This window comes from Apium graveolens, unplaced genomic scaffold (genome assembly GCF_009905375.1).
Source record: "Apium graveolens cultivar Ventura unplaced genomic scaffold, ASM990537v1 ctg858, whole genome shotgun sequence".
NCBI lineage: Eukaryota > Viridiplantae > Streptophyta > Magnoliopsida > Apiales > Apiaceae > Apium > Apium graveolens.
Window position 1 is genome coordinate 1 of NW_027421297.1, and position 64,144 is coordinate 64,144.

The 64,144-nt window shown below is 34.3% G+C and overlaps 3 protein-coding genes and 3 long non-coding RNA genes across 10 annotated transcripts; 2 read left to right on the forward strand and 4 right to left on the reverse strand.

The window, feature by feature from the left end:
* The first annotated feature begins 8,484 nt into the window (after positions 1–8,484).
* LOC141705132 (putative membrane protein At3g27390) lies at positions 8,485–13,856 on the forward strand. Of its 3 annotated transcripts, none has more exons than XM_074508208.1 (10): positions 8,485–8,685; positions 9,712–9,820; positions 9,951–10,143; positions 10,581–10,717; positions 10,985–11,273; positions 11,390–11,496; positions 11,672–11,855; positions 11,921–12,116; positions 12,200–12,440; positions 12,932–13,856. In XM_074508208.1, exons 1-10 carry the CDS (start codon positions 8,592–8,594, stop codon positions 13,170–13,172), a joined length of 1,791 nt encoding a protein of 596 aa, XP_074364309.1. In that variant the 5' UTR covers positions 8,485–8,591; the 3' UTR covers positions 13,173–13,856. The 3 variants fall into 3 exon arrangements, with proteins under 3 accessions (XP_074364309.1, XP_074364311.1, XP_074364310.1); XM_074508210.1 differs by having other exon boundaries at positions 11,942–12,116; XM_074508209.1 differs by having other exon boundaries at positions 11,687–11,855.
* Positions 13,857–13,858: 2 nt separating this feature from the next.
* LOC141705133 (uncharacterized) lies at positions 13,859–15,523 on the reverse strand. The gene is made up of 3 exons (XR_012568218.1): positions 14,341–15,523; positions 14,093–14,254; positions 13,859–13,963 (listed from the first exon to the last, which is right to left on the reverse strand). It is a non-coding gene; the product is annotated as an uncharacterized LOC141705133 (long non-coding RNA).
* Positions 15,524–16,306: 783 nt separating this feature from the next.
* LOC141705136 (uncharacterized) lies at positions 16,307–20,642 on the reverse strand. Its single transcript, XR_012568220.1, has 7 exons — positions 20,526–20,642; positions 19,350–19,408; positions 19,046–19,104; positions 18,420–18,621; positions 16,937–17,061; positions 16,686–16,850; positions 16,307–16,556 (listed from the first exon to the last, which is right to left on the reverse strand). It is a non-coding gene; the product is annotated as an uncharacterized LOC141705136 (long non-coding RNA).
* Positions 20,643–22,012: 1,370 nt separating this feature from the next.
* On the reverse strand, positions 22,013–24,713 carry LOC141705134 (putative nucleoredoxin 2). The gene is made up of 2 exons (XM_074508211.1): positions 23,988–24,713; positions 22,013–23,273 (listed from the first exon to the last, which is right to left on the reverse strand). The coding sequence occupies exons 1-2, from the start codon at positions 24,672–24,674 to the stop codon at positions 22,266–22,268; spliced, it is 1,695 nt and encodes a 564-aa protein (XP_074364312.1). The 5' UTR covers positions 24,675–24,713; the 3' UTR covers positions 22,013–22,265.
* Positions 24,714–27,103: 2,390 nt separating this feature from the next.
* On the reverse strand, positions 27,104–31,188 carry LOC141705135 (zinc finger BED domain-containing protein RICESLEEPER 1-like). 2 transcript variants are annotated; one of them, XR_012568219.1, is made up of 4 exons: positions 31,032–31,188; positions 28,927–30,646; positions 27,458–27,899; positions 27,104–27,375 (listed from the first exon to the last, which is right to left on the reverse strand). XR_012568219.1 is itself a non-coding variant. In XM_074508212.1 (3 exons), exons 2-3 carry the CDS (start codon positions 29,380–29,382, stop codon positions 27,720–27,722), a joined length of 636 nt encoding a protein of 211 aa, XP_074364313.1. In that variant the 5' UTR covers positions 29,383–30,646; positions 31,032–31,188; the 3' UTR covers positions 27,104–27,719. The 2 variants fall into 2 exon arrangements, 1 of the variants encoding a protein (XP_074364313.1); XM_074508212.1 differs by having other exon boundaries at positions 27,104–27,899.
* Positions 31,189–51,349: 20,161 nt separating this feature from the next.
* On the forward strand, positions 51,350–54,981 carry LOC141705131 (uncharacterized). Of its 2 annotated transcripts, none has more exons than XR_012568217.1 (4): positions 51,350–51,466; positions 52,577–52,939; positions 53,363–53,564; positions 54,923–54,981. It is a non-coding gene; the product is annotated as an uncharacterized LOC141705131 (long non-coding RNA). The 2 variants fall into 2 exon arrangements; XR_012568216.1 differs by lacking the exon at positions 54,923–54,981 and adding an exon at positions 54,169–54,577.
* The last annotated feature ends 9,163 nt before the right edge of the window (positions 54,982–64,144 follow it).

Genomic DNA, 64,144 nt, shown 5'->3' on the forward strand with positions numbered 1-64,144 from the left:
AACGAATGGTAGCGGCTGCGAGTTAGCTGCGATAAAAAAAATCTAACAATAAAAAAAATGGACAAATGTCATTTTATAAAAAAAATGAGATTTTTTTGAATATGTAATATAGCTATAATAAATTGATTATTGTGCCATAAACGAGATATACTACTCATCTATAAATGTGAACATCACAAATTAAAAGAGTGACATTTGATATATTTTCTAGATTTATTTCGGTAATAATTGATTATCCTGTGATGTGCTGCTCCTCATCTATATGTTGAATACCATAAATAAAAATAATTTGCCCCATCTCATTTATACTAGTGCAAAATTTACTAAATTTAACCTCAACTCTTTGACTTATTTAAAATTTCACTTATTTAATATTTGATTTGTATTAATAAAGAAATGTGATCAATTTTTGGACATATACAAAAGAAGTTGTGCCCAATATAAATGGGATGGAGGAGGGATGGAGTATATATTTAAAACCAGTTTTTTGAATTTATTTCAGGTAGCATTGCTTTTATTATTATATAGAGTACTGAATGATCCAAATATTCTAAATAATTCTATCACTATAGTTATATATATATATATGGGTGCCCTTCCACAGTTCCAGGTGATTCTAGCCAATGTTCTAAAAATCGGTCTAGGCGGCCGCCTAGGCGCTAGGCGGTGGTAAAATGCCCCGGCTCGGACCTAGGCGGTGATTTTGGCGTTTTTTTCAAAATATCGTGTCGAAATTAGGATTAGGCGGGCTAGGCGGTCAAAAATCGGTCCTAGACGATCTAGGCGGAAAATAATTAATTTTTTTTTTACATTTTTTATAAATTTAATTCATTAATTTTATAATTTCACTCAATATCATGTCAATTTTTAATATAAAGTATTGGTAAGAACTAACAAGTAATCTAATAATTTATTTTTTAACTTAAAATATAAAAATAATATATTATAATTAATTTAAAAGTGTAAATTAAAATATAGTTAATATTGTAAACTCAGTAATTAGTATATAACGCAGATCAAATGTGTAGATATTGTTTTATACCATTCGAATTTCTTTTTCCAAACATATATAACATATTGATCATTATATAATTATAAAATTAAAAATATATTTATATTCTTCCGATTAATGTTCCGATTAATCAGTCCGATTAATCTCCGACTTGCCGATTAATCCCTCAAAGGTACCCTCGCCGCCTTGGCACGCCTATCGATTTCTGGGACACTGGTTCTAGCAACCACCCGCCGCATTGAGGCATTGCGGCAATCCCCGCAATGTTTCATTGCAGTAGCCGCAATGTGTCAATGCGGCAACTCCAGGATTAATATATTTTTCAAAGTTAAATATTAGTTTTATTTTGAAATAATTGTAAAATATTAGATAAAAAAAGATGTAAATAATTTTAATTCTTGTTTAAATTATTATTTATTTATTTATTGGTTATTATTTTTTATTTTGTATTTTTACTATTTATATTAATAAAAATTTTATCTTAACAAATAAAATTACAAACTGCTGAACACATCTGCGCAATGTTTTTATTGGCGTGACCATTAAAGATGGAGCCATTAAGGAAGAGTCATTGCGGGAGGACGTTGTTTGAAATGTAACGGTTCTTGTCCGCTTTAATTTTTCTAATTTATTTTTTTTGTTAAAATAAATTTTAAATTTTTTTCAACTTATATTTTGATATTTTTGAATTTTATTTTAAATTTAAATATTTAATTAAATATTAAATTTAAAATTTTTGAGTGAATAAGTATTTTTAATTATTTGTTCGAAATAGTATTTTCAAATTTTTATTATAACGGAATATTGTGAGTTTTTACTTTTTTTAATATTAAAATATTAAAAACTAAAAAAAAATGAAATTTTATCGATTTCTTTACCTATAAAAAAAAATATAAAACAACTCACCCCCGGAATGTTAAATATTTTTGGTAACACAATAAAAAAAAAATATACATCTGCCATCTACTACAAGTTTCATTGCAAAACATTGTTGTAGGTGGCTCTTTAACCACCCACCACAATATTTTATATATGTTGGGGCTGGTCGAACACCTCCCGCAATGACGCATTACGGGAGCGATTTTTATTATTATTTGTCCTCATTTGTTTTTTTAAAATTAAAAATTGTTTATAAAAAATATTTAATTCATCATAACTTCATTAAGCAGTACAAATGTGTTATTATACATAATTTTGACAAATTTAAAATTTAAATTAAAATAGTTTGATTAGAATTTACTCAAAAAAGTTTTAGACAAGACGACACTTTTTGATCAATAAACAATCATACTTGCAATACTCCATTCATACATTTCACTTACTATCTTCGGTTTTTTATTTGTTTTCATTAAAACTAATATTTTAATTATTTTTTCGATTATATATCTAATTTATTTTTAAATTTTTAACTCATTATACAATTGATAATAAATGGGAAGTAGTAAATAAAATTAGAAAATATAGAACAATGATTATTAAAATTAATTATATATTTTCTAACTCTGTTATTATGGGGGAAAAAATTAATTCATTAAAATATAATTTTTTATTATTTTAGAAATTAAATAAAAACAGACCTCATCCCGCCATTGTTTCATTGCGGAAAGTTTGTGCATAGAAATAATGCGGGGCACCCGGTGGTTACTACAAACCACCTGGGTTGGACCAAAACATATATATATAAAGTTACCACATATATGTTATAGATTTTAGTACAATTTCTTCAGGTACCTAATATTTTTCTTACAAAATGTAAATTAAGTTATATTTTTAAGTTACGGAAATTGCAAATAGTATTTTTAAAAGTTTCCTTATAGTTAAAGGCTTACAATTTTTTTTTAAACCCAAATACATATATTGTATAAGCAATATTTATATTGGAATTAACAAATCTTCTTTTCTTGATATCATTTTATCAAAATTGTCGATAAATTACTCAAAAATTGGTCAAAATATTTGTCATATTTAATTGATTCTTGACAAATATTTAATCGATTCTTGATAAATTACTAATAAATTATTCAATTTTCTAAAAATCACTTCATAAAATTTAAATAATATCTTAACCAAATAATTTTAATTTTCAAAATGTGCACGAAGAAAAGAAGAGGCATCAAGCATCATATATATATATATAGGGTAGCACTCTATGGAGTACCTTTTTATACAGAGAATCGTGGAGAAATATTATTTAAAAAATATAATATATATAATTTATTTTATTTTTCATCATATATAGTTATAAATTTTAATTATCAAGTTAAAAAACGAAGTTACATAATTTTTTATTTAAAAAATCATTGTAATTATTAAACAAAGTTTAAATTAATTCTATAGCAGAATCATATTAAAATCACACTTATTAAAAATTATTCCACTTTAGAATCAAATTTAAAATCAAGTAATTTATCAAATTTTTATTGTACATTTTTTATTATATTTATTATTCTAGATTAGCATCAAATTTTATACTTTTTAAAATAAAATTTTACAATTTGTGATGAGATTCTATAATAAAAATAATAGTTTTCCACATATCTCCATATAAAATGTGGTTCTACCCGGAATAAAGACACATATATATATAGATATATATATATATACACGTTACAGGCACCCGCACCAGTGCCACTCATTTATTTTGTTGACTACACCTTCTTCACCCACGTCTATGTAGTGTTTACAGATATTTGTGATCAACAATATCCTAAAAGTATTTTCAATCAATTTGAAAATTACAATCACAGTTCCTTCACCCACATGTTTATTTCATTTTAGATATTCCTGACCTGGTACTTTATGTATACCTTTACAAAATTTTCCACACTAGTCCATTAAGGTAAAACGGGTTAAATATTAAGTAGGTCATTTACTGCGTCTAAATGTATCAAGTGAGTCACAGATTACAAAACTGATTCAAATTAATCACTCATTTAAAAATTTGTATAAAAAATATCACCTTTATCGTTAGTCGAAATTTTTAAAAGTATTATATATTGAGTTTCACACATTTTTTAGGAAAGATATTACATCCAAAACGAAGGATTCCGAGTTCTACTATTTTAGATAATATTGTTAGATTTTTAAAATTTTATCAACTATTTATTTTTAATTTTATGATTTTATATTTGATTTAAATAAAATAAATAGTAGATAAATTTTTAAAAATTTAAAAATATCATCTAAAATACTAGAACTCAGAATCTTCCATTTGGATGTAATATCATTTATAAAAAATGTGCAAGCCTTAATATATAATACTTTTATGAATTTCGACTAATAAAGTGATATTTTTGATACAAATTTTCAAATTAGTGACTCATTTGAGTCAGTCATGTAATCAGTAACTCACTTGATATATTTAGATGCAGGAAGTGGCCTACTTGATATTTAACCCGACATAAAACTATTACTAACTTTATTTTGTAATATATGATTTTAATTTTTTTTCACAAATTTCAAAATTTAAAATATTTTAATTGAGTAGTTAAAAAGATAAAATATATATTAAACCAAATATATTAACTAAACTTCCCTTGATGTAGGGTCTCACCAAAAAAAAATGTCTACACCCTTATCCTCGTCACCAAAAAAAATATATGATTTTAATCAAATATAACATATGTACAATATGTGTACAATGCATAATAAGTTCGCAAGGGTAAAACGTGCGTGTTTGGCAAATCTGATAAGTTAGCTTAACAATTTATAAGCCCTTAATAACTTATCAACGAGTGTTTGTCGACTCAACTTATAAGTTGAATTTATAATTTATAAGTTGAATGTTAGTAACGACATATTTTTTCTCAACTTATTTTTTATTTTTCATTTTTTTTTAATTTTAGTTTAGAAAAATATATTTTAAATGTTAATCTAACTTAAAATATAAGAATTAACATAATTATATCTAAAAATTATTTATTTTAGTCCATTTAAGTAAAAAGAATTCTGAATTATAAATAAAATTATTTAAACACTTATATAATTTATAAGCATTTTTCAACTTATCACTAATAAGTCAATTGTTCAGTTTAAGTTATAAGTTAATTATTTTAAAATTTCACAAACGAGCACCAAATACTAATTGATAAGAACAAAATATTTTATATACAAAAATTTGAAAGTGACGGAGATAGTAACTTAGTCGATTATCGTATTCACATGATAGTTACCTTGATTTGATTGCGCTCCATTGATTATTCAAACACATAGTTAAATAATAACTTTTTTATTTTTTTGAATAAAAATATAACTTATACATATAATTATTTTAATTATATGGTCAAATCAGTTTAAATTATATGTATAAAAGCCACATGAAAAATATTAAAAAAAACTGACGATGTATTATCTTTGTTTTCAAATAATTGCCTACCGACTTTCTGGCATATACTTTTAGAAGCTTTTACCGCGCAGTTTATTCCGACGTGAATAATATCATGGGCTCGACGCTTTTCAATTTAAGTGATCAGTTTTTTGTCTGTTTAAAGTTGATATTAAATCTTGCGTATATATGTTAAATTGTTATTTTCACTTATTACGTTTTTTGACACGCGCCGGGGTCTTTCGGGAAACAGCCTCCTCATTTTTTGAAATGAGGGGAAGGCTGCGTACATCTTATTCTTCCCAGACCCTGCGTTAAGCGAGATATACTCGGTACGTTTGGTTTGGTTTAGTTTGGTTTGATTTATTCTTTTAACTGAATAACAATATTCATTCAAATCTAAACATTTGTGTCAGAAAATCAAGCGATAATTATTTAAAAGTGCAAGAAGGGCAAAAGAAGTAATTATATCCTCTTGATCAAAGAAAGAAGAAACTCCTATCCTCCCCATATCCTGTGTTACGCGGAATATACTGGATATGTTTAGTTTATCAATATTCATTCAAATCTAAACATTTGTGTCAGAAAATCAAGCGATAATTATTTAAAAGTGCAAGAAGGGCAAAAGAAGTAATTACATCCTCTTGATCAAAGGAAAAAGAAACTCACATCCTCCATTAATCAACTTATACGAACATGCATGGTTTGACAAAAAGTCCGATGTTCCCAAACTTTAAGTAACCTGTAAGTCTGTAATAATAAACGTATAGTACTAGATAATAGATCTTAATAATGTGATAAAGTAAGAAGGAAGAAAAGTTAAGAAGGAATAGTGGACAATTTGCCACTAGTTTCTAGGTCGGCACAAGAGCGATTAAAACAAAGTTCACGTACTTTGAATGATCGGCATTTGAGATTAATTGACCACTTTGTACATGGGTTGTGTTTGATTTTTAATCTGAGTTTATACGCGTTCGATTCGAAAGAATGGAAATTATTGATTCGTATTCAACTCGTTTTAAATCATTTTGAATTAGGACCGGAACAATATGTAACTTAGATAAGGAGAAACATGTTCGATATATTTGTTATAGCCGTTGCGGACAGCAAAGCAACAGTTACTTTTCAAAATTGTTTGATAAATTTCAAAAATTGCTTATTTTAAAAAGTGCTTTTGATTGAAATCTGCTATAAAAGAAATTAGGTACATCCATACTTAAAAAAAAACTTTTTTGAGCTTTTTCTGAAAACAATTGCTGATTTCACTATCAAAACTCATCAAAAATATTTTTTTTAATCTTTTACATTAAAACAAGTATATATTAAAAATCAAACAATCATCTAATTTTTTCATGAGACATTTTTTCTAACAACAAAACAATTTTTAACAGGATTCTCGAACAGAGTCCTGACTCACATTTCTAATCTTATCTTTAATTGACATAATAAATTACTATATATATAAATTTAAAATAGTTTTATTGTTCATTTTTAGTTTTTGAATAATTTGACTCTATGCCTTTTGATGAGTATTTTGTTCTGATAATAAAATTTGGGATGAGCGAGAATCTGACCGAGAATCAGGAATGAAAATAGATAAACTCGTATCAATTGAAGTATCTTGTTGTCCTTTTTTTTGATAAATATGACTTATAATCTTACAAATGAGTATATATTCTCGTAAATTTGAGGTTAAGCGAGTATCGAGTAACTTTGTTGTCCAATTTTTAAGTTACTTTGAAGAATGCAAATCATCAAACATCCACAAATAAACTATACAAAGAATACACGAAACAATAACTTGTTTCTAGAATTAAGGAACTCCAAAAACCAAACAAATTGTTGCAGCATGCATTGGTTAATGGTTAATGGTTATTTTAGCAGTCCAATTTTAGAAGGGCTTATAATTAATATCCAATTCTAAAATATTTCCCAAACAAATTGGGCCCAAGCCCAAACCTTTTTGCTTTTACTCTCGGGCCTTAAGTAGCGAATTTTAGTAAAACCTAACAGATCCGGTCCAAACACAATTCACCGTAGCACCACCACGTGTCCACATTGATGAGTAAGAAAAAAAATATAATTATAAAATTAAAATCGAGAAACAGAAATAACGTGAGTATGAGTGACACTTTATGCGGGAATATCACATTAAATTTAAGCAATAGTGCACCAACCTTCTAACACGTGTCACGCGGCTCTATACCTTTTCGCCACGTTACTCCCAGCTAACATGTTTCTTTTTTCCTTGTAACATACTTTCGACCCGGTTGAGCTCGGGGTGTAGCCGAGCCGAATACTGTTAGACTCGGTTCAAACTCGATTAAAATAATTTGGACTCAAGCTCGAGCTCGATCGAGTCTTTAATTTCAAGTTCGAAACTCGGCTCGTAAAAGGATCAGTAGGCTCGAGTAGCTCATGAACAGTTTGACTCGTTTACACCTCTAGAGGTTGAGCTCTTGTTCTTTTTGCGAAAAGATAAATATTAGATTTTTGGTTTCTTGTGATTTTACTTGGCAAAAATTTTAAAAATTATTTTAAGTTGTATGAGATACATGTATTTTTTAATATAAAATATTATGATACTTTTATAAATAAATATTTTTTTTGTAATTATAATTAATAACCTCGTATTTTTTTTATGATTTTTTCACTACAAAAAATTTAGATAATGTAAACTCACAAATATTGTTTATATTTTATTATATATTAAAATACTAATATGAAATAAGGCACCTTGAGTTTTAAAATTAAGTGATGACTTAATATGGTATCAACTTTGTTCTAAAAAACTCCGATTTTATCGATTAATCACCCGATTAAAAATTTCAATATAAACCGCCGATTTGATTTTATAATCCGAATAATCACTGCATCATTTTCTTAAATTAATATATTTAACTTAATAAAATTTTAGTAAATAAGGTTCCAATTAATTAATCTGATTAACTACCGACTATCCGATTAATTATCAAAAAATTATTCTACTAAATAATACCGATTTCCAATTTTCATAACAATGGGTATCGGTAATCAAATTCGAATTTCTGCCTACTCGATATTCTAGTATATTTATCGTGGACACGAAAGATAGCTTGTATTTACCGCCTAGCTATAATTTTCCTGTAACATAAACCAGGAATGACAGTGAAAAATTAGCATGTGTTTTATTCTCTCTCTGTCTTGTTCATTTATAACCTAGTAAAAACACAACAGATTTTCTAGTTAGCTAGTTAATAAGCTTGGGAACTAGCAATGGATGTTCCTGCTGGATTTTTCAATACCTTGTGGAGCTTTATCACCTTTCTTCCCTTCTTCTTCCTTCTCTTCCTCCTTGGTCTTCTTAAAGGTATTCTCTTACATTTACATGCATATCATAATACATAGATATGTCTGAGGACGGAACCAGGGGCTAACCTAGACTGAAATCTCGACTTAGTCCAAATTAGCGATAATTCATTTTGCATTTCGGAATCTTGGTTCTGCCAATAGTTTATATGCATATGTGAGCAGGGGCAGATCTAGAAAGGGGCACCGAGGACACGTGTTTCCTCTAAAATCAAATTTTATGTTTTTTCATTATTAAATTTTTTGAAAATATATGAAAATGCCCTCGTAAAATTCAAAATCATAGGAGTGTTTTTTTAAAATTTGCTCGGTGTCCCCTAAAAATATATTTCTGGATCCGCCCCTGCATATGTGTACTTGGATTTAATTGATATTTAGCCCCTACCAAGTTAGTTATGTATGTAACTTTTGGTTTATTCCTACTCTGATCTGTATGGTAGAATAATTGAAATGAAGAATTATGAAAAAATCAGGAATGAGAATTAATTTTCAGATTACAGTAATTAAATTTTAGTTTGTATGTGTATTCATCACAAGATGGCACAATTCATCCCCAAGCACTTAAATTCGATCATTCGAGGAAAACGTTGAAATAATGTGTATTCATCACAAGATGGCACAATTCATCCGCAGGCACTTAAATTCGATCATTCGAGGAAAACAATGAAATAATGTGCATTCATCACAAGATGGCACTATTCATCCCCAAGCACCTAAATTCGTTCATTCGAGGAAAACATTGAAATGGTAGTATAAACCTTTACTATATATAGGAGACTAGGACTATAGAATGGTGATTATGGAACAACTTAAGGAATAAAACTTCAATATGTTTGTAATTGTACTACTTTGTCTCATTTGGTGAAAATTTGCATTATGCTATTGTAATTGTACAGCTTGTTAGTTTTTGCTCTTTAGTTTTACATCTACTAACCCTTACGAGTTTTGTGCATGGTACGGCGTCTGTAAACAAAGTGATGTGCAAAAGCAATCTGAATTCAAATTTTTTTTTGTGTGTTTTGAAAAGGGGCAATTATATGCCCGATTGCAGCAGGAATCATTACTATTGGAGATTCAGCTGTGGTGATTGGTCTTTGGCCTGCACATTGCATATGGACTTACTACTGTGTTATAAAGTAGGACTCTCTTCCAATGCTATGTTCAAGTTTATTGCATACACTCCGAATTTATGAAACATGAATAAATAGGTGCCTGTAAGTACTTGTTCATGTACGTATTTAGCTCTTACATTTTCTCTAAATTCAGAACGAAGAGGCTTGGATGGGTTCTTAAGATTCTCTTAGTGCTTTGTCTACCGCTGCCTTTAGTCCTATGGCCGACTATTGTGATTGTAGCAAGCATCCTCGGAGGAATTGCTTATGGGTTCTTTGCACCCTTAATTGCAACTTTTGAGTTCATAGGACGTAACACTACAGAGAAAACGCTACATTGTTTTATTGTGAGTCTTTACTTTCACTACATTTATGTACACGTTCTCAAATTGTTAGCATATATACCTTGTAATTTCCTGGAAATGTGAAGTAAACTGGTTGAACTCCGGTAATTTGCGGTCAAACTTATGCGTTCAGCTAAAATTCAAATACCACAGTTTGCACCAATATTGTACAATGTTTGGACTGATTATTATCTCAAAGATCTTGCACTCTCATTTAACGCTATATATCTATGGCAAGCCGCGAGGTCTCCATTAGGGTTATTGGAAGATCTCCCGTCTTAATCAAATATCTAGTCTTCATCATGATCAATAAGAGTTGGTTTATAAACTAGTTTCTGAATCCAATACATTATTTAATAAATATTTCTCGGCTCTGAATAATGTAGTAGTATCTTGTTAAATGTCTTGTGCTAATTCCTTTAGCTAATGCTTATTGTCAGGATGGTGTCATTCCCACAATTGGGGGAAGCTGCACTGTCGTACGAGATCTCACAGATTTTTGCTTTCACTCCTACTTTTCTTTTATGGATGAACTGATCGAGGAAATACCTGCCGATGAGAATCCCGTTGACGTAAAGTAAGTGATATCTGCATCAATTAACTTTAGTCTTGTATTTCAATCTACTTTACTGAATTGTAGATCAAACAAAGCATTCACACTCATTCCATAAAAACACTGGTTAATTTTTTAAATAGGTTGATGAGAGTAGATTAGAGTTGAACAGCATAAAATTTGACTGTTTTGCTTTCCTTTAATGCCAACTGTATTTAATATGTCTGATGTGGAATATACTCGGAACAAGAAGTTATAAAAATGCGTAGTTGACACATTCTGCGGATACAGGTTGTTGAAGCTCCCACAGTGCTTGCTTGTTATGGTTCTGGCAGTGCCGGTGGATGTGCCCTTAATTACAGCTATTGCTCTTTGGAAATCCCCATATATGTTGTACAGAGGATGGAAAAGACTATTTGAAGACCTAGTTGGAAGAGAAGGGCCATTTTTAGAGACAGTATGTGTTCCATTTGCAGCGCTTGCAATCATCCTATGGCCTTTAGCTGTAGTGGGAGCGTTAATTGGTGCTTTTTTCTCCAGCTTCTTCCTGGGGCTCTATAGTGGGGTTATTGTTCAGCAGGTCTATTGGATTTAAATTGCAGACCTAGTAGTTTATGATCTTCTACTATAAGATTGTACTTGTGTTTATCATTATTGTGTGAAGATTTAGCTTACACGAGGTTCATGTATTCTCAGGAAGACTCCTTTCAGATGGGGCTGGCATTTCTAATAGCTGTGATTTCATTGTTTGATGAATATACAAATGACATGCTTTATCTCAGGGAAGGATCCTGTTTTCCGAGGTAGCGTACATAATTTTTTTTTCCTGCACAATGACTTTATTTTCTCCACCCTCTCTTCTCAGTAGGATTAGGGATATCTTATATATAAAGTTTCCCATTAACAATGAAAACGATTACTTATTAGACAAAAGATAGTTATAGAAATGTTGTTGATTATATAATTTGATTCTATAAGTCTTATGGCAGCTAGGCCAAAATATCGTAGAAACATGGACCCTCCTAATAGCATTGAAAGAATGAAGTCCATTGAAAACGAAAGTGTTAAGACAAAAGAGAGGGAATGTTTACAAGGTACAAAACTGGCTTCTCAGAGATCAAAAACACTGAAGTGGGCTATTCAACAGTACACAGTTGTGCAGGTTAGTGAAATCCTGTAAATTTAATGTCAAAATCTGTAAAGTAAATTCACAGTAGAATATAACAGGTATGGGATTGGTTGTTCAAGTCCTGTGAAGTGAATGGTAGGATACTACTACGTGATGGTTTGCTAGATGTCAAAGATATTGCGGAGTGCATACTGAAGGGAAATTGTAAAAAATTAGAGATCAAATTACCTGCCTGGACCATTTTGCAGTGTTTGCTTGCGTCTGCAAAGTCAGAGTCGCCTGGTTTGTTGATTTGTATGTCTTCCTAAACTCTTTATCTTTGATATCTCTGTTACGTAATCTTTAGATGTAGTTATAATACTTGTATTAATTTTCAGCTGATGACATTCAGCTGACAGCGACTAATTGGCCTAGGGATAAGATGTTTGAGTGGTTTGTCGGGCCTTTATTGATCATGAAGGAGCAGATCAAGGGAATGAAGTTAGAAGAAAATGAAGAAATCTGCCTTAAAAAGCTTGTCATGGGGTACAAAAATGAGAACACTGAAGACTGGGATGACTCCGACTTTCCATCATCTGATACTGTAAGAAGAGCGCAACTGCAAGCAATAATTAGGAGGTAAAATTTTGTACAAAATTATGTTTCATTATGCCATATATGTTATCCTCCTTATTTCTTTTTGAACAAACCAAACAAATTGAAAGTTACTAATTACGACATCCGACGCTCTTGTAATAGTCAGTGTGGTTGCAGATTATCAGGTCTATTCTTGTGTTTTGTTCTGTTATTTTTAAGATACAAGTAAACATAAAAATTGAAAATACCGTTTTGGGATTTTCTAAACCAATGAAAGATGTTGCAGAACACTAATAGACACATTTCGGACAAAATAAAACATATACCTCTCCAAAGTTATACATTTTAGGGTTACTAGTTCTAAGGTTAACTAATTTAAATTTACTAATTGTTTAAATTATGTGTGCTATCTTGAAAAATTCATTAGACTATATATATTTAATATGTTGCAAGTGGTTATAGTTAGTTCTTTAGTGTTAATAACATGTCGAGCGGATCCTAAAGATTTATGAATCATGATCGTTTTGTGACAGACTGCAGGGTATTATTGGTTTTATGTCAAGAATGCCAACATTTAGGCGTCGTTTTAGGAATCTAGTGAAGGTGCTGTATTTGGATGTAATTGAAACTGGTCAAGAAGCAGATCAAGATGGAACACATGTAAAACCTAAGCGTGGAGGTAGATTTTTCCTTGGACGAGGCCAGAAGAAGGATAAGGGCAACATTGTAGAGACTAGCAGCCGGAACAAGAGCAATCATGCAGACATGGTATAAAATGTGAAGCTACGAAATGCTAGGGGTTACACTTGAGACTTGCACTTGGCCCTTATTAAGTTTACGACAAAAGCATACCATTAGTAAGGTATTTGTACACTGTGATATTCCACTTCTTCATGCATTTGCTGCCTAGCTCGGAGCCACAGTACAGTAATCGACAACTTGTTTCTTCATTGTTGTATACGATTAGGGATAATCAGGTGTGGTAATTAGTAATGATATTACTTTACGGTTTTGTACAAACGACGGTGAGATTCAGTAGAATTAAGTTTCTGTTTAATCTTGTTTTAGCCGAGTTCAGTACAGACTCGAGCTGGACTCGTACAACTACGAGAACCATAATTTTGTTGGAACTAGACTCGTATGCTAGATCGAGTCGAGTCACAGCAAACGAGTATACAAGTACTTGGTTTCTGAAAATTGATTCAAGGCCAATCCAAGGCTGAAGTATCTTCTATTGGCTAAGTCTCTGCAGCTTATTAGATTACAGGTGAAGGTCTATTAGTTAACCAGAATACTCAGATAGCTTGAGGGCCAAGTCCAGTTAAAATTTTCTTCAATTTTGTTTTTGTCTCCTCCAAGATACTCCCTCCGTCCCAATTTATTTGTCTCTTTTGTACGTAATTTAAGGTGCATTGACCTCATAGATTTGAATTTCTATTCACAAAGCTTTAATAAAAGGAGCTCACATTTTGGAGTTGGTTTAGAGTTACATGCTCACAATCTGGTGATTCCAAATATTGTCCAGCTGTTAACTCTGCGTTTCTCCCACAGTTCATGTCACAACCCTGCATTACAAGAGTGTAACATATACATTGCATCATGAGTTGAAATCAAGAACAAATTATCAGTTGGTGCCTCATCTAAGTTTCAGCAATATTTTAACAATTAATACACAATTTAGTACTAGCACTCACCACTTTTATCCCAAGTCATTCCAACATGGGCGTACTTCTGAGCAAGCACAGAGCATTTGAAATCACATACACGTCATTAAATGCAACACTACATAATTTCAGTGTCTTCAAGTTCTCCATTGAGGTTAGATAATTGTGAAAAGTTAAACCTGGATCCAAAAACTATGTATGTACATTATTAAATTGAAACACAAGAGACATATTTTAATTTAAGAAAAGGAAAGAAATCTAATTTGTTAAACTTTTACCCAGAGGCTGATGATATTGCCCTTAAGAGTTTCAATGCTAGGCATATCACCAAGAAGCCTGCGTAGGTTGAAGCTTTTCTTTATATCGGTACAAGGGTTGTAATCCTGAGCATAATGCTTAAACACTGACACCAAGCAATACACCGAAATTATTGCCAAAATAATAGCCCAAGGAACGGTCTGATGCGAGTGATAAATAACAGACAATGAGCCTGAGAGTACGAGTAGAGCAACTACCAAAGAAATCAAGAAAAACAACTCGGGCCCAAAAACAAATTCCAGCAATAACAAAACCCAGCCAAAACCCCAGACAGAAGTCACACCACGAGAAACTTTGCACGAACAACTCCCCTATTCTGCAGACTTCGCTCGAAGTTACAACAGCACCACCACTTGAAACTACAGCATCACGACTTCGAAGTGAAACTCCACACTGAAAACGAGCAAAACCCCTCCAGCATTCGAAAAAAACCAGACCCTCTACACGACCTGCAACAGCACTACAGAACCCATCTAAACCTTCAGACCTAAAAACCTGCAAAATAAAACCCCCACTCCAGACAGAATCCACACCTCGGGCACTCCCCATGTCCCAAAACCACCCAAAACTCTGATCTACTACAACCCAGCATCGAAACCCCCAACCACAACACCAAAAACTCACTAGACCTACCCCTCGGACAAAGCTTTTAATTACATGAAAAGAGATGAAAAAAGGGAAAATATAGTATGTAGCCTGTGCTAACATATCAGCAAGCTAGAACACATAAACGGAGAAAACCATCAAATTCAGAATGGATGGCATGACAGATAGGTGCACCTCCACATGATCGAACCACCCCCCAGTATCGAAAATATTCAAAAATCTGCAGCAAATTGAAACCCCAGGATCGAACCACCCCCCAAAAACACAAAGCAACCTGCAGACCCATCTGCATAGCTTCAACAGATAACACACACAAAACCAGAGAAACAGACCCTGATTCTGCAGACCCCAAAGCAGCACTAAACAATACCTACGGCTTTCAAATTGCTCAGAAACCTCCGAAAACCGCAACTTAAAACTACAGCAGCTCAGCTCGAAGCGAGAAACCACAAAGAAATCAAGAAAAACAACTCGGGCCCAAAAACAGATTCAAAGAAAATATATAGTTACCTGGGAGGCTGCCATATCAGATGCCCAAGATCCTCCTTCATAGATTTCGTTACAGCTGCAGAGCCAAGTCAAGCACACAACCATTGGTCGCTACTTTCATATAAACGCATATACAAAAACCAGAATCCAGAATTACTTTCATCATCATTGTACACAGTACATATACAAAAACCAGAATCCAGAATTACTTTCATTATCATTATGTCATGTAGCAGTCTTCTGGGTCTGGCCCTTTATTTACACATTCTAATTTACATTTAATGTTAATGTACTCTCTCACATGCAGCGAGACCTCGTTTTCCATATCTCCATCCTGATAAAACGGAAATACCATATTTTCTCCAAGTTCAGGGTCTTTTTTCATTCTAACAATCGATCCGTCCTGATCAAATGCAATAAGTCCACAATTTGTCAGAACATCGGGCCAAACACGGTTTATATACTTCCTTGCTTCTGTATTTGACATAGCATCGTGAATTGGCTTGTCCAAAGCTCAGTTTGATTAGTAGTTTTATCATCCAAAAATTTATTACAAAAAGAATATCTGACTGCAGTTTGTGAGAGTTATTAACAATAGAGGTGAAAGACTAGCGAGTGAATGCAAATAGACAGTGCACTTGGGAAATGCTCAATTGCTGAACATACTTCTGACTGATAGTACCTGTTTTAAGAAATAGGTCTCATGTCTCAAAGACCAATTCCTGGTCATGTTATTTATCCTTCAGGAATTAAGTTGCATGAATATTTGTCCTGTCACCTTCACTTTCTATTATCAATTCATAGAATTCATAGAGGCCAGATCAACTCCTCCAAGATACTCCCTCCGTCCCAATTTATTTGTCTCTTTTGTACGTAATTTAAGGTGCATTGACCTCATAGATTTGAATTTCTATTCACAAAGCTTTAATAAAAGGAGCTCGCCCCTCGAAAGGGGCGAACCCAAAATTTTATGTATGCTCACATTTTGGAGTTGGTTTAGAGTTACATGCTCACAATCTGGTGATTCCAAATATTGTCCAGCTGTTAACTCTACGTTTCTCCCACAGTTCATGTCACAACCCTGCATTACAAGAGTGTAACATATACATTGTATCGTGAGTTGAAATCAAGAACAAATTATCAGTTGGTGCCTCATCTAAGTTTCAGCAATATTTTAACAATTAATACACAATTTAGTACTAACACTCACCACTTTTATCTCAAGTCATTCCAACATGGGCATACTTCTGAGCAAGCACAGAGCATTTGAAATCACATACACGTCATTAAATGCAACACTACATAATTTCAGTGTCTTCAAGTTCTCCATTGTTGAGGTTAGATAATTGTGAAAAGTTAAACCTGGATCCAAAAACTATGTATGTACATTATTAAATTAAAACACAAGAGACATATTTTAATTTAAGAAAAGGAAAGAAATCTAATTTGTTAAACTTTTACCCAGAGGCTGATGATATTGCCCTTAAGAGTTTCAATGCTAGGCATATCACCAAGAAGCCTGCGTAGGTTGAAGCTTTTCTTTATATCGGTACAAGGGTTGTAATCCTGAGCATAATGCTTAAACACTGACACAAGCAATACACCGAAATTATTGCCAAAATAACAGCCCAAGGAACGGCCTGATGCGAGTGATAAATAACAGACAATGAGCCTGAGAGTACGAGTAGAACAACTACCAAAGAAATCAAGAAAAACAACTCGGGCCCAAAAACAAATTCCAGCAATAACAAAACCCAGCCAAAACTCGAGACAGAAGTCACACCACGAGAAACTTTGCACGAACAACTCCCCTATTCTGCAGACTTCGCTCGAAGTTACAACAGAACCACCACTTGAAACTACAGCATCACGACTTCGAAGCGAAACTCCACACTGAAAACGAGCAAAACCTCTCCAGCATTCGAAAAAAACCAGACCCTCTACACGACCTGCAACAGCACTACAGAACCCATCTAAACCTTCAGACCTAAAAACCTGCAAAATAAAACGCCCACTCCAGACAGAATCCACACCTCGGGCACTCCCCATGTCCCAAAACCACCCAAAACTCTGATCTACTACAACCCAGCATCGAAACCCCCAACCACCACACCAAAAACTCACTAGACCTACGCCTCTGACAAAGCTTTTAATTACATGAAAAGAGATGAAAAAAGGGAAAATATAGTATGTAGCCTGTGCTAACATATCAGCAAGCTAGAACACATAAACGGAGAAAACCATCAAATTCAGAATGGATGGCATGACAGATAGGTGCACCTCCACATGATACTCAAAAAGCTACTCACCCGTTAATGGTATGGATCCAGTATTGTAAACCTTATACGACAAATAACATCCAAAATAAGTTTAATAATAATGACACCACTATTGGTGGAATATTACCAAATATTGCACCTAAATTACAACTTAAGCAGTTCAGCAAAACACATTTAAACCTAAAGAAATAGTATAAAGGGAAAATAAAAAGCAAAAATTGTTTATAATTACGCCTAAAAGAATTTAGATACACAATTGGGCTAAATTTAAGATCTCACGACAGCCTATTATAACTTCCTTTTTTATATGTAGACACATATTGTCAAACGTTTCTCTGTTAAAACAAATGTGAAGCCACATGAAAGTACAGAAGTATTTATATCAATTTACAGGAAAAAAACATAGCCACGACCTCTTTTGGGTTGTACTTGTTGACCTATGCACTGCACAGTTTCAGAAGGTCACATCCATGTGCAGTAAATTTAAAGGTATTAATATTTTCATGTAAGGGAACTTTGAGCAACCTGAAGTTTGAATCAAAAATTTTTTTGCCTAAAATCCACACATATTATTTGGAAGAGAGATAATAGAGCTAAATATATGATTTATGCTTTAAACAATCAATTTTAAATCGATCAGAGATTCAAGGAAGATATATAGTTACCTGGGAGGCTGCCATATCAGATGCCTAAGATCCTCCTTCATAGATTTCGTTACAGCTGCAGAGCCAAGTCGAGCACACAACCATTGGTCGCTACTTTCATATAAACGCATAGGATATTTCAATTTAGTTCTTTGCTTTTTCCTTTAATTTCGTCTGTTTTTACAATACAACACCACCAAATCTGAGGGATCTGATAGGAAGCCTGGAAAAATATGAATGAATAAACTTAATGTGGCTGTTGAATTCAATAGCATGCCTTTATGCATAACGCATTGTGGTCACAATTAGCGGCCTGAATACTTAACTAAAAAGAGATGTTCATAGGCATCCTACATAAATCAGAAAATATCTAAAAACAGAGAAGAACAAAGACGTACAAAATTAAAGATAAATTAATTATGTCATGCATCTTATAATGAACAAACAAAGCTCGGAAGAAAGTGATTATATATTTAAGGTCCAAAGAGAGTATGAGAGCTCAACATAAACTTCCATAAGATAGATAATCCACAAAACCCAATTTATATGGAGCTCAATATAAACCTAAACCCCCACAGGATTAATATGTAAACTTAAAGATAAAATAAACACTGAAAGTAAGCATAATGATACCATGGCTATGGTACCTGGCCACTTCCTGAGAATTCCAAGGGCTGCCTGCCCATTTCCTAAGAACTGCAAGGACCTGCATACCCTCAAAATATATGCATAAAAAATTGTACACGTATACACATACATTAATTCATTGAAAAGAATTTTAAAGTAATTATACATAAAATTTGCACGATAAAATCAATTGTGTTTGAAACGGAGGGCATTTCCATTGTTTTTTTCCTTCAATATAAACCTAAACCCCCACAGGATTAATATGTAAACTTAAAGATAAAATAAACACTGAAAGTAAGTATAATGATACCATGGCTATGGTACCTGGCCACTTCCTGGGAATTCCAAGGGCTGCCTGCCCATTTCCTAAGAACTGCAACGGCCTGCATACCCTCAAAACAGATGCATCAAAAACTGTACAGGTATACACATACATTAATTCATTGAAAATAATTTTAAAGTAATTATACATAAAATTTGCACGATAAAATCAATTGTGTTTAAAACGGAGGGCATTTCCATTGTTTTTTTCCTTCGCTCTACAACTTGATTTGAATCTGATCGAGTTTGGGAGAGAGAAAGCAAAGAGTCCGAAACCAACATATATCCTATATGAAAATGGTTTTCATTTTCTTTTAATGCACTATATTGCTTTAAACTTTTCCGGCAGCCAAAAAATTCCTGTGCCAAGATAACTTAATTGTAAGTGGATCATCCAGGAACATGGAGCATCACTGATAGCAGGTTTAGTAAAGCTTTTTTCAATGTCAACTTGCCTCCTACAGAAGGTCTGCAATTATGTTTCATGTTGGTTTGTTCATATTCAATTGCTTATTACCTTGTCATCACGTAATTCAAACTGTGATCCAAATGACCCTCTTTCTGATTTTGTATACACATGTGGGAAATAATGGAACATGAGATTAAAGGAATTTGGAAACTTGCAGCTTGGATCAAGATATTTCATGACACAATCTTTAGTATATTTAATATTTCTTCTTATTTATGCCTAAACTCTTAAAAATCTTTTATTTGTATTATCTCAAAATTTTATAAATGTACATATTTGATTTGCGGCATACATGACTAAGAGGATCCATACTGTAGCTTCTTAATCCTTTAATATTGGATCAAAGATGAATTTTTTCTTTGTTTAATATCAAGTTAACCCTTATTCTATTAGTTCAAGAATGGCTTTGTTTGAGGAGTCTGCGTAGAATGGCGTTGGTCTTATGGCTCGTGACAGCAATAAGAAGTTGCAGATTTTCCGACATCAGAGTATCATTGTCATGCAATCAAAATTTGTATATGAAACGAAATTAAATCCTTCATATGTATTTGCCAAATAATGCTCTTCTTATGTATACAGTGTTTAATAGCAAGGCCAAAGAAAAAAGCTCTAAACAGAAAACTACCAATTTAAGCGCAACTAAGCAAGCATTCCTGATAATTTGTAATGGAAGGAGCAGTAAACATAAAAATTGAGCAGAAGATACAAACCTAGAATTCTGAATCAATTTTTTGTCCTCTTCTTGCTTCTCCAGCCTACAACCCAGAATTTTTTGATGCGAGTGATTAATAACAAATAATGAGCCTGAGAGTACGAGTAGAGCAACTACCATGGCCCCCATACTCGAAAGCATCAGTGGGCGCCGTCCGACTTTTTCTAGCAAAAATGTTGATATCAGAGCAAAAATAGTTTTGCAGATTCCAATACCTATGGTGGCGAGTAGCTTGTGGTCATCTCTCTTTATCCCAGCCTTCTCAAAAATTCGAGGACTGTACAAAACAACAGCATCAACACCTATGACCAAGTATTACAGCTAAAACCATTTAGAATCTGTCAAGCTCGAATAAGTGTGTCATATCTTTTGTAACCCCATAACTTGAGTTTGTCCAATAGATCCTTATTTAAAATCACTTTGCACTCCCATTTAAAATTTATGCATGCCTTCAAGGGAAATCCCCCTAATCATGAGCTCTGAAAATTAAGTAAAAAAACGAACCAAGATATGCATGAATATCTTTATATTAGTATAAAATCAAAGCAAAAAGATCTCAGTTTGTGCTACCCTGTTTTGGTTTTTGTAAAGGATTTTTTTTTTGGGTAAATGAGGTCGAGCCTCGTAAAATCTAATAGACTAAAAGAATATACAAAGAGTTTGAACTAGCCACAAAGAAGACTTGAAACAAAACTCCAAGAATTCTAAGAACTAGCTTGAGAAAGAGAAAAACACTAACTTAAAAAACAAAGCTAGTCTAAGCAAATAGACCAGCAAATTAAACAAGCAAAAGGCAGCATTCCAAAAGAGACCATGACATTCCAAATTAAACACCAGGAGAAAATTGCCAACTCCCAGCCAATAGATGAAATCCACGCAGCACTACCTATGCCTCCCATCCAAGAAGAGAAAAACATGCACACTCCAAACACCAACCACACACCAATCACCAACACAAAAAACAGTCCATGAGCTCGACAAATCCAGGAAAATGCAGACAGAAAAAATCTCTATCTGCTCCCAAGGACCATGTAAATCAAACGCAGCACAGCAAAAACATAAACCTGCCATACTCCAGCAAATTCTCTACACGCAGCTCGAGACGTGAAGCACAAAAACCCAAGACCCCTGAACTGCTATAATCCAGAAATTGAACAAAGCAACAGCAGAACCCGAAGCAAAATCTTGCAGAAAAATGAAATCCCACAAAAAACATTGCACCAAATCCTCCCAGACTCGAGACAAAAATCTGCAGCAAATTGAAACCCCAGGATCGAACCACCCCCCAAAAACAGAAAGCAACCTGCAGACCCATCTGCATAGCTTCAACAGATAACACACACAAAACCAGAGAAACAGACCCTGATTCTGCAGACCCCACAGCAGCACTAAACAATACCTACGGCTTTCAAATTGCTCAGAAACCTCCGAAAACCGCAACTTAAAACTACAGCAGCTCAGCTCAAAGCGAGAAACCACAAAGAAATCAAGAAAAACAACTCGGGCCCAAAAACAGATTCAAAGAAAATATATAGTTACCTGGGAGGCTGCCATATCAGATGCCCAAAATCCTCCTTCATAGATTTCATTACAGCTGCAGAGACAAGTCAAGCACACAACCATTGGTCGCTACTTTCATATAAACGCATATACAAAAACCAGAATCCAGAATTACTTTCATCATCATTGTACACAGTACATATACAAAAACCAGAATCCAGAATTACTTTCATTATCATTATGTCATGTAGCAGTCTTCTGGGTCTGGCCCTTCATTTACACATTCTAATTTACATTTAATATTAATGTACTCTCTCACATGCAGCGAGACCTCGTTTTCCATATCTCCATCCTGATAAAAGGGAAATACCATATTTTGTCCAAGTTCAGGGTCTTTTTTCATTCTAACAATCGATCCGTCCTGATCAAATGCAATAAGTCCACAATTTGTCAGAACATCGGGCCAAACACGGTTTATATACTTCCTTGCTTCTGAGCCCTGATCAAGATGAGCATGCATAAACCATGGGAAAGATGCTACAATCTTCTTATCACGATTAATATAGACCCCCCTATAGATGTGGATAACTTCGAACTCATCGTCGGTGCCCTTCATCCTAATATACCTTGCTTTCATCTCCCTCCAAAAACTGTTGAATGTACCGGGGACGTTCTGAAATAAGATTATGATTCTCTTGCCAATATATTGTGAAAATCGAACTCGGGACCCATTTGTGTGCATAAAGACAGTGTCCAGATCCCAGAACATCTCCAGCTTTAATTTTTTTAACATTTCAAGCTCTAAATTGACAGCACTGCGAAAGCTGAACGGGTATGCTGGAGCACCATAACTCAACAATATATGAGTGCCCAACAGTTCGATGAATTTTCCATGAGGTCCAATAATCACCATCCTTGCCGGTACTGGCACTCCGAGCTCTTGGGGTTGTTGGAAAATCCTCTGCAACTTCTTACTACAATTTGTGTCGTTAAAAGGAAGTGCCAACCAAGGCATTGTCTTAATTTCATTCAAGAAAGAATCTTCAACCATGCGACCACATGTATCCTCATGATGCTCGCACCAGCCGTGTGTGTATATAAGAACAATCTCAAACTCTTTCGAGTTTTCTGACAACTCTTGATAAAGCTTCTTAAGTGTCCCTGTGGTGTGTAATTCATCATGTTCATCTAGACATGGACAAAAATATAAGCCCACTGCCTTATGATCAAGACCATCGAGGGGTACCTGCCAAATTAAGTAGCATTTGTAAAGAAAGAAACTGATGTTAGTAAAAGTATGTATAGTTGAATGTACATATGAAAAAACTAGTAATACAAAACAGCATACTTGTCAAGGCATACAGAAGAACAAAGACAATAGTGAACTGCGTGGATGCCTAGGAGGTAAGGTGCCCTCCTAGTCGTCCATTAGGGGAATTAGGCGTTTTTCTATATATATAGGCGTATATATTAGATATTTATGTGCATACATTTTAATTGATTCTAACAATAATTAGATTATTAATTTAAAGATTAGTCTATTTGATTGAAACAAATAGATTTTACTAACTTTTGTTTGTTTAATTTTGAGACTCTTGTTAGAAGTATGATGGTTCAATACTTGATTGTACAACTTTATAAATTTAACCACTTAAAGACGAAAATAGGCAAAATCAAATCATATATTAAAAAAAAGCACACATTTACGTATAGCTGATTGCCTAAATCTCCTAATGTACGCCTAGGTGTCGCTCACCTAGACTCTGCCTAATTCGCCTAACCTAGTAGAATCCAGACGGTTGATTTCAGCCTAGACGACGACTAAGCAACGTCTTAATAACTATGCAAAACAGACAAATATCTTTATTTTTTGTTAAGATTTTTGTCTGTTTTCTTAACAACAAAACAGACAAATTTCTAATATCGTTAAAATCAAAAAATGGTGATTTAGCATGCATACATGGTCTCCATTGTTGTTGACGAGATAATCACGTTCAGGAGTGGCCAATAGTTTTTGAATGGAAAGAGGTTGCTGCATAAGTAGATTATCTTCCGAATTGATGGATTGTATTCTTTCGTTGGTAAAAGGATAAGCAGCAGCTCCGTACCTGAGAAACAAAGGGTCGGCATCATATTGCAAAACAAAACCTGTTGGGTCAATGATTACAGAACAAGGCATTCTGTGATCATTGTTAAACAGGTTTTCAAGGCATTTCCTGCATTCTAAATCTGAAAACGGAATGGCAGGCCATGGCATTGTGGAAAACATTTTCATAAAAATTTGATGAGGATCGGGAGAAAAATGATCATTAATTGCAACAAGGACGATCTCGAAATCACCTTTGGGCTGTAACTTATTATGTATATCCACCAAGTGTTTTGACACTGTGCCCAAATCGTCGTAATAATCTGCGAGTGTCATAAAATATAAAACAACAAACTTGCCTGAGAGATCCTTGGCCTTAACCCGCTGTTGGTTGGATTTGATAAGAAAATTCCTTTTTTTGGTGAATAAAAGGTCCGACAAATCGACTGTATCACCAATTTTAATAATGTTGCAACTAGTATTGTGCACCTTGTCTGTTTTTGCTTTGCCCGGATTGTTCCTCTTATTCTTGGATAGGATTGTGTCCTGGTCATAATTCATCTTTCTCTTTCTAATATATCGGATGGCCTTATACACATCATTATTTTTACTACTGGATGATGATGATGATTTGTTATGATGTTGTTCTCTAGTCGTATAGTTGAGCATCTTTTTGTTGCGCCTCTTGTTCCTATTAAGAGAAGTTAAATGGTTCCTCTTTCTCTTATTAGATGATGATGATGATGATTGATTCCTCTTTCTCTTATTAGATGATGATGATGATGATTTAGCGTAAAGATTAGATATCTTCTCCTCTTCTTCTTCTTGTTTAGACATATTGTTCATCTTCCTCTTCTTCTTCTTCACAACGGCACAACGGATTGAGGTCCCCAAATCACTCCACATCTTCTTCCTCTTGTTGTTGATGGTTGATGATTTTGATTTATTCTTCCCCTCCTCCTCGACAACATCATCATCATCATCATCATCATCATCATCATCATCATCATGTTTACACAAAATCCACTTTCCAGCAGGAGGATCCATCGATTGATTGAGTTTAATTTTGATATCTGAATTATTCTGGGTTTTACTTGTTGTGTGTGTCTTCCCCCCAAATCTTCCTTTGCTGTGTGTATATACATATATAGGCTTCAGGTCGTTTTTCTTCTACTGCCTGTATACTTCCTATTGTGCCGCCCAACCCTTTTTCGGGCTTTGCTTCCAAATGCGTGATTTGAATCTGTGACCGTGAGCACAATTTTTCATCTATTTAACCAATCGAGTCCACCCTTGCGGCTCGATTTATTTTTCATAATTTTTGAAAATATAAATAAATTACACCACTAAGTAGTAAAAATTAGATTTTTCATTAACATCTTATTTGAAGAGTGATGAGATATTTGATGTTTATTCATAAAATAACATAAATTATTTATTGCATAATTTAATTAAAAATATATTTTTATTCAGATATTTGTGTAATGCCAAACGGTACAATATGTGTTATATTTCGAAGTAATTCTTTTTAAAACAATATTTGTTTTCTAGTTTATATTTTAAATTTGGTTTATATTAGAGTAGTCTTATTATATCCTTATAATATAATAAGCTAGAAAATGACCCGTGTCTCGCACAATCATTATGCTAGTATATATTTATATATATATATATATCCTCTTAGATTTATTTATCTATTTTTCTAGATCTCCTCAATTTTAATTCAATAAAATTAAATTTCTTTTTGTATATTCGAATTAATAGGGAAGTTAATAAATATTTAGAAATCAGTCTTATTTAGAATTTATTCTTTCGAATCATTTCGAATTAATAGAAAAGATAATAAATATTTAGACGTCAATCATATTTAGAATTTTTCAAACAATTTTTTATCTTTTTCTCAAATAACTTAAATCATAATTTCCTATTTATATTCGAAATTCACTAAAAAATTGGAACTTTCTTATTTAGGTCCTTTAATTTACAAATAAAATCGAAATTCATATAGAAGTAGAAATGAAATTCAATTTTATATAGAGTGCAAAATTTCTTTATTTATGTTCTATTTTTTAGAAAATAAAATCCAAGTTCATGCAGAAATAGAAATAAAATTCAAATTTATATAGAAGTCGAATTTTATTTAAATTTTATTCTAAACTTATGATAATTAAAACTTACTTCAACTTATTCAAAACAGAAAATAAAAAATATATTGCTACTAGCATATCGAAATGGAAAAAATTATAATAATTAAAAATTATTTTAACTTATTTGAAATAATAATAGAAATACTAAGGGGGCAGAGATTCATTTTTCATAATTTTTGAAAATATAAATAAATTACATCACTAAGTAGTCAAAATTAGATTTTTCATTACATGTTATTTGAAGAGTGATAAGATATTTGATGTTTATTCATAAAAAAATATAAATTATTTATTGCATAATTTAATTAAAAATATATTTTTATTTAGATATTTGTGTAATGCCAAACGGTACAATATGTGTTATATATAGCCGATGTCTAGAAACTGGTAATAAAAAAATATAGATAAATTTATAGTGAATATCATTAAAATTTATACATATATTTTTTATCTATATTTAAATAATTATTATAGTCAACAAATTTAGTTAATCTCGTTGGATAATCGGAGATGTTCCGTCGGTTTAATTGTAGTTTTTACAATTATATTGTTTACAAAAACAATGGTAACACAGAAAGAACCGTGAGGCCTGAACCTATAATGATAAGTAGTAGGGTTGCATATGGGTTGGGTTGGGCCGGTTTTACCTATTTAATGACCTAACCCGTTTATTACGGATTACAGAAATATTAAACCATTAATCTCAAAAAAATTATTAAACCCAACCCTATTAACTATGTGATGGGTTGGGCCGGGTTAGGTTGGGTTCATCGGGTTGAAAGAAATAAACCTGTCAAAATTACATATAACTAATGTTCGTTGTAAAATACAAAAATTAAAAAATTAAAAGCAGGAAATTAAGTATTGCATCCAGAATATTACATCATCCATAAATAGTTCGGAATCCAGAATATTACATCATCCATAAATAATTTAAGCAATCTCAAATATTTCATCACCCATCAATAGTAAGTCCTGAAGCCTACTACAAAATAGTCTAAAATTTAAACAAAATAGTCTGAATAGTGACAATCAGTGGTCACTAAGATTAATAACATTGGCTCTACTCTTGCACTTATCATTTGAAGCACTGCCTTTCTTTTTTCCAATAGTATCTACAAAATATACAATATTTGAAATTTCAGAAAACATGTTATAAAATCTATTTCAAGAAATGTATCGAAAAATGTCTTTCACCTTCTTCAACTTCAAGAAATTCGTAGGATTGAGTTTCATCCAAATAAGTATTAGATTTAATTCCACCATGACTACCCTTCAACCAACTTTGAGTACAAATGAGCGCCTTCACCATTTTTGGACTTAAAGAACTCCGAAAAGCATCCAGTATTCGTCCACTTGTACTAAATGCAGATTCCGAAGCAACAGTCGAAACTGGAATAGCAAGAATATCTCGAGCAATCAAAGATAAAGTTGGGTACCTGCTAGTATTGTCTTTCCACTAATTAAGAATGTTGAACTTATCGGTCATAGGGTATAGAGGTTCTTCAGAATAGTAGATTTCAAGATCACTCTTTTTCTCCGTTGTTCCCATTTGTTGCTGCTGCATATAATTATCCAACAACCTTCTCTTCTGTGTTTCTTTGCCAACAGTTTGAACTGGAGAAGGACCTCCACTGTCCTGTTACACGTTAACATTTACAAGTCAAACTTGTATGTTATACTACTAATCTGAAAGTACAGAACATGACTGAACCTAGATAATAAACATATTCACTAGCAGCAATAAGTATATCACAGTCAATACAGAAACATGATCACTGTCCAAAAGAAGATGGCATCTAAAAACTGTTAAGGTGTTGTTGGGCAACACTGTCAAATGTCTAGCAAAGAGTGAGTCACGTAGTTCACAAGATAGCTATTTACATTCTTCAAACTAGAAGAGTTGGTGATCAGAAAAACAATTTTCCTGCTGGAGTGGTGTGGTTAGCATCTCCAGACTCCAATATTAGTATATGGGGATCTATTTCATTATTTTCTATTAATTAGTACATAACTTCAAATTCCAGGAAGTCAAAGGCTAAAACTATAAACTAATACTTGTAAACTAATACTTACCAAAATACAGCAAGTAACAATATTTGTAAACTAACTTCCCTGTGTTTGTGGTCATGACTCGTGACTAGGCATTTGAAATATATTAGTTTTCCATCATGTTCGGTTCTTTCAATCATCTGCATACTGACCAACACCAATTTATACCAAGCTACTATCTTCTTCTAAAGTACAGAAATCAACACTACAGAAATCTACTGACTAGGCTAAAACTGCTTGATCAACACTACAGAAATCAGAAAACAGATTATAAAGTACAGTGCAGCCAGAAAACTAACATTAGTAAACAACAATTTATAACAGCTTACACAAACCAAGTAAACAGCAGAACAAAGTTCAGCTCTCATGGATAGCAATGCAGACATGATATTTAAATTTTAATCAGATATGTTGTTTTAATCATATGAGCAAATGTGGAGATATACATATAAGTTTTGTCCATCAAAATCATACGAAATCAAATGTCTACCTTAAACGTACACATCTGCAATAATAGAGAAGTATATATACAATAACTATAATAAAAACTGCTTGATCAACACTACAGAAATCAGAAAACAGATTATAAAGTACAGTGCAGCCAAAAAACTAACCTTAGTACAACCATCTCTAACTCCAGTACTATAACAAACATGTAAGCCGTGCAAAATCGACTCCACCTTCACAACAATCCTAGCAACCGTCTCAGTATCATATATAGATTCAAAACAGTACTTCAAGTACCTCATTTTGTACACGGGATCGAGTACAACAGCCAAGAACAACATTGGATTTATATTATTCGCATTTTCCCAATATTTATCGTATTTTCTCTTCATGCTAACAGCCATGGAAGACAATAAAGGATGATCTTGATCTGCTAACTCGGCCAGCATAGTGTGAATCTCACATATTTCATAATAAAAGTTATTTGAAGTTACGTGCAAAGTGCCACTAAACTTCAACGTAACTTCATAAAAGGTAGACAGAAATTTCACAAAAACAGTTGATGACTCCCAATCATTAGACGATGGAGGTCCAATCATTTTTTTACCGTTCTCTTTTTTCATAAAGTAGCTCAAAAATTTGTCGTCCTCCTCTTCATACCTTGTAAATGCTTTTTCAAACTTCAGAGCCGCATCCAGCTCATATACGTGCTATTCCACCTTGTAGTCACGTCTAAGACCAGTCGCCCCTTATAATCAATTCTCTTATTCTCCACACAGCATCTGAATTTAAGTAGCCTTGCTATAGATGAACGAATGTATCTCACGGAATTACGGATTGCAACTATTGAGTCATGCAACTTTGTTAGTCCGTCATTGACAATTAAGTTTATGATGTGAGCACCACGTCGAACATGGAGATGTTCACCATCAAGAACAACACATTTCCATGCATTGACCCTTCTCCTTACAAAACCAATTGCTACATCATTGGCTGATGCGTTGTCAAGTGTAACAGAAAATACTTTTTCAACCCCCCATTCAAGCAAACAGCCCTCAATCACCTTTCCAATGGTCTCACCTTTATGGTTTGAAACTTGACAAAAGTTGATTATCTGTTTTTATAGCTTCCAATCAGAATCTATGTAGTGTGCAGTGAGACACATGTAGGACATTTGAGTTCGGGATGTCCAACAATCGGTTGTTAGACTCACCTTTTGTCCAGCGGCTGTCAAATCTTTCATCAATTTAGATTTCTCATTACAAAACAGCGTGTAAATGTCCCGAATAACAGTCATTCGACTTGGGACCACAAACCTAGGTTGCAGCTCATTGATCAAATTCTTAAAACCTTCCCCCTCCACAACATTGAAGGCCTGTTCATCCTTCACCACAAACTTCGCCAAGGCATTCCGACATCTTACTTTTTAAATGTTGCTACGAACAAACTGCCCTTTCCTTCAAATCTACGTTTAAAGCTAAGCACCTTTTGCTTCCTATCAGCCATATTTTTTGGATAATTCTTGCATTTCTTTAAGTGAGCCCACAAACTACTTGTTCCAACTCTTGTACTATGACAAGCATAGTTCGCTCCACAATAGTTACATGTGCATCTTGGACCCTTATGATTTCCACCCTTTATTTTGGTAAAATGATCCCACACATCAGAAGTTCTGGTAGGTTTTCTCTTGGTTGTAAGTGGGTCAACATCATCAGTCTCCCTTTTAGGGGATTTAAGTTCACCATTAGTAATCGAGGGTTCATCAGGGGGTTAAGTTTTGATCAGAGTTTGGGGTTAGGAAAGTGTTTGGGTTTTGGGTGGTGTTTAAGATCACTGGAGGAATTTGTTGAGTACCAGGGGCGGGAATGTTGTTTCCATATTTTTGTCCTAAATCCAAACAAATAAATAAATATATATCAAAACAAAGATTGAGCACTCAGTCAAGACTTTATAAATTAATCTATTAAAAACAAATAAATAAGTTAAATCAAGAAACAAATCAAATCATACCAAAGATTTAAAATAAACAAATCAAATCAAGTTTAAAATGAATATCACTACCTATTAAATCATCACAAGTCATTCATTTAGTTACAATCACCACATCCACAGGTCATTTAAGTTACCAAAGATTAAGATTAGCCAAAATACTAATTGAGGATTATCAAAGATTTGACAAATAAATCATACAACTCTCAAATAAAACAAATCAATACTTACAGCAAATCAATATGAATAAAACAAAATATTGAAGAGATTAAAAGAATCTTACAAATTAATTGAAGATTTGGAGCCAATGAGATAGAACTGAAGTGACGAGTGAGGACTGAGGAGTGAGGAGCGGCTGTATAATATGAAATGTAATATTATACAGACTAACTAGGGTTTAGTTGGGGGAAGTTCTGAAGTAATATTGTAAATGGGTCGGGGTCAGGGAATCAGGGAGTGTAAAATATTTAAAATGGGTTGGGCCTAGTTATATAACCGGGTTGGGTTAGTTTAGGTTTTTTAAAAGGATAAAATCTTACCCAACCCATTATAAACGGGTTAAATAAAAAATAACCCAATTAATCCACGGTTTTAAACGGTTCAGTTTAAACGGCTCATTTCAGGATTGGGTTGGGTCGGGTCGGGTTTGACGGGTTACGTAATCCATGAGCGGCCCTAATAGGTAGTGCCGCAGTTGTTGCAAAAAATTCTTGTGTGGAAATTGATTTGCACGCATATCAAATTAACCTTCACCTTTATTCACAATCCTTATGTTAACTGCCTAAGGTTAATATTAATTAATCATAATTAATAATTAATAAATTACGGGATTATTAAAAAATATTTGTCATGCTAAAAGATGACATAACATAAGCGTAAGAAATTTTTTATTTAAAAATTTGATATTATACTGTCAAAACAATCTCAAGCATTAATGTTCTATAATTAAAAGTAGACGATTAAAAATAATATCTTATTAGAATAAGTATTTAAAGTATGTCCTTAGTACGATCATAAATCAAATATAATTATATTATTCTACTATTATTCAAACACCATATTTTTATTTATGAATACAATAAAAATATTATTTTATTTAGTTTTAAAAAAATATTATTTTATTTAGTTTTAAAACTAAATAAATAATATTTTTGAAAACTAAATAAATAAATATTTGGAAACAAAGCCCGAAAAGGGTTGGCCGGCCAAATAGGAAATAGGGGTGCACATCGGTCGGGTTGGCCGGGTTAAAGGCGATTTTACAACCCGACCCAATTAAATCGACTTGAATTTTTTTAACCCAACCCATAAAATATAATTTCGTTACCCAACCCTACCCGTCGTACATCGGTTTGGGTCGGGTTGGGTTGGTTTGGATGTGTTGAATGATCCGATAAAAAAAGTTCTAATACTATTTATTATCACTCATCTTGAAAATTTAGATAAAAATGAAATTTGTATAATTATAGTTAAAGTACTAATATTTAAATTTGATTAACATCATAATTTTAGTAATGTATATCATATCGTAAATTATATGCATAACTAAATGTTTTAACGATACATCTACAGATGAAAATGAATATGCAAACATAAATTGAACAAATAAAATTATTACCCAGGAAACTTAATATGATATTGGAGATGAGAAAATAATACACAACACATTTAAGATACTATAATAGTTACGTGAAAACATACGAGAAGAGGCGTAAATATATGTCAAACTTAAAAAATTATATAAAATTATGGAGAATATATTAATGAATCGGGTTGGGTTGGGTTATGGTAAAAATATTTGTAATCCGTACCCAACCCATTTATGTCGGGTTGATAAAAAACAATTCATCTATAATTCGGTTTACATTAGGTGGGGTTTTTCGGGTTGAAAAAGGGTTGAGTTGGGTGTCGTTGATCGGTTTGTTCAAACCCATGTGCAGCCAAATAGGAAGTATACAGGCAGTAGAAGATAAACGACCTGAAGCCTATATATATATATATACACACACAGCAAAGGAAGATTTGGGGCAAGACACACACAACAAGTAAAACCCAGAATAATACAGATATTAAAATTAAACTCAATCAATCAATCGATGGATCCTCCTGCTGGAAAGTGGATTTTGTGTAAACATGATGATGATGATGATGATGATGATGTTGTCGAGGAGGAGGGGAAGAATAAATCAAAATCATCAACCATCAACAACAAGAGGAAGAAGATGTGGAGTGATTTGGGCACCTCAATCCGTTGTGCCGTTGTGAAGAAGAAGAAGAGGAAGATGAACAATGTGTCTAAACAAGAAGAAGAAGAGGAGAAGATATCTAATCTTTACGCTAAATCATCATCATCATCATCTAATAAGAGAAAGAGGAACCAATCATCATCATCATCATCTAATAAGAGAAAGAGGAACCATTTAACTTCTCTTAATAGGAACAAGAGGCGCAACAAAAAGATGTTCAACTATACGACTAGAGAACAACATCATAACAAATCATCATCATCATCCAGTAGTAAAAATAATGATGATGTGTATAAGGCCATCAGATATGTTAGAAAGAGAAAGATGAATTGTGACCAGGACACAATCCTATCCAAGAATAAGAGGAACAATCCGGGCAAAGCAAAAGCAACTCAAGAAGACAATGCAGGGGCCGAGATCTTATCTTCAAGTGCTGAGAGGTATTTATCGAAGGACCTTATATTCAACATACTCTCTCGCACTTGTGTCATTTCGCTGTTCAGATGTAAATATGTTTGTAAGTTATGGCATTCTATCATTTCAACACCTAAATTCCACATTGCTCACCACCTAATTTCTGTAAATAAATTACCCTCTATTATTATGATTACTTCTAGAGTAGACGATAATGAAGGCTGTCACGCTGCCACTATTCTCTACCCCGATTCTCTCAAACACTATTCGGTGAATATCCCCTTGATGCCCCCTTTTGATTTATTACAATTTGTAAGCTCTTCTAACGGTGTTGTTTGTGTTTTTCATAACTTTAAAGCTGATTTATATCTATTAAATCCCCTAACTAGGATGTATAAGAAACTCATGCTTCCACCTGCGGCTTTCACCATGACTGAGGAGAGGAGACATACAATATTCCACCCACCACCACGCACCCCTGTTATTGACAAACCGCACACACCCTTCACTGTTATCATCGACAACCCACGACCAGTCCTAAAAGCCTACAAATTTGAAGTTGGGTTTGGATTTGATTGTGTATCCTGTGACTTTAAGGTTTTATTTCTTGAATATCAGAAAATTGATAATAAACATGTGGGTTTGGAAGCAGCGCATTTGTATTCTTCAAATTCTGATTCCTGGAGGGTCATTAAGGTCGATACTGAGTTACCAAGTTTTCTCTATTACCCCCCATCCCCTGTTTTGAGGTCTGGTCCCGTTGTTGACGGGGTTTTGTATATGGAAGGTGTGGATTTCATTATAACTTTTGATTTTCATACCGAACTGTTTGGACTGATTTCGTACCCAAGCTTTGTTCATGCAAGGAAGTCCAACGTTTTGAATTTTGAGGGCTCCGTGGCTGTGGTCCTTAAAACTGTTCCTGACGGGTCACTTGTTGAAAAGGAGCTCAGTTTGTGGACACCAATAGCAGTTTCTGGTGAGGTGGTTTGGAACAAAATGTTCACTTTTGGCACTGGTTCGGAGGAGATAGATTGGTTGTTTCTCTACTCTGGTGCAAATCAGTTTTTGGAAAAACTAGATTAGGAGAAATGTTGTACGACTACAGGAAGAAACAGACCAAGTACGTTGAATTTCCATCTCAAAGCTTCCTCCTAGGAGTTCTCAGCCACACGGAGAGCTTCCTCCCAGCTGAAGGACTCGAGGGATTCAATGAGAGTTGAATGCATAAATCACTTGATACTTTTGTTGAGTTGTGCTCTCGATGCACAATAATGAGTTTATGTTCCGACTTGTACACAGATTGAGGGCTTCTAAAGTGTTCCTTTTTGTTTCTTTTTCACTGTAAGATGGTGTATTTTTTAATCTAATTATGGGCAGGATTTATAAATTTGTCACTTGATTATAAAAGATTAGACATTGTGTAGATTGTGCTGGTTGCTTCATTTTTCTCACTACTGTTAATGTGATTTAATCATTCATTACTTCATTTGATTGTTGTAGAATACTTTCATGATGCAGTCGATGAGTCGAGTAGATACATTTCACGTTTCACAGCTAGAGAAGACAGTTGGTAACCACCTAGTTTCACTTACAATCCTTGAGCAACTAATGCGTGACTTGGAGCTGCTTGTAGTGTCAGAGGCTGTCTTGGACGTGTACGCAGCCAGCAAGACAATTCTCTACAAGCAATTTGGTCCAAGAATAACAGGACAAGGCTGATTAGGTAAGAAATCCTCGAGGGCCTGATTATCTAATTTGGCATTATGGGAATCATCCTATGCTTTTATTAATTTATCAGAGTGCATTGTGATTGATTGTTTTCCCTTCCTAAATGTAAAAGAGCTTTGTTTATTATTCAATTGGCGTACCTCTGTAATCAACACCAAATCTTACATTAGGGACCTTGTATTATTTTTCTAACATTTACACCAAATATGAATGCATTATGCTGCTTCTCATGAACACTGTCTGAAGGAAATACCCTATCCCTTTTATGCATTCTTTAATTTAAGAAATGTATATTGTCATTATAAATTTCCACCAGTTGCATGCTCAATTGGTAAAATCTAACCCCTCTGAATCTATGAAAATATAGTTAGCTAAGCAATCTGTCTTTGTGGGCTGGCATTTTACTCATGTAACAACCTAGATCAGCTATTAAATCGTAGAAAACACTACTCTGCTCAAATTTTTTGTTTCTATCTTGGCTATCAGTATATTTTAACTGGAATTTTTTTGGATAAGCGGACTTCTGTTAAGAATCTTGCTTCTAAGTCACATGTTACCAGATTTCATGGATTTTGCAATATATTTTTTCTGTTATAAAACAACGTTCTGATTTTGACTACTTCAATTATTATGTACTTTTGATGCTCATACTTGTGGCTTAAGATACTGTTTGAAATTAATAACAGTCTACATTCTTGACATACAATGCTGATCAGTCACTTTTATTGCAGTGTTGATATAAGTGAAGACAAAATTTCTGTATTTGACAATGGACCTGAGTGAAGAGAACTCTATTGTGAAATGGTAATATATGGCGGGTTTTTTTAATAGAGTAATAAAGTGTTACTTGAATGTTGATCATCAATTTCTTTCCTTTTGCCTTGACAGTGGAAAAAAACGTAACTCTGTATTTGACATAGCATCGTGAATTGGCTTGTCCAAAGCTCAGTTTGATTAGTAGTTTTATCATCCAAAAATTTATTACAAAAAGAATATCTGACTGCAGTTTGTGAGAGTTATTAACAATAGAGGTGAAAGACTAGCGAGTGAATGCAAATAGACGGTGCTCTTGGGAAATGCTCAATAGCTGAACATACTTCTGACTGAATGTACCTGTTTTAAGAAATAGGTCTCATGTCTCAAAGACCATTCCTGGTCATGTTTTCTATCCTTCAGGAATTAAGTTGCATGAATATTTGTCCTGTCACCTTCACTTTCTATTATCAATTCATAGAATTCATGGAGGCCAGATCAACTCCTCCAAGATACTCCCTCCGTCCTAATTTATTTGTCTCTTTTGTACGTAATTTAAGGTGCATTGAACTCATAGATTTGAATTTCTATTCACAAAGCTTTAATAAAGGAGCTCACATTTTGGAGTTGGTTTAGAGTTACATGCTCACAATCTGGTGATTCCAAATATTGTCCAGCTGTTAACTCTACGTTTCTCCCACAGTTTCATGTCACAACCCTGCATTACAAGAGTGTAACATATACATTGCATCGTGAGTTGAAATCAAGAACAAATTATCAGTTGGTGCCTCATCTAAGTTTCAGCAATATTTTAACAATTAATACACAATTTAGTACTAGCACTCACCACTTTTATCTCAAGTCATTCCAACATGGGCATACTTCCGAGCAAGCACAGAGCATTTGAAATCACATACACGTCATTAAATGCAACACTACATAATTTCAGTGTCTTCAAGTTCTCCATTGTTGAGGTTAGATAATTGTGAAAAGTTAAACCTGGATCCAAAAACTATGTATGTACATTATTAAATTAAAACACAAGAGATATATTTTAATTTAAGAAAAGGAAAGAAATCTAATTTGTTAAACTTTTATCCAGAGGCTGATGATATTGCCCTTAAGAGTTTCAATGCTAGGCATATCACCAAGAAGCCTGCGTAGGTTGTAGCTTTTCTTTATATCGGTACAAGGGTTGTAATCCTGAGCATAATGCTTAAACACTGACACAAGCAATACACCGAAATTATTGCCAAATAACAGCCCAAGGAACGGTCTGATGCGAGTGATAAATACCAGACAATGAGCCTGAGAGTACGAGTAGAGCAACTACCAAAGAAATCAAGAAAAACACTCGGGCCCAAAAACAAATTCCAGCAATAACAGAACCCAGCCAAAACCCCAGACAGAAGTCACACCACGAGAAACTTTGCACGAACAACTCCCCTATTCTGCAGACTTCGCTCGAAGTTACAACAGCACCACCACTTGAAACTACAGCATCACGACTTCGAAGCGAAACTCCACACTGAAAATGAGCAAACCTCTCCAAGCATTCGAAAAAACCCAGACCCTCTACACGACCTGCAACAGCACTACAGAACCCATCTAAACCTTCAGACCTAAAAACCTGCAAAATAAACCCCCACTCCAGACAGAATCCACACCTCGGGCACTCCCCATGTCCCAAAACCACCCAAAACTCTGATCTACTACAACCCAGCATCGAACCCCCAACCACCACACCAAAAACTCACTAGACCTACCCCTCGGACAAAGCTTTAATTACATGAAAAGAGATGAAAAAAGGGAAAATATAGTATGTAGCCTGTGCTAACATATCAGCAAGCTAGAACACATAAACGGAGAAAACCATCAAATTCAGAATGGATGGCATGACAGATAGGTGCACCTCCACATGATACTCAAAAAGCTACTCACCCGTTAATGGTATGGATCCAGTATTGTAAACCTTATACGACAAATAACATCCAAAATAAGTTTAATAATAATGACACCACTATTGGTGGAATATTACCAAATATTGCACCTAAAATTACAACTTAAGCAGTTCAGCAAAGCACATTTAAACCTAAAGAAATAGTATAAAGGGAAAATAAAAGCAAAAATTGTTTATAATTACGCCTAAAAGAATTTAAATACACAATTGGGCTAAATTTAAGATCTCCGACAGCCTATTATAACTTCCTTTTTTGTATGTAGACACATATTGTCAAACGTTTCTCTGTTAAAACAAATATGAAGCCACATGAAAGTACAGAAGTATTTATATCAATTTACAGGAAAAAAACATAGCCACGACCTCTTTTGGGTTGTACTTGTTGACCTATGCACTGCACAGTTTCAGAAGGTCACATCCATGTGCAGTAAATTTAAAGGTATTAATATTTTCATGTAAGGGAACTTTGAGCAAACCTGAAGTTTTGAATCAAAATTTTTTTTGCCTAAAATCCACACATATTATTTGGAAGAGAGATAATAGAGCTAAATATATGATTTATGCTTTAAACAATCAATTTTAAATCGATCAGAGATTCAAGGAAATATATAGTTACCTGGGAGGCTGCCATATCAGATGCCTAAGATCCTCCTTCATAGATTTCGTTACAGCTGCAGAGCCAAGTCGAGCACACAACCATTGGTCGCTACTTTCATATAAACGCATAGGATATTTCAATTTAGTTCTTTGCTTTTCCTTTAATTTCGTCTGTTTTTACAATACAACACCACCAAATCTGAGGGATCTGATAGGAAGCCTGGAAAAATGGAATGAATAAACTTAATGTGGCTGTTGAATTCAATAGCATGCCTTTATGCATAACGCATTGTGGTCACAATTAGCGGCCTGAATACTTAACTAAAAAGAGATGTTCATAGGCATCCTACATAAATCAGAAAATATCTAAAAACAGAGAAGAACAAAGACGTACAAAATTAAAGATAAATTAATTATGTCATGCATCTTATAATGAACAAACAAAGCTCGGAAGAAAGTGATTATATATTTAAGGTCCAAAGAGAGTATGAGAGCTCAACATAAACTTCCATAAGATGGATAATCCGCAAAACCCAATTTATATGGAGCTCAATATAAACCTAAACCCCCACAGGATTAATATGTAAACTTAAAGATAAAATAAACACTGAAAGTAAGCATAATGATACCATGGCTATGGTACCTGGCCACTTCCTGAGAATTCCAAGGGCTGCCTGCCCATTTCCTAAGAACTGCAAGGACCTGCATACCCTCAAAATATATGCATAAAAAATTGTACACACATACACATACATTAATTCATTGAAAAGAATTTTAAAGTAATTATACATAAAATTTGCACGATAAAATCAATTGTGTTTGAAACGGAGGGCATTTCCATTGTTTTTTTCCTTCAATATAGACCTAAACCCCCACAGGATTAATATGTAAACTTAAAGATAAAATAAACACTGAAAGTAAGTATAATGATACCATGGCTATGGTACCTGGCCACTTCCTGGGAATTCCAAGGGCTGCCTGCCCATTTCCTAAGAACTGCAACGGCCTGCATACCCTCAAAACAGATGAATCAAAAACTGTACAGGTATACACATACATTAATTCATTGAAAATAATTTTAAAGTAATTATACATAAAATTTGCACGATAAAATCAATTGTGTTTAAAACGGAGGGCATTTCCATTGTTTTTTTCCTTCGCTCTACAACTTGATTTGAATCTGATCGAGTTTGGGAGAGAGAAAGCAAAGAGTCCGAAACCAACATATATCCTATATGAAAATGGTTTTCATTTTCTTTTAATGCACTATATTGCTTTAAACTTTTCCGGCAGCCAAAAAATTCCTGTGCCAAGATAACTTAATTGTAAGTGGATCATCCAGGAACATGGAGTATCACTGATAGCAGGTTTAGTAAAGCTTTTTTCAATGTCAACTTGCCTCCTACAGAAGGTCTGCAATTATGTTTCATGTTGGTTTGTTCATATTCAATTGCTTATTACCTTGTCATCACGTAATTCAAACTGTGGTCCAAATGACCCTCTTTCTGATTTTGTATACACATGATTTTTTTTTTTTTTTTTTTTGTTCATGTGGGAAATAATGGAAACATGAGATTAAAGGAATTTGGAAACTTGCAGCTTGGATCAAGATATTTCATGACACAATCTTTAGTATATTTAATATTTCTTCTTATTTATGCCTAAACTCTTAAAAATCTTTTATTTGTATTATCTCAAAATTTTATAAATTTACATATTTGATTTGCGGCATACATGACTAAGAGGATCCATACTGTAGCTTCTTAATCCTTTAATATTGGATCAAAGATAAATTTTTTCTTTGTTTAATATCAAGTTAACCCTTATTCTATTAGTTCAAGAATGGCTTTGTTTGAGGAGTCTGCGTAGAATGGCGTTGGTCTTATGGCTCGTGACAGCAATAAGAAGTTGCAGATTTTCCGACATCAGAGTATCATTGTCATGCAATCAAAATTTGTATATGAAACGAAATTAAATCCTTCATATGTATTTGCCAAATAATGCTCTTCTTATGTATACAGTGTTTAATAGCAAGGCCAAAGAAAAAAGCTCTAAACAGAAAACTACCAATTTAAGCGCAACTAAGCAAGCATTCCTGATAATTTGTAATGGAAGGAGCAGTAAACACAAAAATTGAGCAGAAGATACAAACCTAGAATTCTGAATCAATTTTTTGTCCTCTTCTTGCTTCTCCAGCCTACAACCCAGAATTTTTTGATGCGAGTGATTAATAACAAATAATGAGCCTGAGAGTACGAGTAGAGCAACTACCATGGCCCCCATACTCGAAAGCATCAGTGAGCGCCGTCCGACTTTGTCTAGCAAAAATGTTGATATCAGAGCAAAAATAGTTTTGCAGATTCCAATACCTATGGTGGCGAGTAGCTTGTGGTCATCTCTCTTTATCCCAGCCTTCTCAAAAATTCGAGGACTGTACAAAACAACAGCATCAACACCTATGACCAAGTATTACAGCTAAAACCATTTAGAATCTGTCAAGCTCGAATAAGTGTGTCATATCTTTTGTAACCCCATAACTTGAGTTTGTCCAATAGATCCTTATTTAAAATCACTTTGCACTCCCATTTAAAATTTATGCATGCCTTCAAGGGAAATCCCCCTAATCATGAGCTCTGAAAATTAAGTAAAAAAACGAACCAAGATATGCATGAATATCTTTATATTAGTATAAAATCAAAGCAAAAACAGCTCAGTTTGTGCTACCCTGTTTTGGTTTTTGTAAAGGATTTTTTTTTGGGTAAATGAGGTCGAGCCTCGTAAAATCTAATAGACTAAAAGAATATACAAAGAGTTTGAACTAGCCACAAAGAAGACTTGAAACAAAACTCCAAGAATTCTAAGGACTAGCTTGAGAAAGAGAAAAACACTAACTTAAAAATAAAGCTAGTCTAAGCAAATAGACCAGCAAATTAAACAAGCAAAAGGCAGCATTCCAAAAGAGACCATGACATTCCAAATTAAACACCAGGAGAAAATTGCCAACTCCCAGCCAATAGATGAAATCCACGCAGCACTACCTATGCCTCCCATCCAAGAAGAGAAAAACATGCACACTCCAAACACCAACCACACACCAATCACCAACACAAAAAACAGTCCATGAGCTCGACAAATCCAGGAAAATGCAGACAGAAAAAATCTCTATCTGCTCCCAAGGACCATGTAAATCAAACGCAGCACAGCAAAAACATAAACCTGCCATACTCCAGCAAATTCTCTACACGCAGCTCGAGACGTGAAGCACAAAAACCCAAGACCCCTGAACTGCTATAATCCAGAAATTGAACAAAGCAACAGCAGAACCCGAAGCAAAATCTTGCAGAAAAATGAAATCCCACAAAAAACATTGCACCAAATCCTCCCAGACTCGAGACAAAAATCTGCAGCAAATTGAAACCCCAGGATCGAACCACCCCCGAAAACAGAAAGCAACCTGCAGACCCATCTGCATAGCTTCAACAGATAACACACACAAAACCAGAGAAACAGACCCTGATTCTGCAGACCCCACAGCAGCACTAAACAATACCTACGGCTTTCAAATTGCTCAGAAACCTCCGAAAACCGCAACTTAAAACTACAGCAGCTCAGCTCGAAGCGAGAAACCACAAAGAAATCAAGAAAAACAACTCGGGCCCAAAAACAGATTCAAAGAAAATATATAGTTACCTGGGAGGCTGCCATATCAGATGCCCAAAATCCTCCTTCATAGATTTCATTACAGCTGCAGAGACAAGTCAAGCACACAACCATTGGTCGCTACTTTCATATAAACGCATATACAAAAACCAGAATCCAGAATTACTTTCATCATCATTGTACACAGTACATATACAAAAACCAGAATCCAGAATTACTTTCATTATCATTATGTCATGTAGCAGTCTTCTGGGTCTGGCCCTTCATTTACACATTCTAATTTACATTTAATATTAATGTACTCTCTCACATGCAGCGAGACCTCGTTTTCCATATCTCCATCCTGATAAAAGGGAAATACCATATTTTGTCCAAGTTCAGGGTCTTTTTTCATTCTAACAATCGATCCTTCCTGATCAAATGCAATAAGTCCACAATTTGTCAGAACATCGGGCCAAACACGGTTTATATACTTCCTTGCTTCTGAGCCCTGATCAAGATGAGCATGCATAAACCATGGGAAAGATGCTACAATCTTCTTATCACGATTAATATAGACCCCCCTATAGATGTGGATAACTTCGAACTCATCGTCGGTGCCCTTCATCCTAATATACCTTGCTTTCATCTCCCTCCAAAAACTGTTAAATGTACCAGGGACGTTCTGAAATAAGATTATGATTCTCTTGCCAATATATTGTGAAAATCGAACTCGGGACCCATTTGTGTGCATAAAGACAGTGTCCAGATCCCAGAACATCTCCAGCTTTAATTTTTTTAACATTTCAAGCTCTAAATTGACAGCACTGCGAAAGCTGAACGGGTATGCTGGAGCACCATAACTCAACAATATATGAGTGCCCAACAGTTCGATGAATTTTCCATGAGGTCCAATAATCACCATCCTTGCCGGTACTGGCACTCCGAGCTCTTGGGGTTGTTGGAAAATCCTCTGCAACTTCTTACTACAATTTGTGTCGTTAAAAGGAAGTGCCAACCAAGGCATTGTCTTAATTTCATTCAAGAAAGAATCTTCAACCATGCGACCACATGTATCATCATGATGCTCGCACCAGCCGTGTGTGTATATAAGAACAATCTCAAACTCTTTCGAGTTTTCTGACAACTCTTGATAAAGCTTCTTAAGTGTCCCTGTGGTGTGAATTCATCATGTTCATCTAGACATGGACAAAAATATAAGCCCACTGCCTTATGATCAAGACCATCGAGGGGTACCTGCCAAATTAAGTAGCATTTGTAAAGAAAGAAACCGATGTTAGTAAAAGTATGTATAGTTGAATGTACATATGAAAAAACTAGTAATACAAAACAGCATACTTGTCAAGGCATACAGAAGAACAAAGACAATAGCGAACTGCGTGGATGCCTAGGAGGTAAGGTGCCCTCCTAGTCGTCCATTAGGGGAATTAGGCGTTTTTCTATATATATAGGCGTATATATTAGATATTTATGTGCATACATTTTAATTGATTCTAACAATAATTACATTATTAATTTAAAGATTAGTCTATTTGATTGAAACAAATAGATTTTACTAACTTTTGTTTGTTTAATTTTGAGACTCTTGTTAGAAGTATGATGGTTCAATACTTGATTGTACAACTTTATAAATTTAACCACTTAAAGACGAAAATAGGCAAAATCAAATCATATATTAAAAAAAAGCACACATTTACGTATAGCTGATTGCCTAAATCTCCTAATGTACGCCTAGGTGTCGCTCACCTAGACTCTGCCTAATTCGCCTAACCTAGTAGAATCAAGACGGTTGATTTCAGCCTAGACGACGACTAAGCAACGTCTTAATAACTATGCAAAACAGACAAATATCTTTATTTTTTGTTAAGAAAACAGACAAATTTGTCTGTTTTCTTAACAACAAAACAGACAAATTTCTAATATCGTTAAAATCAAAAAATGGTGATTTAGCATGCATACCTGGTCTCCATTGTTGTTGACGAGATAATCACGTTCAGGAGTGGCCAAGAGTTTTTGAATGGAAAGAGGCTGCTGCATAAGTAAATTATCTTCCGAATTGATGGATTGTATTCTTTCGTTGGTAAAAGGATAAGCAGCAGCTCCGTACCTGAGAAACAAAGGGTCGGCATCATATTGCAAAACAAAACCTGTTGGGTCAATGATTACAGAACAAGGCATTCTGTGATAATTGTTAAACAGGTTTTCAAGGCATTTCCTGCATTCTAAATCTGAAAACGGAATGGCAGGCCATGGCATTGTGGAAAACATTTTCATAAAAATTTGATGAGGATCGGGAGAAAAATGATCATTAATTGCAACAAGGACGATCTCGAAATCACCTTTGGGCTGTAACTTATTATGTATATCCACCAAGTGTTTTGACACTGTGCCCAAATCGTCGTAATAAGCTGCGAGTGTCATAAAATATAAAACAACAAACTTGCCTGACAGATCCTTGGCCTTAACCCGCTGTTGGTTGGATTTGATAAGAAAATTCCTTTTTTTGGTGAATAAAAGGGCCGACAAATCGACTGTATCACCAATTTTAATAATGTTGCAACTAGTATTGTGCACCTTGTCTGTTTTTGCTTTGCCCGGATTGTTCCTCTTATTCTTGGATAGGATTGTGTCCTGGTCACAATTCATCTTTCTCTTTCTAACATATCGGATGGCCTTATACACATCATCATTATTTTTACTACTGGATGATGATGATGATTTGTTATGATGTTGTTCTCTAGTCGTATAGTTGAGCATCTTTTTGTTGCGCCTCTTGTTCCTATTAAGAGAAGTTAAATGGTTCCTCTTTCTCTTATTAGATGATGATGATGATGATTGGTTCCTCTTTCTCTTATTAGATGATGATGATGATGATTTAGTGTAAAGATTAGATATCTTCTCCTCTTCTTCTTCTTGTTTAGACATATTGTTCATCTTCCTCTTCTTCTTCACAACGGCACAACGGATTGAGGTCCCCAAATCACTCCACATCTTCCTCTTGTTGTTGATGGGTGATGATTTTGATTTATTCTTCCCCTCCTCCTCGACAACATCATCATCATCATCATGTTTACACAAAATCCACTTTCCAGCAGGAGGATCCATCGATTGATTGAGTTTAATTTTGATATCTGAATTATTCTGGGTTTTACTTGTTGTGTGTGTCTTGCCACAAATCTTCCTTTGCTGTGTGATATATATAGGCTTCAGGTCGTTTATCTTCTACTGCCTGTATACTTCCTATTGGGCCGCCCAACCCTTTTTCGGGCTTTGTTTCCAAATATTTATTTATTTAGTTTTCAAAAATATTATATATATAGGTGATATGATATGATATAGGTGTTTGAATAATAGTAGAAGAAGAAAATTAATTATAAGGGGGGACTGGTCTTAGTACGATCATAAATAAAATATAATTATATTATTCTACTATTATTCAAACACCATATTTTTATTTATGAATACAATAAAAATATTATTTTATTTAGTTTTAAAAAAATATTATTTTATTTAGTTTTAAAACTAAATAAAATAATATTTTTGAAAACTAAATAAATAAATATTTGGAAACAAAGCCCGAAAAAGGGTTGCCCGACCCAATAGGAAGTAGAGGTGCACATGGGTCGGGTTGGCCGGGTTAGAGGCGATTTTACAACGCGACCCAGTTAAATCGACTTGAATTTTTTTAACCCAACCCATAAAATATAATTTCGTTACCCAACCCTACCCGTCGTACATCGGTTTGGGTCGGGTTGGGTTGGTTTGGATGTGTTGAACGATCCGATAAAAAAAGTTCCAATAATATTTATTATCACTCATTTTGAAAATTTAGATAAAAATAAAATTTGTATAATTATAATTATAGTACTAATATTTAAATTTGATTAACATCATAATTTTAGTAATGTATATCATATCGTAAATTATATGCATAACTAAATGATTTAACCATACATCTGTAAATGAAAATGAATATGCAAACAAATAAAATTATTACTCACGAAACTTAATATGATATTGGAGATGAGAAAATAATACACAACATATTTAAGATACTGTAGTAATTACGTGAAAACATACGAGAAGAGGCGTAAATATATGTCAAACTTAAAAAATTATATAAAATTATGGATATATATAAAAATATATACTAGCATAATGATCGTGCGAGACACATGTAATTTTCTAGTTTAATATTATAAGGATATAATGAGACTACTTTAATATAAACCAAATTTAAAATATAAACTAGAAAACAAATATTGTTTTAAAAAGAATTACTTCGAAATATAACACATATTGTACCGTTTGACATTACACAAATATCTGAATAAAAATATATTTTTAATTAAATTATGCAATAAATAATTTATGTTTGTTTATAAATAAACATCAAATATCTTATCACTCTTAATGAAAAATCTAACTTTTACTACTTAGTGGTGTAATTTATTTATATTTTCAAAAATTTTGAAAAATGAATCGAGCCGGAAGGGTGGACTCAATTGGTTAAATAGATGAAAAATTGTGCTCCCGGTCACATATTCAAATCACGCATTTGGAAACAAAGCCCGAAAAAGGGTTGGGCGGCCCAATAGGAAGTATACAGGCAGTAGAAGATAAACGACCTGAAGCCTATATATATATATATACACATCAAAGGAAGATTTGGGGCAAGACACACACAACAAGTAAAACCCAGAATAATTCAGATATCAAAATTAAACTCAATCAATCGATGGATCCTCCTGCTGGAAAGTGGATTTTGTGTAAACATGATGATGATGATGATGATGTTGAGGAGGAGGAGGAGGGGAAGAATAAATCAAAATCATCACCCATCAACAACAAGAGGAAGATGTGGAGTGATTTGGGGACCTCAATCCGTTGTGCCGTTGTGAAGAAGAAGAAGAGGAAGATGAACAATATGTCTAAACAAGAAGAAGAAGAGGAGAAGATATCTAATCTTTACGCTAAATCATCATCATCATCATCTAATAAGAGAAAGAGGAACCAATCATCATCATCATCATCTAATAAGAGAAAAAGGAACCATTTAACTTCTCTTAATAGGAACAAGAGGCGCAACAAAAAGATGCTCAACTATACGACTAGAGAACAACATCATAACAAATCATCATCATCCAGTAGTAAAAATAATGATGATGTGTATAAGGCCATCCGATATGTTAGAAAGAGAAAGATGAATTGTGACCAGGACACAATCCTATCCAAGAATAAGAGGAACAATCCGGGCAAAGCAAAAACAGACAAGGTGCACAATACTAGTTGCAACATTATTAAAATTGGTGATACAGTCGATTTGTCGGCCCTTTTATTCACCAAAAAAAGGAATTTTCTTATCAAATCCAACCAACAGCGGGTTAAGGCCAAGGATCTGTCAGGCAAGTTTGTTGTTTTATATTTTATGACACTCGCAGCTTATTACGACGATTTGGGCACAGTGTCAAAACACTTGGTGGATATACATAAGTTACAGCCCAAAGGTGATTTCGAGATCGTCCTTGTTGCAATTAATGATCATTTTTCTCCCGATCCTCATCAAATTTTTATGAAAATGTTTTCCACAATGCCATGGCCTGCCATTCCGTTTTCAGATTTAGAATGCAGGAAATGCCTTGAAAACCTGTTTAACAATTATCACAGAATGCCTTGTTCTGTAATCATTGACCCAACAGGTTTTGTTTTGCAATATGATGCCGACCCTTTGTTTCTCAGGTACGGAGCTGCTGCTTATCCTTTTACCAACGAAAGAATACAATCCATCAATTTGGAAGATAATCTACTTATGCAGCAGCCTCTTTCCATTCAAAAACTATTGGCCACTCCTGAACGTGATTATCTCGTCAACAACAATGGAGACCAGGTATGCATGCTAAATCACCATTTTTTGATTTTAACGATATTAGAAATTTGTCTGTTTTGTTGTTAAGAAAACAGACAAATTTGTTTTGTCTGTTTTCTTAACAAAAAAAAGATATTTGTGTTTTGCATAGTTATTAAGATGTTGCTTAGTCGTCGTCTAGGCTGAAATCAACCGTCTTGATTCTACTAGGTTAGGCGAATTAGGAGGAGTCTAGGTGAGCGACGCCTAGGCATACATTAGGAGATTTAGGCAATCAAATATACGTAAATGTGTGCTTTTTTTAATATATGATTTGATTTTACCTATTTTCGTCTTTAAGTGGTTAAATTTATAAAGTTGTACAATTAAGTATTGAACCATCATACTTCTAACAAGAGTCTCAAAATTAAACAAACAAAAGTTAGTAAAATATATTTGTTTCAATCAAATAGACTAATCTTTAAATTAATAATGTAATTATTGTTAGAATCAATTAAAATGTATGCACATAAATATCTAATATATACGCCTATATATAGTAGTAAAACGCCTAATTCCCCTAATGGACGACTAGGAGGGCACCTTACCTCCTAGGCATCCAGGCAGTTCGCTATTGTCTTTGTTCTTCTTTACGCCTTGACAAGTATGCTGTTTTGTATTACTAGTTTTTTCATATGTACATTCAACTATACATACTTTTACTAACATCGGTTTCTTTCTTTACAAATGCTACTTAATTTGGCAGGTACCCCTCGATGGTCTTGATCATAAGGCAGTGGGCTTATATTTTTGTCCATGTCTAGATAAACATGATGAATTACACACCACAGGGGCACTTAAGAAGCTTTATCAAGAGTTGTCAGAAAACTCGAAAGAGTTTGAGATTGTTCTTATATACACACACGGCTGGTGCGAGCATCATGAGGATACATGTGGTCGCATGGTTGAAGATTCTTTCTTGAATGGAATTAAGACAATGCCTTGGTTGGCACTTCCTTTTAACGACACAAATTGTAGTAAGAAGTTGCAGAGGATATTCCAACAACCCCAAGAGCTCGGAGTGCCAGTACCAGCAAGGATGGTGATTATTGGACCTCATGGAAAATTCATCGAACTGTTGGGCACTCATATATTGTTGAGTTATGGTGCTCCAGCATACTCGTTCAGCTTTCGCAGTGCTGTCAATTTAGAGCTTGAAATGTTAAAAAAATTAAAGCTGGAGATGTTCTGGGATCTGGACACTGTCTTTATGCACACAAATGGGTCCCGAGTTCGATTTTCACAATATATTGGCAAGAGAATTATAATCTTATTTCAGAACGTCCCCGGTACATTCAACAGTTTTTGGAGGGAGATGAAAGCAAGGTATATTAGGATGAAGGGCACCGACGATGAGTTCGAAGTTATCCACATCTATAGGGGGGTCTATATTAATCGTGATAAGAAGATTGTAGCATCTTTCCCATGGTTTATGCATGCTCATCTTGATCAGGGCTCAGAAGCAAGAAAGTATATAAACCGTGTTTGGCCCGATGTTCTGACAAATTGTGGACTTATTGCATTTGATCAGGACGGATCGATTGTTAGAATGAAAAAAGACCCTGAACTTGGACAAAATATGGTATTTCCCTTTTATCAGGATGGAGATATGGAAAACGAGGTCTCGCTGCATGTGAGAGAGTACATTAATATTAAATGTAAATTAGAATGTGTAAATAAAGGGCCAGACCCAGAAGACTGCTACATGACATAATGATAATGAAAGTAATTCTGGATTCTGGTTTTTGTATATGTACTGTGTACAATGATGATGAAAGTAATTCTGGATTCTGGTTTTTGTATATGCGTTTATATGAAAGTAGCGACCAATGGTTGTGTGCTTGACTTGTCTCTGCAGCTGTAATGAAATCTATGAAGGAGGATTTTGGGCATCTGATATGGCAGCCTCCCAGGTAACTATATATTTTCTTTGAATCTGTTTTTGGACCCGAGTTGTTTTTCTTGATTTCTTTGTGGTTTCTCGCTTCGAGCTGAGCTGCTGTAGTTTTAAGTTGCGGTTTTTGGAGGTTTCTGAGCAATTTGAAAGCCGTAGGTATTGTTTAGTGCTGCTGTGGGGTCTGCAGAATCAGGGTCTGTTTCTCTGGTTTTGTGTGTGTTATCTGTTGAAGCTATGCAGATGGGTCTGCAGGTTGCTTTCTGTTTTCGGGGGGTGGTTCGATCCTGGGGTTTCAATTTGCTGCAGATTTTTGTCTCGAGTCTGGGAGGATTTGGTGCAATGTTTTTTGTGGGATTTCATTTTTCTGCAAGATTTTGCTTCGGGTTCTGCTGTTGCTTTTTTCAATTTCTGGATTATAGCAGTTCAGGGGTCTTGGGTTTTTGTGCTTCACGTCTCGAGCTGCGTGTAGAGAATTTGCTGGAGTATGGCAGGTTTATGTTTTTGCTGTGCTGCGTTTGATTTACATGGTCCTTGGGAGCAGATAGAGATTTTTTCTGTCTGCATTTTCCTGGATTTGTCGAGCTCATGGACTGTTTTTTGTGTTGGTGATTGGTGTTGGTTGGTGTTTGGAGTGTGCATGTTTTTCTCTTCTTGGATGGGAGGCATAGGTAGTGCTGCGTGGATTTCATCTATTGGCTGGGAGTTGGCAATTTTCTCCTGGTGTTTAATTTGGAATGTCATGGTCTCTTTTGGAATGCTGCCTTTTGCTTGTTTAATTTGCTGGTCTATTTGCTTAGACTAGCTTTATTTTTTAAGTTAGTGTTTTTCTCTTTCTCAAGCTAGTCCTTAGAATTCTTGGAGTTTTGTTTCAAGTCTTCTTTGTGGCTAGTTCAAACTCTTTGTATATTCTTTTAGTCTATTAGATTTTACGAGGCTCGACCTCATTTACCCAAAAAAAAAATCCTTTACAAAAACCAAAACAGGGTAGCACAAACTGAGCTCTTTTTGCTTTAATTTTATACTAATATAAAGATATTCATGCATATCTTGGTTCTTTTTTTACTTAATTTTCAGAGCTCATGATTAGGGGGATTTCCCTTGAAGGCATGCATAAATTTTAAATGGGAGTGCAAAGTGATTTTAAATAAGGATCTATTGGACAAACTCAAGTTATGGGGTTACAAAAGATATGACACACTTATTCGAGCTTGACAGATTCTAAATGGTTTTAGCTGTAATACTTGGTCATAGGTGTTGATGCTGTTGTTTTGTACAGTCCTCGAATTTTTGAGAAGGCTGGGATAAAGAGAGATGACCACAAGCTACTCGCCACCATAGGTATTGGAATCTGCAAAACTATTTTTGCTCTGATATCAACATTTTTGCTAGACAAAGTCGGACGGTGCCCACTGATGCTTTCGAGTATGGGGGCCATGGTAGTTGCTCTACTCGTACTCTCAGGCTCATTATTTGTTATTAATCACTCGCATCAAAAAATTCTGGGTTGTAGGCTGGAGAAGCAAGAAGAGGACAAAAAATTGATTCAGAATTCTAGGTTTGTATCTTCTGCTCAATTTTTGTGTTTACTGCTCCTTCCATTACAAATTATCAGGAATGCTTGCTTAGTTGCGCTTAAATTGGTAGTTTTCTGTTTAGAGCTTTTTTCTTTGGCCTTGCTATTAAACACTGTATACATAAGAAGAGCATTATTTGGCAAATACATATGAAGGATTTAATTTCGTTTCATATACAAATTTTGATTGCATGACAATGATACTCTGATGTCGGAAAATCTGCAACTTCTTATTGCTGTCACGAGCCATAAGACCAACGCCATTCTACGCAGACTCCTCAAACAAAGCCATTCTTGAACTAATAGAATAAGGGTTAACTTGATATTAAACAAAGAAAAAATTTATCTTTGATCCAATATTAAAGGATTAAGAAGCTACAGTATGGATCCTCTTAGTCATGTATGCCGCAAATCAAATATGTAAATTTATAAAATTTTGAGATAATACAAATAAAAGATTTTTAAGAGTTTAGGCATAAATAAGAAGAAATATTAAATATACTAAAGATTGTGTCATGAAATATCTTGATCCAAGCTGCAAGTTTCCAAATTCCTTTAATCTCATGTTCCATTACATGTGTATACAAAATCAGAAAGAGGGTCATTTGGACCACAGTTTGAATTACGTGATGACAAGGTAATAAGCAATTGAATATGAACAAACCAACATGAAACATAATTGCAGACCTTCTGTAGGAGGCAAGTTGACATTGAAAAAAGCTTTACTAAACCTGCTATCAGTGATACTCCATGTTCCTGGATGATCCACTTACAATTAAGTTATCTTGGCACAGGAATTTTTTGGCTGCCGGAAAAGTTTAAAGCAATATAGTGCATTAAAAGAAAATGAAAACCATTTTCATATAGGATATATGTTGGTTTCGGACTCTTTGCTTTCTCTCTCCCAAACTCGATCAGATTCAAATCAAGTTGTAGAGCGAAGGAAAAAAACAATGGAAATGCCCTCCGTTTTAAACACAATTGATTTTATCGTGCAAATTTTATGTATAATTACTTTAAAATTATTTTCAATGAATTAATGTATGTGTATACCTGTACAGTTTTTGATTCATCTGTTTTGAGGGTATGCAGGCCGTTGCAGTTCTTAGGAAATGGGCAGGCAGCCCTTGGAATTCCCAGGAAGTGGCCAGGTACCATAGCCATGGTATCATTATACTTACTTTCAGTGTTTATTTTATCTTTAAGTTTACATATTAATCCTGTGGGGGTTTAGGTCTATATTGAAGGAAAAAAACAATGGAAATGCCCTCCGTTTCAAACACAATTGATTTTATCGTGCAAATTTTATGTATAATTACTTTAAAATTCTTTTCAATGAATTAATGTATGTGTATGTGTGTACAATTTTTTATGCATATATTTTGAGGGTATGCAGGTCCTTGCAGTTCTTAGGAAATGGGCAGGCAGCCCTTGGAATTCTCAGGAAGTGGCCAGGTACCATAGCCATGGTATCATTATGCTTACTTTCAGTGTTATTTTATCTTTAAGTTTACATATTAATCCTGTGGGGGTTTAGGTTTATATTGAGCTCCATATAAATTGGGTTTTGCGGATTATCCATCTTATGGAAGTTTATGTTGAGCTCTCATACTCTCTTTGGACCTTAAATATATAATCACTTTCTTCCGAGCTTTGTTTGTTCATTATAAGATGCATGACATAATTAATTTATCTTTAATTTTGTACGTCTTTGTTCTTCTCTGTTTTTAGATATTTTCTGATTTATGTAGGATGCCTATGAACATCTCTTTTTAGTTAAGTATTCAGGCCGCTAATTGTGACCACAATGCGTTATGCATAAAGGCATGCTATTGAATTCAACAGCCACATTAAGTTTATTCATTCACATTTTTCCAGGCTTCCTATCAGATCCCTCAGATTTGGTGGTGTTGTATTGTAAAAACAGACGAAATTAAAGGAAAAAGCAAAGAACTAAATTGAAATATCCTATGCGTTTATATGAAAGTAGCGACCAATGGTTGTGTGCTCGACTTGGCTCTGCAGCTGTAACGAAATCTATGAAGGAGGATCTTAGGCATCTGATATGGCAGCCTCCCAGGTAACTATATATTTCCTTGAATCTCTGATCGATTTAAAATTGATTGTTTAAAGCATAAATCATATATTTAGCTCTATTATCTCTCTTCCAAATAATATGTGTGGATTTTAGGCAAAAAAAATTTTGATTCAAAACTTCAGGTTGCTCAAAGTTCCCTTACATGAAAATATTAATACCTTTAAATTTACTGCACATGGATGTGACCTTCTGAAACTGTGCAGTGCATAGGTCAACAAGTACAACCCAAAAGAGGTCGTGGCTATGTTTTTTTCCTGTAAATTGATATAAATACTTCTGTACTTTCATGTGGCTTCATATTTGTTTTAACAGAGAAACGTTTGACAATATGTGTCTACATATAAAAAAGGAAGTTATAATAGGCTGTCGTGAGATCTTAAATTTAGCCCAATTGTGTATTTAAATTCTTTTAGGCGTAATTATAAACAATTTTTGCTTTTTATTTTCCCTTTATACTATTTCTTTAGGTTTAAATGTGCTTTGCTGAACTGCTTAAGTTGTAATTTAGGTGCAATATTTGGTAATATTCCACCAATAGTGGTGTCATTATTATTAAACTTATTTTGGATGTTATTTGTCGTATAAGGTTTACAATACTGGATCCATACCATTAACGGGTGAGTAGCTTTTTGAGTATCATGTGGAGGTGCACCTATCTGTCATGCCATCCATTCTGAATTTGATGGTTTTCTCCGTTTATGTGTTCTAGCTTGCTGATATGTTAGCACAGGCTACATACTATATTTTCCCTTTTTTCATCTCTTTTCATGTAATTAAAAGCTTTGTCCGAGGGGTAGGTCTAGTGAGTTTTTGGTGTGGTGGTTGGGGGTTTCGATGCTGGGTTGTAGTAGATCAGAGTTTTGGGTGGTTTTGGGACATGGGGAGTGCCCGAGGTGTGGATTCTGTCTGGAGTGGGGGTTTTATTTTGCAGGTTTTTAGGTCTGAAGGTTTAGATGGGTTCTGTAGTGCTGTTGCAGGTCGTGTAGAGGGTCTGGTTTTTTTCGAATGCTGGAGAGGTTTTGCTCATTTTCAGTGTGGAGTTTCGCTTCGAAGTCGTGATGCTGTAGTTTCAAGTGGTGGTGCTGTTGTAACTTCGAGCGAAGTCTGCAGAATAGGGGAGTTGTTCGTGCAAAGTTTCTCGTGGTGTGACTTCTGTCTGGGGTTTTGGCTGGGTTCTGTTATTGCTGGAATTTGTTTTTGGGCCCGAGTTGTTTTTCTTGATTTCTTTGGTAGTTGCTCTACTCGTACTCTCAGGCTCATTGTCTGGTATTTATCACTCGCATCAGACCGTTCCTTGGGCTGTTATTTTGGCAATAATTTCGGTGTATTGCTTGTGTCAGTGTTTAAGCATTATGCTCAGGATTACAACCCTTGTACCGATATAAAGAAAAGCTTCAACCTACGCAGGCTTCTTGGTGATATGCCTAGCATTGAAACTCTTAAGGGCAATATCATCAGCCTCTGGATAAAAGTTTAACAAATTAGATTTCTTTCCTTTTCTTAAATTAAAATATGTCTCTTGTGTTTTAATTTAATAATGTACATACATAGTTTTTGGATCCAGGTTTAACTTTTCACAATTATCTAACCTCAACAATGGAGAACTTGAAGACACTGAAATTATGTAGTGTTGCATTTAATGACGTGTATGTGATTTCAAATGCTCTGTGCTTGCTCAGAAGTATGCCCATGTTGGAATGACTTGAGATAAAAGTGGTGAGTGCTAGTACTAAATTGTGTATTAATTGTTAAAATATTGCTGAAACTTAGATGAGGCACCAACTGATAATTTGTTCTTGATTTCAACTCACGATGCAATGTATATGTTACACTCTTGTAATGCAGGGTTGTGACATGAACTGTGGGAGAAACGTAGAGTTAACAGCTGGACAATATTTGGAATCACCAGATTGTGAGCATGTAACTCTAAACCAACTCCAAAATGTGAGCTTTTTATTAAAGCTTTGTGAATAGAAATTCAAATCTATGAGTTCAATGCACCTTAAATTACGTACAAAAGAGACAAATAAATTAGGACGGAGGGAGTATCTTGGAGGAGTTGATCTGGCCTCCATGAATTCTATGAATTGATAATAGAAAGTGAAGGTGACAGGACAAATATTCATGCAACTTAATTCCTGAAGGATAGAAAACATGACCAGGAATTGGTCTTTGAGACATGAGACCTATTTCTTAAAACAGGTACATTCAGTCAGAAGTATGTTCAGCTATTGAGCATTTCCCAAGAGCACCGTCTATTTGCATTCACTCGCTAGTCTTTCACCTCTATTGTTAATAACTCTCACAAACTGCAGTCAGATATTCTTTTTGTAATAAATTTTTGGATGATAAAACTACTAATCAAACTGAGCTTTGGACAAGCCAATTCACGATGCTATGTCAAATACAGAGTTACGTTTTTTTTCCACTGTCAAGGCACAAGGAAAGAAATTGATGATCAACATTCAAGTAACACTTTATTACTCTATTAAAAAACCCGCCATATATTACCATTTCACAATAGAGTTCTCTTCACTCAGGTCCATTGTCAAATACAGAAATTTTGTCTTCACTTATATCAACACTGCAATAAAAGTGACTGATCAGCATTGTATGTCAAGAATGTAGACTGTTATTAATTTCAAACAGTATCTTAAGCCACAAGTATGAGCATCAAAAGTACATAATAATTGAAGTAGTCAAAATCAGAACGTTGTTTTATAACAGAAAAAATATATTGCAAAATCCATGAAATCTGGTAACATGTGACTTAGAAGCAAGATTCTTAACAGAAGTCCGCTTATCCAAAAAAATTCCAGTTAAAATATACTGATAGCCAAGATAGAAACAAAAAATTTGAGCAGAGTAGTGTTTTCTACGATTTAATAGCTGATCTAGGTTGTTACATGAGTAAAATGCCAGCCCACAAAGACAGATTGCTTAGCTAACTATATTTTCATAGATTCAGAGGGGTTAGATTTTACCAATTGAGCATGCAACTGGTGGAAATTTATAATGACAATATACATTTCTTAAATTAAAGAATGCATAAAAGGGATAGGGTATTTCCTTCAGACAGTGTTCATGAGAAGCAGCATAATGCATTCATATTTGGTGTAAATGTTAGAAAAATAATACAAGGTCCCTAATGTAAGATTTGGTGTTGATTACAGAGGTACGCCAATTGAATAATAAACAAAGCTCTTTTACATTTAGGAAGGGAAAACAATCAATCACAATGCACTCTGATAAATTAATAAAAGCATAGGATGATTCCCATAATGCCAAATTAGATAATCAGGCCCTCGAGGATTTCTTACCTAATCAGCCTTGTCCTGTTATTCTTGGACCAAATTGCTTGTAGAGAATTGTCTTGCTGGCTGCGTACACGTCCAAGACAGCCTCTGACACTACAAGCAGCTCCAAGTCACGCATTAGTTGCTCAAGGATTGTAAGTGAAACTAGGTGGTTACCAACTGTCTTCTCTAGCTGTGAAACGTGAAATGTATCTACTCGACTCATCGACTGCATCATGAAAGTATTCTACAACAATCAAATGAAGTAATGAATGATTAAATCACATTAACAGTAGTGAGAAAAATGAAGCAACCAGCACAATCTACACAATGTCTAATCTTTTATAATCAAGTGACAAATTTATAAATCCTGCCCATAATTAGATTAAAAAATACACCATCTTACAGTGAAAAAGAAACAAAAAGGAACACTTTAGAAGCCCTCAATCTGTGTACAAGTCGGAACATAAACTCATTATTGTGCATCGAGAGCACAACTCAACAAAAGTATCAAGTGATTTATGCATTCAACTCTCATTGAATCCCTCGAGTCCTTCAGCTGGGAGGAAGCTCTCCGTGTGGCTGAGAACTCCTAGGAGGAAGCTTTGAGATGGAAATTCAACGTACTTGGTCTGTTTCTTCCTGTAGTCGTACAACATTTCTCCTAATCTAGTTTTTCCAAAAAACTGATTTGCACCAGAGTAGAGAAACAACCAATCTATCTCCTCCGAACCAGTGCCAAAAGTGAACATTTTGTTCCAAACCACCTCACCAGAAACTGCTATTGGTGTCCACAAACTGAGCTCCTTTTCAACAAGTGACCCGTCAGGAACAGTTTTAAGGACCACAGCCACGGAGCCCTCAAAATTCAAAACGTTGGACTTCCTTGCATGAACAAAGCTTGGGTACGAAATCAGTCCAAACAGTTCGGTATGCAAATCAAAAGTTATAATGAAATCCACACCTTCCATATACAAAACCCCGTCAACAACGGGACCAGACCTCAAAACAGGGGATGGGGGGTAATAGAGAAAACTTGGTAACTCAGTATCGACCTTAATGACCCTCCAGGAATCAGAATTTGAAGAATACAAATGCGCTGCTTCCAAACCCACATGTTTATTATCAATTTTCTGATATTCAAGAAATAAAACCTTAAAGTCACAGGATACACAATCAAATCCAAACCCAACTTCAAATTTGTAGGCTTTTAGGACTGGTCGTGGGTTGTCGATGATAACAGTGAAGGGTGTGTGCGGTTTGTCAATAACAGGGGTGCGTGGTGGTGGGTGGAATATTGTATGTCTCCTCTCCTCAGTCATGGTGAAAGCCGCAGGTGGAAGCATGAGTTTCTTATACATCCTAGTTAGGGGATTTAATAGATATAAATCAGCTTTAAAGTTATGAAAAACACAAACAACACCGTTAGAAGAGCTTACAAATTGTAATAAATCAAAAGGGGGCATCAAGGGGATATTCACCGAATAGTGTTTGAGAGAATCGGGGTAGAGAATAGTGGCAGCGTGACAGCCTTCATTATCGTCTACTCTAGAAGTAATCATAATAATAGAGGGTAATTTATTTACAGAAATTAGGTGGTGAGCAATGTGGAATTTAGGTGTTGAAATGATAGAATGCCATAACTTACAAACATATTTACATCTGAACAGCGAAATGACACAAGTGCGAGAGAGTATGTTGAATATAAGGTCCTTCGATAAATACCTCTCAGCACTTGAAGATAAGATCTCGGCCCCTGCATTGTCTTCTTGAGTTGCTTTTGCTTTGCCCGGATTGTCCTCTTATTCTTGGATAGGATTGTGTCCTGGTCACAATTCATCTTTCTCTTTCTAACATATCTGATGGCCTTATACACATCATCATTATTTTTACTACTGGATGATGATGATGATTTGTTATGATGTTGTTCTCTAGTCGTATAGTTGAACATCTTTTTGTTGCGCCTCTTGTTCCTATTAAGAGAAGTTAAATGGTTCCTCTTTCTCTTATTAGATGATGATGATGATGATTGGTTCTCTTTCTCTTATTAGATGATGATGATGATGATTTAGCGTAAAGATTAGATATCTTCTCCTCTTCTTCTTGTTTAGACATATTGTTCATCTTCCTCTTCTTCTTCTTCACAACGGCACAACGGATTGAGGTGCCCAAATCACTCCACATCTTCTTCCTCTTGTTGTTGATGGTTGATGATTTTGATTTATTCTTCCCCTCCTCCTCGACAACATCATCATCATCATCATCATCATCATGTTTACACAAAATCCACTTTCCAGCAGGAGGATCCATCGATTGATTGATTGAGTTTAATTTTAATATCTGTATTATTCTGGGTTTTACTTGTTGTGTGTGTCTTGCCCCAAATCTTCCTTTGCTGTGTGTATATATATATATATAGGCTTCAGGTCGTTTATCTTCTACTGCCTGTATACTTCCTATTTGGCTGCACATGGGTTTGAACAAACCGATCAACGACACCCAACTCAACCCTTTTTCAACCCGAAAAACCCCACCTAATGTAAACCGAATTATAGATGAATTGTTTTTTATCAACCCGACATAAATGGGTTGGGTACGGATTACAAATATTTTTACCATAACCCAACCCAACCCGATTCATTAATATATTCTCCATAATTTTATATAATTTTTTAAGTTTGACATATATTTACGCCTCTTCTCGTATGTTTTCACGTAACTATTATAGTATCTTAAATGTGTTGTGTATTATTTTCTCATCTCCAATATCATATTAAGTTTCCTGGGTAATAATTTTATTTGTTCAATTTATGTTTGCATATTCATTTTCATCTGTAGATGTATCGTTAAAACATTTAGTTATGCATATAATTTACGATATGATATACATTACTAAAATTATGATGTTAATCAAATTTAAATATTAGTACTTTAACTATAATTATACAAATTTCATTTTTATCTAAATTTTCAAGATGAGTGATAATAAATAGTATTAGAACTTTTTTTATCGGATCATTCAACACAAAACCAACCCAACCCGACCCAAACCGATGTACGACGGGTAGGGTTGGGTAACGAAATTAATTTTATGGGTTGGGTTAAAAAAATTCAAGTCGATTTAATTGGGTCGGGTTGTAAAATCGCCTTTAACCCGGCCAACCCGACCGATGTGCACCCCTATTTCCTATTTGGCCGGCCAACCCTTTTTCGGGCTTTGTTTCCAAATATTTATTTATTTAGTTTTCAAAAATATTATTTTATTTAGTTTTAAAACTAAATAAAATAATATTTTTTTAAAACTAAATAAAATAATATTTTTATTGTATTCATAAATAAAAATATGGTGTTTGAATAATAGTAGAATAATATAATTATATTTGATTTATGATCGTACTAAGGACATACTTTAAATACTTATTCTAATAAGATATTATTTTTAATCGTCTACTTTTAATTATAGAACATTAATGCTTGAGATTGTTTTGACAGTATAATATCAAATTTTTAAATAAAAAATTTCTTACGCTTATGTTATGTCATCTTTTAGCATGACAAATATTTTTTAATAATCCCGTAATTTATTAATTATTAATTATGATTAATTAATATTAACCTTAGGCAGTTAACATAAGGATTGTGAATAAAGGTGAAGGTTAATTTGATATGCGTGCAAATCAATTTCCACACAAGAATTTTTTGCAACAACTGCGGCACTACCTATTAGGGCCGCTCATGGATTACGTAACCCGTCAAACCCGACCCGACCCAACCCAATCCTGAAATGAGCCGTTTAAACTGAACCGTTTAAAACCGTGGATTAATTGGGTTATTTTTTATTTAACCCGTTTATAATGGGTTGGGTAAGATTTTATCCTTTTAAAAACCTAAACTAACCCAACCCGGTTATATAACTAGGCCCAACCCATTTTAAATATTTTACACTCCCTGATTCCCTGACCCCGACCCATTTACAATATTACTTCAGAACTTCCCCCAACTAAACCCTAGTTAGTCTGTATAATATTACATTTCATATTATACAGCCGCTCTCACTCCTCAGTCCTCACTCGTCACTTCAGTTCTATCTCATTGGCTCCAAATCTTCAATTAATTTGTAAGATTCTTTTAATCTCTTCAATATTTTGTTTTATTCATATTGATTTGCTGTAAGTATTGATTTGTTTTATTTGAGAGTTGTATGATTTATTTGTCAAATCTTTGATAATCCTCAATTAGTATTTTGGCTAATCTTAATCTTTGGTAACTTAAATGACCTGTGGATGTGGTGATTGTAACTAAATGAATGACTTGTGATGATTTAATAGGTAGTGATATTCATTTTAAACTTGATTTGATTTGTTTATTTTAAATCTTTGGTATGATTTGATTTGTTTCTTGATTTAACTTATTTATTTGTTTTTAATAGATTAATTTATAAAGTCTTGACTGAGTGCTCAATCTTTGTTTTGATATATATTTATTTATTTGTTTGGATTTAGGACAAAAATATGGAAACAACATTCCCGCCCCGGTACTCAACAAATTCCTCCAGTGATCTTAAACACCACCCAAAACCCAAACACTTTCCTAACCCCAAACTCTGATCAAAACTTAACCCCCTGATGAACCCTCGATTACTAATGGTGAACTTAAATCCCCTAAAAGGGAGACTGATGATGTTGACCCACTTACAACCAAGAGAAAACCTACCAGAACTTCTGATGTGTGGGATCATTTTACCAAAATAAAGGGTGGAAATCATAAGGGTCCAAGATGCACATGTAACTATTGTGGAGCGAACTATGCTTGTCATAGTACAAGAGTTGGAACAAGTAGTTTGTGGGCTCACTTAAAGAAATGCAAGAATTATCCAAAAATATGGCTGATAGGAAGCAAAAGGTGCTTAGCTTTAAACGTAGATTTGAAGGAAAGGGCAGTTTGTTCGTAGCAACATTTAAAAAAGTAAGATGTCGGAATGCCTTGGCGAAGTTTGTGGTGAAGGATGAACAGGCCTTCAATGTTGTGGAGGGGGAAGGTTTTAAGAATTTGATCAATGAGCTGCAACCTAGGTTTGTGGTCCCAAGTCGAATGACTGTTATTCGGGACATTTACACGCTGTTTTGTAATGAGAAATCTAAATTGATGAAAGATTTGACAGCCGCTGGACAAAAGGTGAGTCTAACAACCGATTGTTGGACATCCCGAACTCAAATGTCCTACATGTGTCTCACTGCACACTACATAGATTCTGATTGGAAGCTATAAAAACAGATAATCAACTTTTGTCAAGTTTCAAACCATAAAGGTGAGACCATTGGAAAGGTGATTGAGGGCTGTTTGCTTGAATGGGGGGTTGAAAAAGTATTTTCTGTTACACTTGACAACGCATCAGCCAATGATGTAGCAATTGGTTTTGTAAGGAGAAGGGTCAATGCATGGAAATGTGTTGTTCTTGATGGTGAACATCTCCATGTTCGACGTGGTGCTCACATCATAAACTTAATTGTCAATGACGGACTAACAAAGTTGCATGACTCAATAGTTGCAATCCGTAATTCCGTGAGATACATTCGTTCATCTAGCAAGGCTACTTAAATTCAGATGTTGTGTGGAGAAGAAGAGAATTGATTATAAGGGGGGACTGGTCTCAGACGTGCCTACAAGGTGGAATAGCACGTATATGAGCTGGATGCGGCTCTGAAGTTTGAAAAAGCATTTACAAGGTATGAAGAGGAGGACGACAAATTTTTGAGCTACTTTATGGAAAAAGAGAACGGTAAAAAAATGATTGGACCTCCATCGTCTAATGATTGGGAGTCAGCAACTGTTTTTGTGAAATTTTGTCTACCTTTTATGAAGTTACGTTGAAGTTTAGTGGCACTTTGCACCAAACTTCAAATAACTTTTATCATGAAATATGTGAGATTCACACTATGCTGGCCGAGTTAGTAGATCAAGATCATCCTTTATTGTCTACCATGGCTGTTAGCATGAAGAGAAAATACGACAAATATTGGGAAAATGCGGATAATATAAATCCAATGTTGTTCTTGGCTGTTGTACTCGATCCCGGTACAAAATGAGGTACTTGAAGTACTGTTTTGAATCTGTATATGATGCTGAGACGGTTGCTAGGATTGTTGTGAAGGTGGAGTCGATTTTGCACGGCTTACATGTTTGTTATAGTACTAGAGTTAGAGATGGTTGTACTAAGGTTAGTTTTTGGCTGCACTGTACTTTATAATCTGTTTTCTGATTTCTGTAGTGTTGATCAAGCAGTTTTATTATAGTTATTGTATATATACTTCTCTATTATTGCAGATGTGTACGTTTAAGGTAGACATTTGATTTCGTATGATTTGATGGACAAAACTTATATGTATATCTCCACATTTGCTCATATGATTAAAAACACATATCTGATTAAAATTTAAATATCATGTCTGCATTGCTATCCATGAGAGCTGAACTTTGTTCTGCTGTTTACTTGGTTTGTGTAAGCTGTTATAAATTGTTGTTTACTAATGTTAGTTTTCTGGCTGCACTGTACTTTATAATCTGTTTTCTGATTTCTGTAGTGTTGATCAAGCAGTTTTAGCCTAGTCAGTAGATTTCTGTAGTGTTGATTTCTGTACTTTAGAAGAAGATAGTAGCTTGGTATAAATTGGTGTTGGTCAGTATGCAGATGATTGAAAGAACCGAACATGATGGAAAACTAAATATTTCAAATGCCTAGTCACGAGTCATGACCACAACACAGGGAAGTTAGTTTACAAATATTGTTACTTGCTGTATTTTGGTAAGTATTAGTTTACAAGTATTAGTTTATAGTTTTAGCCTTTGACTTCCTGGAATTTGAAGTTATGTACTAATTAATAGAAAATAATGAAATAGATCCCCATATACTAATATTGGAGTCTGGAGATGCTAACCACACCACTCCAGCAGGAAAATTGTTTTCTGATCACCAACTCTTCTAGTTTGAAGAATGTAAATAGCTATCTTGTGAACTACGTGACTCACTCTTTGCTAGACATTTGACAGTGTTGCCCAACAACACCTTAACAGTTTTTAGATGCCATCTTCTTTTGGACAGTGATCTGTTTCTGTATTGACTGTGATATACTTATGCTGCTAGTGAAATATGTTATTATCTAGGTTCAGTCATGTTCTGTACTTTCAGATTAGTGTATAACATACAAGTTTGACTTGTAAATGTTAACGTGTAACAGGACAGTGGAGGTCCTTCTCCAGTTCAAAAAA

Coding starts and splice junctions, on each gene's coding strand:
- LOC141705132 (XM_074508208.1), top strand. CDS start 8,592: ATGGATGTTCCTGCTGGATTTTTCAATACCTTGTGGAGCTTTATCACC. Junction 12,117..12,199: donor GTCGCCTGGTTTGTTGATTT/GTATGTCTTCCT, acceptor ATTAATTTTCAG/CTGATGACATTCAGCTGACA. Junction 12,441..12,931: donor CTGCAAGCAATAATTAGGAG/GTAAAATTTTGT, acceptor GTTTTGTGACAG/ACTGCAGGGTATTATTGGTT.
- LOC141705134 (XM_074508211.1), bottom strand. CDS start 24,674: ATGAATTATGACCAGGACACAATCCTATCCAAGAATAAGAGGAACAAT. Junction 23,274..23,987: donor TCAACAACAATGGAGACCAT/GTATGCATGCTA, acceptor TTAATTTGGCAG/GTACCCCTCGATGGTCTTGA.
- LOC141705135 (XM_074508212.1), bottom strand. CDS start 29,382: ATGAAAAAAGAGAACGGTAAAAAAATGATTGGACCTCCATCGTCTAAT. Junction 27,900..28,926: donor TTAGAGATGGTTGTACTAAG/GTTAGTTTTTTG, acceptor AACGTGTAACAG/GACAGTGGAGGTCCTTCTCC.